Source organism: Coregonus lavaretus (genome assembly GCF_964263955.1).
Source record: "Coregonus lavaretus genome assembly, contig: HAP1_SCAFFOLD_291, whole genome shotgun sequence".
NCBI classification, from domain to species: domain Eukaryota; kingdom Metazoa; phylum Chordata; class Actinopteri; order Salmoniformes; family Salmonidae; genus Coregonus; species Coregonus lavaretus.
Window position 1 is genome coordinate 8,529 of NW_028156649.1, and position 72,089 is coordinate 80,617.

The 72,089-nt window shown below is 45.6% G+C and overlaps 1 protein-coding gene across 1 annotated transcript; it reads left to right on the forward strand.

The window, feature by feature from the left end:
• Positions 1 to 2,751: 2,751 nt before the first annotated feature.
• tmem114 (transmembrane protein 114) lies at positions 2,752 to 58,037 on the forward strand (the record flags this gene model as incomplete). The annotated part of the gene is made up of 4 exons (XM_084200142.1): positions 2,752 to 2,932; positions 5,610 to 5,687; positions 52,101 to 52,238; positions 57,805 to 58,037. The coding sequence occupies 4 exons, from the start codon at positions 2,752 to 2,754 to the stop codon at positions 58,035 to 58,037; spliced, it is 630 nt and encodes a 209-aa protein (XP_084056268.1).
• Between the last annotated feature and the right edge of the window lie 14,052 nt (positions 58,038 to 72,089).

A 72,089-nucleotide genomic window follows, 5' to 3' on the forward strand; every position in this document is an offset into this window, starting at 1 on the left:
CTCTGATACTCTCTCTCTCTCTCTGTTCCTCTCTCTCTGATACTCTCTCTCTCTCTGATACTCTCTTTCTCTGTTCAACTCTCTCTCTCTCTCTCTCTCTCTGTTCCTCTCTCTCTCTCTGATACTCTCTCTCTCGGTCCTCTCTCTCTCTCTCTGATACTCTCACTCTCTCTGTTCCTCTCTCTCTCTCTCTGATACTCTCTCTCTCTCTGTTACTCTCTCTCTCTTTCTGATACTCTCTCTCTCTGTTCCTCTCTCTCTTTTTCTCTGATACTCTCTCTCTGATTATCTCTCTCTCTCTCTGATACTCTCTCTCTCTGTTCCTCTCTCTCTCTGTTCCTCTCTCTCTCTGATACTCTCTCTCTGTTCCTCTCTCTCTCTCTCTGATACTCTCTCTCTCTGTTCCTCCCTCTCACTCTCACCTTCTCTCTCTCTCTGGTCCTCTCTCTCACTCCTACCTTCTCTCTCTCTCTGCTCCTCTCTCTCTCTGATACTCTCTCTCTCTGTTCCTCTCTCTCTCTGATACTCTCTCTATCTGTGTTCCTCTCTCTCTCTCTGATACTCTCTCTCTCTGTTCCTCTCTCTCGTTCTGTTCCTCTCTCTCTCACTCCCACCTTCTCTCTTTCTCTGTTCCTCTCTCTCTCTGATACTCTCTCTCTCTCTGTTCCTTTCTCTCTCTCTCTCTGATACTCTCTCGCTCTCTGTTCCTCTCTCTCTCTATCTGATACTCCCTCTCTCTCTGTTCCTCTCTCTCTCTGATACTCTCTATCTCTGTTCCTCTCTCTCTCTGATACTCTCTCTGTTCCTCTCTCTCTCTCTGATACTCTCTCTCTCTGTTCCCCTCTCTCTGTTTCTCTCTTGCTCTTTGATACCTGATACTCCCTCTCTCTCTGTTCCTCTCTCTCTGATACTCTCTCTCTCTCTCTGATACTCTCTCTCTCTGATACTCTCTCTCTCTGTTCCTCTCTCTCTCTCTGATAATCTCTCTGTTCCTCTCTCTCTCTCTGATACTCTCTCTCTCTCTGATACTCTCTCTCTCTCTCTCTCTCTCTCTGATACTCTCTCTCTCTCTGTTCTTCTCTCTCTGATACTCTCTCTCTGTTCCTTTCTCTGTCTCTCTGATACTCTCTCTCTCTCTGATACTCTCTCTCTCTCTCTCTCTCTCTCTCTCTGATACTCTCTCTCTCTGTTCCTCTCTCTCTCTGATACTCTCTCTCTCTGTTCCTCTCTCTCTCTGTTCCTCTCTCTCTCCCACCTCCTCTCTTTCTGTTCCTCTCTCTCTCTCTCTCTCTGATACTCTCTCTCTGTTCCTCTCTCTCACTCTCACCTTCTCTCTCTCTCTCTCTGATACTCTCTCTCTCTGTTCCTCTCTCTCTCTCTGATACTCTCTCTCTCTGTTCCTCTCTCTCACTCCCACATTCTCTCTCTCTCTGCTCCTCTCTCTCTGATACTCTCTCTCTCTGTTCCTCTCTCTCTCTGATACTCTCTCTGTTCCTCTCTCTCTCTCTGATACTCTCTCTCTCTGTTCCCCTCTCTCTGTTTCTCTCTTGCTCTTTGATACCTGATACTCCCTCTCTCTCTGTTCCTCTCTCTCTGATACTCTCTCTCTCTCTCTGATACTCTCTCTCTCTGATACTCTCTCTCTCTGTTCCTCTCTCTCTCTCTGATAATCTCTCTGTTCCTCTCTCTCTCTCTGATACTCTCTCTCTCTCTGATACTCTCTCTCTCTCTCTCTCTCTGATACTCTCTCTCTCTCTGTTCTTCTCTCTCTGATACTCTCTCTCTGTTCCTTTCTCTCTCTCTCTGATACTCTCTCTCTCTGATACTCTCTCTCTCTCTCTCTCTCTCTCTCTGATACTCTCTCTCTCTGTTCCTCTCTCTCTCTGATACTCTCTCTCTCTGTTCCTCTCTCTCTCTGTTCCTCTCTCTCTCCCACCTCCTCTCTTTCTGTTCCTCTCTCTCTCTCTCTGATACTCTCTCTCTGTTCCTCTCTCTCACTCTCACCTTCTCTCTCTCTCTCTCTGATACTCTCTCTCTCTGTTCCTCTCTCTCTCTCTGATACTCTCTCTCTCTGTTCCTCTCTCTCACTCCCACATTCTCTCTCTCTCTGCTCCTCTCTCTCTGATACTCTCTCTCTCTGTTCCTCTCTCTCTCTGATACTCTCTCTCTCTGTGTTCCTCTCTCTCTCTCTGTTCCTCTCTCTCGTTATGTTCCTCTCTCTCTCACTCCCACCTTCTCTCTCTCTCTGTTCCTCTCTCTCTCTCTGATACTCTCTCTCTCTGTTCCTCTCTCTCTCTGATACTCTCTCTCTCTGTTCCTCTCTCTCTCTCCGATACTCTCTCTCTCTCCGTTCCTCTCTCTCTGATACTCTCTCTCTCTGTTCCTCTCTCTCTATCTCTCTCTGATACTCTCTCCTCTGTTCCCCTCTCTCTCTCTCTATCTCTCTGATACTCTCTCTCTCTATTGCTTCAACACACTTTTTCAATGTTCATCTTCCTCTCTCTCTCTCTCTTCTGACTTTCACCCTCTCTCTTCTCTTCCTTTTCCTCTCTCTTCCTCCTCCCCCTTTTACCCCCCCCCCCCTCTCTTTTTGTCCTCTCTCCCTCTCTCGGTGTTTCTCTTCATTTCCCTTTTTCTCCCTCTCATGCTCTGTACCTCTCTTTCTTTCTCTCTCTTATTTGCCTCACCACGTCTATCACTCTCTCTGTTTCTCTCTCCTTCTCACTCTTGCTCTCCTCTCCTCTTCTCGGAATGGTGAGGCTGACTCTGGGTGCTCTGGCAGTGTTTGTAGCTATGTGTGGAGTGTCCAGCTTTGTGTTGATGGGGGTGGCTATAGGGACAGACTACTGGTACCTCATAGATGTCTCTCAGAGGGAAAACAACTCCAACCTCTCTCTCAGCTCACACTCAGGACTATGGAAAACCTGTAACTGTAAGTCACCATGTTTGATTTACCTTTATTTCAGCAGGGAGTAACCTTGTTTCAACACCATTCATTATGCTGTACTTCAACCCTGGTCATGTGCAGGTATTTTGTTCTGGCATGTTTTATTTATTTATTTAACCTTTATTTTAGCAGGGAGTCAGATATTGGTCCTCTGTGGCTTAGTGTGACCCTGTGTATCTCAGTTGGTAGATCATGGTACTACCTGGGTCCTGGGTTAAAACATGTATAGTGTGACCCTCTGTATCTCAGTTGGTAGATCATGGTACTACCTGGGTCCTGGGTTAAAACATGTATAGTGTGACCCTCTCTATCTCAGTTGGTAGATCATGGTACTACCTGGGTCCTGGGTTAAAACATGTATAGTGTGACCCTCTGTAGCTCAGTTGGTAGATCATGGTACTACCTGGGTCCTGGGTTAAAACATGTATAGTGTGACCCTCTGTAGCTCAGTTGGTAGATCATGGTACTACCAGGGTCCTGGGTTAAAACATGTATAGTGTGACCCTCTGTAGCTCAGTTGGTAGATCATGGTACTACCTGGGTCCTGGGTGTAAGCTGCTTTGGATAAGATCCAGCTAAAGTGTCAGCTAAATGGCAGATATTCTATTATCAGATATTCTATTATCAGATATTCTATTGAGACCCAGGTCTCTTTTACAAATAAAACCCTTTACTCTGCTGTTCTGTTCTTCAGTCCTGGTCCTGTGCAGGTGTTTTGTTCCAGCCCAGCACTAAACACAGCTGATTAAACGTATTAACTTATCATAACGACCTTGATTACTTGGAACAGGTGTATTAGTACTGGGCTGGAACAACAACGGGCACACCCTGACAGTCCCCAGGACCACGGTTGAGGAACGCTGCTTTACCGCAGCGTGGGTTTAGGAGCCAGTGTGTTTGACGGCAGGTCTGTTTTCTGCTGTAGCCAATCTCTTTGTTGTAACAATGTCATAACAGACATGACACTGACAAATTAGGCTAAAGTAGAAAGTGACTACAGTGGAAAACCCAGGCTGGGATTGCTGTGGTGTTTAGAAACAGACTGACATCCAGGATAGGACTGCTGTGGTGTTTAGAAACAGACTGACATCCAGGCTAGGACTGCTGTGGTGTTTAGAAACAGACTGATATCCAGGCTATACTACTGTGGTGTTTAGAAACAGACTGACATCCAGTCTAGGACTGCTGTGGTGTTTAGAAACAGACTGACATCAGGCTATATTACTGTGGTGTTTAGAAACAGACTGACATCCAGGCTAGGACTGCTGTGGTGTTTAGAAACAGACTGACATCAGGCTATATTACTGTGGTGTTTAGAAACAGACTGACATCCAGGCTAGGACTGCTGTGGTGTTTAGAAACAGACTGACATCCAGGCTAGGACTGCTGTGGTGTTTAGAAACAGACTGACATCAGGCTATATTACTGTGGTGTTTAGAAACAGACTGACATCCAGGCTAGGACTGCTGTGGTGTTTAGAAACACACTGACATCCAGGCTAGGACTGCTGTGGTGTTTAGAAACAGACTGACATCAGGCTACATTACTGTGGTGTTTAGAAACAGACTGACATCCAGGCTAGGACTGCTGTGGTGTTTAGAAACATACTGACATCCAGGCTAGGACTGCTGTGGTGTTTAGAAACAGACTGACATCCAGGCTAGGACTGCTGTGGTGTTTAGAAACAGACTGACATCCAGGCTAGGACTGCTGTGGTGTTTAGAAACAGACTGACATCCAGGCTAGGACTGGGGAGGAAATATGAGAAGATAGGGGTGAAAATATATGTGAGAGATGAGGGGGTAGGAGATGAGGGGGTAGGGGGTGAGGGAGGAGGAGATGAGGGGGAGTAGATGAGGGGGTAGGAGATGAGGGAGGAGGAGATGAGGGAGGAGGTGATTAGGGGGTAGGAGCTGAGGGAGGAGGAGATGAGGGGGAGGAGATGAGGGAGGACGAGATGAGGGGGAGGAAAGGTGTGATAAGAGGATTGAGAGGGGAGGAAATATGTGATTGGAGAGTTGAGGAAGAAGAGATGAGGGGGAGGAGATGGGAGAGTTGAGGGGGAGGAGATGAGGGGGGAGGAGATGGGAGAGTTGACGGGGAGGATATGAGGGGGGAGGAGATGGGAGAGTTGAGGGGGAGGCTTTGAGGGGGGAGGAGATGGGAGAGCTGAGGGGGAGGTGTTGAGGGGGGAGGAGATGGGAGAGTTGAGGGGGAGGAGATGAGGGGGGAGGAGATGGGAGAGTTGACGGGGAGGATATGAGGGGGGAGGAGATGGGAGAGTTGAGGGGGAGGCTTTGAGTGGGGAGGAGATGGGAGAGCTGAGGGGGAGGTGTTGAGGGGGGAAGAGATGGGAGAGTTGAGGGGGAGGAGATGAGGGGGGAGGCGATGGGAGAGCTGAGGGGGAGGAGATGAGGGGGGAGGGGATGGGAGAGTTGAGGGGATGAGGGGGAGGAGATGGGAGAGTTGAGGGGGAGGTGATGAGGGGGGAGGAGATGGGAGAGTTGAGGGGGAGGAGATGAGGGGGGAGGAGATGGGAGAGTTGAGGGAGAAGAGATGAGGGGGGAGGAGATGGGAGAGTTGAGGGGGAGGAGATGAGGGGGGAGGTGATGGGGAGAGAAGATGTGATTGGTTGATCCATGTGTTCTGTCTTCTCTCCCAGCCCAGAAGCTCTGTCAGCCATTCGTCAACCCATTTGAAGGCGGACAAAACCTCACAGATTCTTACAGACAACTTTTAAGTAAGAACAATTACAGTAACTAAAAGACTTATCATCATCTTCTTCATCATCTTCTTCATCATTACCATTGTCATCAAAAATGATTAGCACATTTTAATGTTTATATGGTACAGTGCATTTGGAAAGCCTTATTCTAAAATGGATTAAATAAAAAATGTTCCTCATCAATCTACACACAATACCCCATAATGACAAAGTGAAAACAGGTTTTTAGAATTTTTTGCAAATGTATTAAAAATAAAAACAGAAATACCTTATTTACATAAGTATTCAGACCGTTTGCTACGAGACTCGAATTTGAGCTTCGGTGCATCGTGTTTCCATTGATCATCCTTGAGATGTTTCTACGACTTGATTGGAGTCCACCTGTGGTAAATTCAATTGATTGGACAGGATTTGGAAAGGCACACACCTGTCTATATAAGGTCCCACAGTTGACAGTGCATGTCAGAGCAAAAACCAAGCCATGAGGTTGAAGGAATTGTCCGTAGAGCTCCGAGACAGGATTGTGTCGAGGCACAGATCTGGGGAAGGGTACCAAAAAATGTCTGCATCATTGAAGGTCCCCAAGAACACAGTGGCCTCCATCATTCTTAAATGGAAGAAGTTTGGAACCACCAAGACTCTTCCTAGAGCTGGCTGCCCGGCCAAACTGAGCAATTGGGGGAGAAGGGCCTTGGTCAGGGAGGTGACCAAGAACCCGATGGTCACTCTGACAGAGCTCCAGAGTTCCGCTGTGGAGATGGGAGAACCTTCCAGAAGGACAACCAGACGGAAGCCACTCCTCAGTAAAAGGCACATGACAGCCTGCATGGAGTTTGCCAAAAGGCACCTAAAGGACTCTCAGTCCATGAGAAACAAGATTCTCTGGTCTGATGAAACCAAGATTGAGCTCTTTGGCCTGAATGCCAAGCGTCACGTCTAGAGGAAACCAGGCTCTGCTCATCACCTGACCAATACCATCCCTACGGTGAAGCATGGTGGTGGCAACATCATGCTGTGGGGATGTTTTTCAGCGGCAGGGACTGGGAGACTAGTCAGGATTGAGGGAAAGATGAACGGAGCAAAGTACAGCGAGATCCTTGATGAAAACCTGCTCCAGAGCGCTCAGGACCTCAGACTGGTGAGAAGGTTCACCTTCCAACAGGACAACGACCCTAAGCACACAGCCAAGACAACACAGGAGTGGCTTCGGGACAAGTCTCTGAATGTCCTTGAGTGGACCAGCCAGAGTCCGGACTTGAACCCGATCTAATATCTCTGGAGAGACCTGAAAGTAGCTGTGCAGCGACGCTCCCCATCCAACCTGACAGAGCTTGAGAGGATCTGCAGAGAAGAATGGGAGAAACTCCCCAAATACAGGTGTGCCAAGCTTGTAGCGTCATACCCAAGAAGACTTGAGGCTGGAATCACTGCCAAAGGTGCTTCAACAAAGTACTGAGTAAAGGTTCTGAATACTTATGTAAATATGATATTTCAGTATTTTTTATTTATAAAAAATTGCTAACATTTCTAAAAACCAGTTTTTTTTTGTATATAGCAGCTTAAATGTATATTATATTGCTCATTATTTTTCAGTGCTTCTGCATAGCAGGAGGGGTTGTTGGAGGTATTGACTGTTCTTTAGCATCATGAATCAGGCTCCTGCAGAGGTGTGCTTGGTATAGGCTGCTATTGATTAAAAAACAAACATTTTAGTCCTTTAGCAGACGCTCTTATCCAGAGCAACTTACTGTTAGTGCATTCATCGTAAGATAGCTAGGTGAGACAACCACATACAGTGCCTTCAGAAAGTATTCTCACCCCTTGACTTTTCCCACATTTTGTTGTGTTACAGCCTGAATTTAAAATTGATTAAATTGAGATGTTTTGTCACTGGCCTACACACAATACCCCATAATGTCAAGGTGGAATGTAATAAGTTCCATGGACTCACTCTGTGTGCAATAATAGTGTTTAACATGATTTTTTAATGACCACCTCATCTCTGTACCCCACACAAAAAGCAGACATTGAATATCCCTTGTGACCATGGTGAAGTTTTAATTACACTTTGGAAGGTGTATCAATACACCCAGTCACTACAACTCAGTTCCCGGAAAGGAAGGAAACCGCTCAGGGATTTCAACATGAGGCCAATGGTGACTTTAAAACAGTTACAGAGTTTAATGGCTGTGATAGGAGAAAACTGAGGATGGATCAACAACATTGTAGTTACTCCACAATACTAACGTAACTGAAAGAGTGAAATGAAGGAAGCCTGTACAGAATACAAATATTCCAAACCATACAGTTGAAGTCGGAAGTTTACATACACTTAGGTTGGAGTCGTTTTTCAACCACTCCACACATTTCTTGTTAACAAACTATAGTTTTGGCAAGTCAGTTAGGACATGTGACACTCTGGCTCCATGGACTTTGATTATTGAGCCAGGGTTGTTCATTTTCATTGTTTGGGTGTATTTCTATGTTGGGGATTCTAGTTGTTCATTTCTATGTTGGGTGATTGTTCTTGATTAGTCATATGACTCCCAATCGGAGGTAACGAGTGTCAGCTGTCGGCTCGTTATTTCTGATTGGGAGCCATATTTAAACTGTGTGGTTTCTCCTTGGTTTGTGGGTTTTTGTTCCATGTTTCTGTCAGTGTTACAGAGGACTTCACTATCGTCATTTGTTGTTTTTCGTGGTTGCTTTATTAAATAAAAGTCATCATGTTCACTCCACGCGCTGCGTATTGGTCCGCTTCTTCAGACGATCGTGACAGAAAAACCCACCATCAAAGGACCAAGCAGCGTGTCAAGCGGCAACAGGACCCAGCTCCAAAGGCTTCCTGGACATGGGAGGAGATTTTGGACGGAAAGGGGTCCTGGACTTGGGAGGAGATCCTGGATGGGATGGATCGCCGTCCATGGAGCGAAACGGTGGAGAGACGACGGCGAGAGGAGCAACGGCGTCAGCAGGGCCATCATCGTTGGAAGGACGAGAGGCAACCCCAAAAAGTTTTTGGGGGGGGGCACATGGCTTGGACGACGGGGCTAACGGAGGCAGAGAAGGGGCGAATTCAAGAGGCAACCAGGTTACGGGGGTCACTGGCCAAAGTAGGGAAAGGAGATGTAGAGGCACGGCATGAGAGACTGAGGTGTGTATCCAGTCCGGTCCGGCCCGTTCCAGTTCCCGGGGTAGAGCCAGTGGTGTGTGCCTCCAGTACGGTCCGGCCTGTTACGACCCCTCGCACCAAGGATACGGTGCGCTTCGCCAGCCCGGCCCGGCCTGTTCCGGCCACTCGCACCAGGGATACGGTGCGCTTCGCCAGCCCAGCCCGGCCTGTTCCGGCCACTCGCACCAGGGATACGGTGCGCTTCGCCAGCCCAGCCCGGCCTGTTCCGGCCACTCGCACCAGGGATACGGTGCGCTTCGCCAGCCCAGCCCGGCCTGTTCCGGCCACTCGCACCAGGGATACGGTGCGCGTCGCCAGCCCTTTCCCACCAGTGCCTACACCACGCCCCAAGCCTCCTGTGTGTCTCCCGAGTCCTGTGCGTCCTGTTGCTGCTCTCCGCACTAGGCTTAATGTGAGTCCCCAGGGTCCAGCATGCCCTGTTCCGGCTCTCCGCACTAGCCCTTATGTGCGTTCCCAGGGTCCAGCATGCCCTGTTGCTTCTCCCCGCACTAGCCCTGAGATGCGTGTCCTCAGCCCGGTACCTCCAGTTCCGGCACCACGCATCAGGCCTACGGTGCGTCCCCAGGGCCAAGCATGCCCTGTTGCTGCTTCCCGCACTAGCCCTGAGATGCGTGTCCTCAGCCCGGTACCTCCAGTTCCGGCACCACGCATCAGGCCTACGGTGCGTCCCCAGGGTCCAGCATGCCCTGTTGCTTCTCCCCGCACTAGCCCTGAGATGCGTGTCCTCAGCCCGGTACCTCCTGTTCCGGCACCACGCACCAGGCCTACGATGCGCCTCAGACGGCCAGAGTCTGCCGTCTGCCCAACGGGGCCTGAACTGTCCGTCTGCCCAACGGGGCCTGAACTGTCCGTCTGCCAAGCGCCGCAGGAACTGCCCGTCTGTACTGAGCCTGCAAAGCCGCCCGTCTGCCATGAGCCTTCAGAGCTCTCCGCCAGACAGGAGCAGCCAGAGCCTTCCGCCAGACAGGATCAGCCAGAGCCTTCCGCCAGACAGGAGCAGCCAGAGCCTTCCGCCAGACAGGATCAGCCAGAGCCTTCCGCCAGACAGGATCAGCCAGAGCCTTCCGCCAGACAGGATCAGCCAGAGCCTTCCGCCAGACAGGATCAGCCAGAGCCTTCCGCCAGACAGGATCAGCCAGAGCCTTCCGCCAGCCAGGATCCGCCAGAGCCGTCCAGCCAGGATCCGCCAGAGCCGTCCAGCCAGGATCCGCCAGAGCCAGCCAGCCAGGATCCGCCATTCAGTCCGGTGCTGCCCCTTAGTCAGGTACTGTCCCTTAGTCCGGTGCTGCCCCTTAGTCCGGTGCTGCCCCTTAGTCCGGTGCCGCCCCTTAATCCAGTGGGGTTTAATTGGGGGGTGGTCAGGTGGAGGGGGCTACGTAAGCGGATAGTGACTAAGGTGGGGTGGGGACCACGACCTGGGCCAGAGCCGCCACCATGGACAGACGCCCACCCAGACCCTCCCCTAGACTGTATGCTGGTGCGCCCGGAGTGCGCACCTTTAGGGGGGGGTACTGTGACACTCTGGCTCCATGGACTTTGATTATTGAGCCAGGGTTGTTCATTTTCATTGTTTGGGTGCATTTCTATGTTGGGTGTTTGTTCTTGATTAGTCATATGACTCCCAATCGGAGGTAACGAGTGTCAGCTGTCGGCTCGTTATCTCTGATTGGGAGCCATATTTAAACTGTGTGGTTTCTCCTTGGTTTGTGGGTTTTTGTTCCATGTTTCTGTCAGTGTTACAGAGGACTTCACTATCGTCATTTGTTGTTTTTCGTGGTTGCTTTATTAAATAAAGTCATCATGTTCACTCCACGCGCTGCGTATTGGTCCGCTTCTTCAGACGATCGTGACAGGACATCTACTTTGTGCATGACACAAGTAATTTTTCCAACAATTGTTTACAGACAGATTATTTCACTTATAATTCACTGTATCACAATTCCAGTGGGTCAGAAGTTTACATACACTAAGTTGACTGTGCCTTTAAACAGCTTGGAGAATTCCAGAAAACAATGTCATGGCTTCTGATAGGCTAATTGACATCATTTGAGTCAATTGGAGGTGTACCTGTGGATGTATTTCAAGGCCTACCTTCAAACTCAGTGCCTCTTTGCTTGACATCAGCCAAGACCTCAGAAAAAAGTCTGGTTCATCCTTGGGAGCAATTTCCAAATGCCTGAAGGTACCACGTTCATCTGTACAAACAATAGTACGCAAGTATAAACACCATGGGACCATGCAGCCGTCATACCGCTCAGGAAGGAGACGCGTTCTGTCTCCTAGAGATGAACGTACTTTGGTGCGAAAAGTGCAAATCAATCCCAGAACAACAGCAAAGGACCTTGTGAAGATGCTGGAGGAAACAGGTACAAAAGTATCTATATCCACAGTAAAAGGTGTCCTATATCGACATAACCTGAAAGGCCGCTCAGCAAGGAAGAAGCCACTGCTCCAAAACCGCCATAAAAAAGCCAGACTACGGTTTGCAACTGCACATGGGGACAAAGATTGTACTTTTTGGAGAAATATCCTCTGGTCTGATTAAACAAAAATAGAACTGTTTGGCCATAATGACCATCGTTATGTTTGGAGGAAAAAGAGGGTGGCTTGCAAGCCGAAGAACACCATCCCAACCGTAAAGCACTGGGTTGGCAGCATCATGCTGTGGGGGTGCTTTGCTGGAGGAGGTACTGGTGCACTTCACAAAATAGATGGCATCATGAGGAAGGAAAATTATGTGGATATAATGAAGCAACATTTCAAGACATCAGTCAGGAAGTTAAAGTTTGTTCGCAAATTGGTCTTCCAAATGGACAATGACCCCAAGCATACTTCCAAAGTTGTGGCAAAATGGCTTAAGGACAACAAAGTCAAGGTATTGGAGTGGCCATCACAAAGCCCTGACCTCAATCCTATAGAAAATTTGTGGGCAGAACTGAAAAAGCGTGTGCGAGCAAGGAGGCCTACAAACATGACTCAGACCCAATTTATTGTGGGAAGCTTGTGGAAGGCTACCCGAAACGTTTGACCCAAGTTAAACAATTTAAAGGCAATGCTACCAAATACTAATTGAGTGTATGTAAACTTCTGACCCACTGGGAATGTGATGAAAGAAATAAAAGCTGAAATAAATCATTCTCTACTATTATTCTGACATTTCACATTCTTAAAATAAAGTGGTGATCCTAACTGACCTAAGACAGGGAATATTTACTAGGATTAAATGTCAGGAATTGTGAAAAACTGAGTTTAAATGTATTTGGCTAAGGTGTATGTAAACTTCCGACTTCAACTGTACATCCTGTTTGCTACAAGGCGCTAAAGTAATACTGCAAAAAATGTGTCAAAGCAATTCACTTTTGGTCCTAAATACAAAGTGTTATTTGGGACAAATACAATAAAACACATTACTGACCACTCTCCATATTTTCAAGCATAGTGGTGGCTGCATCATGTTATGGGTATGCTTGTAATCATTAAGCACAGGGGAGTTTTTCAGGGTAAAAAAAGAAACGGAATGGAGCTAAGCACAGGCAAAACACTAGAGGAAAACCTGGTTCAGTCTGCTTTCCACCAGACACTGTGAGAGGAACTGACCTTTCAGCACGAAAATACCCTAAAACACAAGGCCAAATCTACACTGGAGTTGCTTACAAAGAAGAAAGCGAATGTTCCTGAGTGGCCGAGTTACAGTTTTGACTTAAATCTACTTGAAAAGCTATGGCAAGGCCTGAAAATGGTTGTCTAGCAATGATCAACAATCAATTTGACAGAGCTTGAAGAATTTTGAAAAGAATAATGGGAAAATGTTGCACAATCCAGGTGTGGAAAGCTCTTAGAGACATACCCAGAAAGACTCACATCTGTAATCGCTGCCAAAGGTGCTTCTACAAAGTATTGACTCAAGGGTGTGAATACTTATGTAAATGAGATATTTCTGTATTTCATTTTCAATGCATTTGCAAATACTTTTAAAAACATGTTCTGACTTTTTCATTATGGAGTATTATGTGTAGATGGGTGAGAAAATATATATATTTAATCCAAAATCAGCGCTAGTAAGGGGGAAAAAATCAAGTGCGAGTGTTAGATAATCTCAAACTGAACACTTGGCCCCTAAACCCTTTATTGAGTGGCCACTTGTTGTTGTGTTCGATAGTGATCACTTGAGTCTGCACTTGTGACCTGTATGCTCTCGTTGGCTGGCCCTCACTACATATTCGTCGCCAAACCCACTGGCTCCAGGTCATCTATAAATCACTTCTAGGCAAATCCCAGCCTTATCTTAGCTCATTTGTCACCGTAGCAACACCCACCTGTAGTATACGTTCCAGCAGGTACATCTCACTGGTCATCCCCAAAGCCAACACCTCCTTTGGCTGCCATTCCTTCCAGTTCTCTGCTGCAAATGACTGGAACGAACTGCAAAAATCTCTGAAGCTGGAGACACTTATCTCCCTCACTATCTTTAAGCATCAGTTGTCAGAGCAGCTTACCGATCACTGCACCTGTACAAATCCATTCTTGTAGCATGACTAACTTGCTATGAAACATGGATACCTGGAACATGCAGCAGACACAGACGCATACTCCAATAGAGAGTGAGAAAGTTGTAAAAACTAAACGACATATCTCTACTCCTGCACAAAATATGTGCAAGTATATTGGTCGCCAGTGATTTCATCAGCTGGTTTAGCTTGTTGTAGCCTGCCTGCTGTTAGCTAGCTTCACTGATAAACACAGGGATGTAATGTTAGCTAGCTAGCTAAGGATGTTGGGCACTGCACTGATAAACAGCATGTCGCTTGTTACTTATTTAGGATAGTTTGACAGCTTGCTGTTGTAGACATGTTCCCAGCGGTCAGTCCGTACTTCAGCTTGTTTCCAAAGCACTAATCGCTACGTTGTAACGTTGGATCAGCTAAACTCTCAGCTGATCAGCAGACTGGATACTGTACTGACTCGGGGCAGAGCAGGCTGTTTGCTGCTTCATTGTGATAAAATAATGTTACTACAGTAGCTAGCTAACTAGCTAGCTTGCTTATGGAAGGAGCATTTCATTTAGTGTTGCAGTAGCTGGTTGGTTAGCTTCTCTTTCATTTCATATGAAGTGACTGGCTGAGGCTTAGCTAGCAAGTTAATAATGGACAGTTTTTGTGTACATGATCAAACTTCAGAAATACACGAAACTCCTTACCAAGATGTAAAATCAAGCGACTAAGACATCCTCGAAATTAAACTTCAAAAGTATGTGGACACCCCTTCAAATTAGTGGATTCGGCTATTTCAGCCACACCTGTTGTTGACAGGTGTATAAAATCGAGCACACCGCCATGCAATCTCCACAGACAAACATTGGCAGTAGAATGGCCTTAATGAAGAGCTCAGTAACTTTCAACATGGTACCGTCATAGGATGCCACCTTTCCAACAAGTCAGTTGGTCAAATGTCTGCCCTGCTAGAGCTGCCTCGGTCAACTGTAAGTGCTGTTATTGTGAAGTGGAAACGTCTAGAAGCAACAACAGCTCAGCCGCGAAGTGGTAGGCCACACAAACTCATAGAACGGGCCGCAAAGGTCGTCTGTCTTCAGTTGCAACACTCACTACCGAGTTCCAAAGCAACGTCAGCACTAGAACTGTTCGTCGGGAGCTTCATGAAATGGGTTTCCATGGCCGAGCAGCCGCACACATGCCTAAGATCACCATGCGCAATGCCAAGCGTTGGCTGCAGTGGTGTAAAGCTTGCCGCCGTTGGACTCTGGAGCAGTGGAAACGCGTTCTCTGGTGTGATGAATCACGCTTCACCATATTGCAGTCTGACGGACGAATCTGGGTTTGGCGGATGCCAGGTGAACGCTACCTGCCAGAATGCATAGTGCCAACTGTAAAGTTTGGTGGAGTAGGAATAATTGTCTGGGGCTGTTTTTCATGGTTCGGGCTAGGCCCCTTAGTTCCAGTGAAGGGAAATCGTAACGCTACAGCATACAATGACATTCTAGACAGTTCTGTGCTTCCAACTTTGTGGCAACAGTTTGGGGAAGGCCCTTTTCTGTTTCAGTATGACAATGCCCCCGTGCACAAAGAGAGGTCCATACAGAAATGGTTTGTCGAGATCGGTGTGGAAGAATTTGACTGACTTGCACAGTGCCCTGACCTCAACCCCATCATACACCTTGGGGATGAATTGGAATGGCGACTGCGAGCTATGCCTAATCGCCCAACAACAGTTTCTGACCTCACTAATGCGCTTGTGGCTGAATGGAAGCAAGTCCCTGCAGCAATGTTCCAACATCTAGTGGAAAGCCTTCCCAGAAGAGTGGAGGTTGTTATAGCAGCAAAGGGGGGACCAACTCCATATTAATGCCCATGATTTTGGAATGAGACGTTCGACAAGCAGCTGTCCACATACTCTTGGTCATGTAGTCCATCTTGATTTATTATGACTATCTTTGAGGGTGGCGTAGTAGTGACTGTCGTTGCTACGTAACATGATAAGATTCATGGGAAGAAGTTCTGCCAATTGGATGCCCACTCAATAAAGAGACTTCCGAACGGCGCAGTGGAGCACTCAATGACTCGACAACTAGCATTTGAGATTGACTCGATTGACTCGTGAGTTCAATATACTGGCTTAACAAAACACCACTCTGTAGAGTCCAATATACTGGCTTAACAAAACTGTCTTAAAAAATATTGATGAAGGAAACTCTCTCTCGCACATGTTTACACCAATCCAACGCTTTTTAACTTGAGTAGTACGTAAGAAGAATCAAATTAGCTACCTAGACAATTCTTTCCCCATTTTAGCTAGTCTTGGAAACCCAGACCCTAGGCAACAGCAGTTACTAGGGTCTGGGAGTAATGACGCACTCTCTTAGTAACTTCGAAAAGGGGAAAAAAATGGTTCCTCTTCAGTCTGACAACTCTCCCAACCAATCACGAGGCAGACATGCCAGAATGTCCCAATTCGAAACCAAACTTTGCAGTCCGGGGGATGTGGGCAAGTGGATAAGGCAGTGATGCAGGCAGTGACGTAGTTCCTCTAAGCCAAACTGACGTTGTAACCGTACAGACATGTAAGCCAGAACACTGGCATAATGTGGGAATCAACCTGTCTGTCTAGAGACTAACTGATAGCTAGTTCTGGCACATTGTGGGAGGCAACCCGTCTGTCTAAAGACTAACTGATAGCTAGTTCTGGCACATTGTGGGAAGCAACCCGTCTGTCTAGAGACTAACTGATAGCTAGTGATAGTGATGCATAAGCTAGGCTGCATTTATCCAGCAGCTTCAGTAGCTTGTCTTAGTAAGGCCTGTAGTAATAATGGTAACAATGGATTGGGTTTATAGAGTAAAGAGATGCCCACTGGGAAAAAAATAGTTTAATCAACCTTGTTTTCATGTCATTTCAACCCCACAAAAATCGATGTGATGACGTTGAATTAACGTGGAAAACTATTTGGATTTGCAAAAAGTAATCAACGCATTTCATATTTTTTAACTTAAATCCAATGACCTCGTGACATTTGTTGTTGATTTCACGTTGAATTCACGTTAGTTGACAACTCCACCAAAACTTGACGTTGAACTGACGTCTGTGCCCGGTGGGTGTCCACGTCACCTGAGTCATAGTTCCCCAAGGTTTCTTCCTTCTAGGGGTCTATGCCTGTCTGCTTAGTGTAAATGACTGTGACAAATGGTGTTGAGAAATAATATGTCCATCATTGATACAATAGACTAGAACAGGGGGTTTCAAACCTCTCCCCGGGGACCCCCAGTTATTCCATGTAGTATATCCCAGAGCATATCTGATTCAACTAATTCAACTAGAGAGATAGTCCATCACACCTGAATCAACTAGTTCAAATAAAGATAGTTCATCACACCTGATTCAACTAGTTCAACTAGAGAGATAGTCCATCACACCTGATTCACCTAGTTCAACTAGAGATAGTCCATCACACCTGATTCACCTAGTTCAACTAGAGAGATAGTCCATCACACCTGATTCAACTAGTTCAACTAGAGAGATAGTCCATCACACCTGATTCACCTAGTTCAACTAGAGAGATAGTCCATCACACCTGATTCACCTAGTTCAACTAGAGAGATAGTCCATCACACCTGATTCAACTAGTTCAACTAGAGAGATAGTCCATCACACCTGATTCACCTAGTTCAACTAGAAAGATAGTCCATCACACCTGATTCAACTAGTTCAACTAGAGAGACAGTCCATCACACCTGATTCAACTAGTTCAACTAGAGAGATAGTCCAGGGCTGCAACAAAATAGTGAAATGTCTGGTGGTCAACGAGAAGAGGTTTTTAACCACTGGACTAGAGTGCATGTTGTACATATTTAGCATTGTGAATTGTAATGAACATTACAGAGCTGAGTGCTGTGACCATGACTGATAAAGGATAATAACGTTGAGTTGAACTGAGATGACTTGTATCTCATTTACATTTGACATTTTAGTCATTTAGCAAACACTCTTATCAAGAGTGAATTACAGTTAGTGCATTCATTCAGCTACACTGTATAAAAAAAGATTATTCAACCTACAACTGTATTCAACCTACAACTGCAATACGATTTTGAGTTTGCTCAATATTTCGGCATATTTGCTGGCCCAACATAAATTATCAAGTTGAATTGTATGTTCACTTACTTTGAATTTAGGCTGAGCGAACATACAATTCGACCTGATAATTCATTCAACCATATTCGCATATTTCCCGGTGTGCCTTTCGAGTGAATTGTAGTTACCACCCATGACTGTATTTATTAGTGACAGAGAGAAAAAAAAGACGAAAAGTTAGTGACAGAGACATTATTCTTGTATTCAATGGCTTTCAGTCCTGTTGCCTTCACCAAGTGAGTGTCCAAGTGAATATCTTTAAAACTAGACTATGACAATACATTACATGTATAATAAGGCCTCTTTGAGTGCCTAGTTACACCCTAGCACAGTGGTCTGAAACACTTGGTTTTTAGGCCAAATCAAGCCTGCGAGTTACATTATGCTCGCTTGCAAAGTGATGTGTAATTCCTATTGGAATCCAGCCAGAGTGAGGATATTAGTGATGGGTCGTTTGCGAATGGCTCTTTTTGGTGAACATCGAGAACTGAATAGCATCTGTGAAAGAGACGTTTATTTGGCTCCCTGATTTGCATACTGTTACTACTGCTTGTTGAGATCCGGAAAACAATTATGTGCAGATACGTTTCTCTGAACATTCTCTCTAGACTGTGAATCCTCACTACAGGAACAATAGAATGTGCAGATAAGTTTGTCTGAACATTCTCTGAAGACGGTGAATCCTCACTACAGGAACAATAGAATGTTCAGATAAGTTTCTCTGAACATTCTCTGAAGAAAGTGAATCCTCACTACAGGAACAATAGAATGTGCAGATACGTTTCTCTGAACATTCTCTGTAGACGGTGAATCCTCACTACAGGAACAATAGAATATGAGGAGACACACATTTTTACATTCATTCATTGTTTTCTTTATTTCTTTTCCATCTATTATAATAATCTGGTAAAAATGTATTTGAACTCATATTGTCACGAGCTGATAATGGCAGGCGACTTTTTAGGCTTTACGGTGAGAGATTTAATTGTTTCATGGTTTTAGGTACATTTTTAAGTGCTACTCAATGAAGAGCCGTTAGGGAGCCACATGAACGTCTCTTTGAGCTGAACGGAGCCAAATGAACGTCTCTTTGAGCTGAACGGAGCCAAATGAACGGCTCTTTGAGCTGAACAGAGCCAAATGAACGGCTCTTTGAGCTGAACGGAGCCAAATGAACGGCTCTTTGAGCTGAACGGAGCCAAATGAACGGCTCTTTGAGCTGAATGGAGCCAAATGAACGGCTCTTTGAGATGAACGGAGCCAAATGAGCCCGCTCACTGAAAAGACTCAGAATGACTGCCGGGGTAGAGCAGATTTGATTATTGACTACCTAAATCATATAAACTGGAATCTCATTAACGGGTGCAATAAGTCGGGTTGGGTTAAATGCGGAAGACACGTTTCAGTTGAATGCATTTAGTTGTACAACTGACTAGGTATCCCCCTTTCCCTTTCCGTTCCCTAAGTCCAACTACTAACAGGTTGATTAATCAATTAGTTAAGTTGGCTTTTTTACAGTGTAGTTAAGACAACCACATATCACAGTCATAGTAAAAACTTTCCTCAATAAAGCAACTGTCACCAAGTCAGTGCTAGTAAAATAAGACAAGATACTGTCACCAAGTCAGTGCTAGTCAAATAAGACAAGTGACTGTCACCAAGTCAGTGCTAGTAAGATGAGACAAGTGACTGTCACCAAGTCAGTGCTAGTAAGATAAGACAAGTGACTGTCACCAAGTCAGTGCTAGTAAGATAAGACAAGTGACTGTCACCAAGTCAGTGCTAGTAAGATAAGACAAGATATTGTCACCAAGTCAGTGCTAGTCAAATAAGACAAGTGACTGTCACCAAGTCAGTGCTAGTAAGATAAGACAAGATACTGTCACCAAGTCAGTGCTAGTAAGATAAGACAAGATACTGTCACCAAGTCAGTGCTAGTAAGATAAGACAAGTGACTGTCACCAAGTCAGTGCTGGTAAGATGAGACAAGCAACTGTCACCAAGTCAGTGCTAGTAAGATAAGACAAGTGACTGTCACCAAGTCAGTACTAGTAAGATAAGACAAGCGACTGTCACCAAGTCAGTGCTAGTAAGATAAGACAAGTGACTGTCACCAAGTCAGTGCTAGTAAGATAAGAAAAGCAACTGTTACCAAGTCAGTGCTAGTAAGATAAGACAAGTGCTACTGTTAGTCAGGGTGAAAGTAGAATTTCTTGCACGTGAATGAAACATTTTGATGTGCCTAATTAGTAAAGATTTGTCTTTTCACTTTTAAAATGTATTACCTTTTAATATGTGGCATACCAGTGCACATAACCAGTCATAGGGTTTTCATCTGATTGTCAAACAAATCACTTTAAAGGTTCCACAGTCTACCTGCATACATTCATCCACTCTAAAAGAATCCCAGAATCCAACAGCACACCAGCCATTTGATGAATGAAAAAATACATCCGCTAGAAAAACACCAGAAAGTGGAATGACATTTGGCGATTGAGACACTTGTAACTTGCACTGTTTAGGTTGATGCACCCACTGCTGTCCATGCGCGTCTCATCGTAGAGACGAACCCACACCGCATTTTGGAACATATACCTTTTTCAAGTCTATTTGCTAATTTCTCATGGGGCTGACATGGGTAAAAGATAAATGACAGTGTAGAAGCCTACGGCTTCGTTGAAATCTTTGATCTAATTATTGTGATAGGCTAATCTTTTACCGGTACGGCGTACTGCCACTATACCGGCTTACTTTCACCAGTGGTGTTAGTGCAAGAAAGGCAAGGACAACTTCAGGATGTTAGTTTTCTCCACATTCTGTCCAGTGTTATAGTTGAATGAACATAACAGGGTGTGTAATGGAGCTCCAACCATGACTGATGAAAGCAAATTAAATGGAGTTGAACTAAGATGACTGTTCTCTGTTCCTTTCTTTTGAAGCAACACCAGCATGTGTGTCTCTGATATGAGGTGCTCTGAGCGTTCAGCTCCATTGACTAAAACCCCAGGTTAATCTACTTTAGGGGTTATCTGAAGGGGAGAGGAGGGTGAGCAGTTTTACTTTGAATCGTAAAGTAGTTTTATTCACTCCACTGTCCTCCAAGAGTTGCTGAATCTCCTCTTCACCACAGTTTGCTATCAATTCATTCACCTTGGTTGGAGAGTGAGGGACCGATGGGTGGTTGGAGAGTGAGGTAGTGATGGGTGGTTGGAGAGAGGTAGTGATGGGTGGTTGGAGAGTGAGGTAGTGATGGGTGTTTGGAGAGTGAGGTAGTGATGGGTGGTTTGAGAGTGAGGCGGTGTTAGTAGTGATGGGTGGTTGGAGAGTGAGGTAGTGATGGGTGGTTGGAGAGTGAGGTAGTGATGGGTGGTTGGAGAGTGAGGTAGTGATGGGTGGTTTGAGAGTGAGGCGGTGTTAGTAGTGTTGGGTGGTTGGAGAGTGAGGTAGCGTCAGTAGTGATGGGTGGTTGGAGAGTGAGGTAGCGTCAGTAGTGATGGGTGGTTGGAGAGTGAGATAGCGTCAGTAGTGATGGGTGGTTGGAGAGTGAGGTAGCGTCAGTAGTAATGGGTGGTTGGAGAGTGAGGTAGTGTCAGTAGTGATGGGTGGTTGGAGAGTGAGGTAGCGTCAGTAGTGATGGGTTGTTGGAGATCTGTGCAATAGTAAGTACATAAGGATTGTGGAGTCGGCGCACAATGGTTGTGTAAAAAATGTTGTGCAGACAAACTCTGTTGTATCACAACAATATCAGTTGTATGAAATCAAAAATCTTTTTTTTTTTGTCACGTTCGCCGAATACAACAGGTGTAGACCTTACAGTGTAATGCTTACTTACAAGCCCATTAACCAACAATGCAGTTTTAAAAATCACACATAAAAATACAATATAAAATAATACTAAATAATAGTAACAAATAATTAAAGAACAGCAGTAAAAATAACAATAGCAGTGGCTTGCTAAAGTATTCACCCCCCTTGGCATTTTTCATATTTTGTTGCCTTACAACCTGGAATTAAAATTGATTTTTTGGGGGTTTGTATCATTTGATTTACACAAAATACCTACCACTTTGAAGATGCAAAATATATTTTTTTGTGAAACAAACAAGAAATAAAACAAAAAAAACATAAAACTTGAGCGTGCATAACTATTCACTCCCCCAAAGTCAATACTTTGTAGAGCCACCTTTTGCAGCAATTACAGCTGCAAGTCTCTTGGGGTATGTCTCTATAAGCTTGGCACATCTAGCCACTCTGATTTTTGCCCATTCTTCAAGGCAAAACTGCTCCAGCTCCTTCAAGTTGGATGGGTTCCGCTGGTGTACAGAAATCTTTAAGTCATACCACAGATTCTCAATTGGATTGGTCTCTTTGTTGCCTCTCTGATTAATGCCCTCCTTGCCTGGTCCGTGAGTTTTGGTGGGCAGCCCTCTCTTGGCAGGTTTGTTGTGGTGCCATATTCCTTCAATTTTTTCATAATGGATTTAATGGTGCTCCGTGGGATGTTAAAAGTTTTTGATATTTTTTTATAACCCAACCCTGATCTGTACTACTCCACAACTTTGTCCCTGACCTGTTTGGAGAGCTCCTTGGTCTTCATGGTGCCGCTTGCTAGGTGGTGCACCTTGCATAGTGGTGTTGCAGAATCTGGGGCCTTTCAGAACAGGTGTCTATATACTGAGATCATGTGACAGATCATGTGACACTTAGATTGCACACAGGTGGACTTTATTTAACTAATTATGTGACTTCTGAAGGTAATTGGTTGCACCAGATCTTATTTAGGAGCTTCATAGCAAAGGGGGTGAATACATATGCAAGCACCACTTTTCAGTTATGTATTTTTTAGAATGTTTTGAAACAAGTTATTTTTTTCATTTCACTTCACTAATTTGGACTATTTTGTGTATGTCCATTACATGATATCCAAATAAAAATCCATTTAAATTACAGGTTGTAATGCAACAAAATAGGAAAAACGCCAAGGGGGATGAATACTTTTGCAAGGCACTGTACAGGGGGTACTGGTACCGAGTCAATGTGCGGGGACACCAGTTAGTCGAGGTAATTTAGGTAATATGTACATTTAGGTAGAGTTATTAAAGTGACTATGCATTGATAGTAAACAGAGAGTAGCAGCAGCGTAAAAGAGGGGTGATGTACTGGGCCGTATGCACTACCCTCTGTAGTGCCTTGCGGTCTGAGGCCAAGCATTTGCCATACCAGGCAGTGATGCAACCAGTAAGGATGCCCTCGATGGTGCAGCTGTAGAACCTTTTGAGGATCTGAGGATAACCGTTGTGCCACAACCGTTGTGCCAAATGTGTTGTACATCAGTTGTGCAACCTGAGTGTGTACGGGGCCCTCAGGTGCCAATTGCCTCAACTGTAGATATCACAGCTAACATCACAAACTGCAAAGATCTCTCAGGAGAGGGCAGGGCCTTAGACACACTCCCCATACAAGAAGATGATGAGGACCCTTTAAAAGGGAATAGGCTGACATTTTGTGATGCAGACAGTGGAGGTGGGCAAACCCATTACTCATAATGTACCAGAGAAAATGAACAGCTTGCCTCTCTAGGCAGTTTGTGAACTTAGCTGATATTTACAGCTGAGGCTGCCGGCGCCTTATACACACTCCTTATCTGCGTTCCAAATGGCACCCTAATCCCTATTTTAGTGCACTATTCTAACCAGGGACCATAGGGCTCTGCTAAAAAGTAGTGCGCTGTGTCAGTGAACAGTGTGCCATTTGGCATGCGAACTTCATACTGGAGGCTCCTTTGAAAGCAGTAGATACCGACTGAACCCCCAGTGACACTCCTTAATAATACGACTCCTCTTTCCTGAGCTCACATTATATGTTTCTATTGATTTAGTGATCCAAGGCTCCCTGTCTCTAACAGCCCAAAATCCTAACATCACTGAGCCTCTCTCATTAAACGTCCATCTTTCCTGTAGTTTTTTGTCTTGCCAATGTAGTGGTGCGCACACTAAAAGATGTGGCACAGATGGGGGGGGGTCACACACTACAGGATTCTTCACTTGGTCATGATGATTCTCCATAAAACAAGGATGTGATGATGTGATTACATTTAACGTAGCTACAATGAGCTGTGGTTTAAAGCAGCCACATCAATGTTTTCAGTCAGACATTCACGCTTGCCATACAGAGTTGAAATGTCTTGCCAACATTTTGGATTGAATAACATTGCAGAGCTGTAACACTTCAGAGCTATAGGGATTTCACACTTTGGCTTTGGTTAAAGGAAAGTACAAACGCATACAAGTAGTAGTCATCGCTCCTGCTCGCGAGTCTACACATTCTGGGTGATGCGAAACAACATCATCATCTCACTGGCTTCTTCTCTGGCCAGCTCTCGTAGGCTATTGCTGATCACTTTTCTCAAAACTTGTAGTTGCACATCTGACAGTACAAGCGCATAGCAGATTTTGTGTCGATAAAATCAAACATGTTTGAAAATATGGGGACTTCTGGGACTGCTCAAAGACGAGATACGTAGCCCTCAGATTGAGTCTCACATTACACGAGCGTCGGTGATGGCCGTGCGCCCCGAGTAAGAAACGACATGTGGATTTTGTCTCCGATCTCAAAAACTCAGATCTTAAAAACGTGTCTATCACAGCTAAATTGGGACCAAAATCGCATAGTGTACACCCGGTTTAACTTTTAAAGCATCTATGTAATAATAAACGCATAGCATATAGGTTTCATAATTCATAAAGGTCATGTTAACTGACTGATATCATCTCATAGAACAAAACATATAAGATTTCCTAAGCTTGTGTTAACCTCAGACCTTATTTTTTATTTTTGAGAAAAAAACTGTCTGGGACAGAGAAAGCGGGGCCAAAATCGTGTAGTGTACACACGGCTTAAGATAATAATAATAATAATAATAATATTAAGGTATGCTATACCAATCCCCCTGACTGAAACAAAAGCAGAGCCTAAACAGGTGGGAAAGCAGCAAACGGACGTGCATGGTGATGAGGGTGACATCTCACTGTAGGACATGCCCTCTCTAGCGCGTCATTGGTTGAAACCTTATTAAAATCAGGCCTAACAGGCCAATCAGAGCCCGTGGGTCTATATAGCATGCCGCACTGCTCTGGTTTCCTCATTTTAATAACTACCGCTTATGAGTCATGCAAAAGGGGCAATCTGGCGAGAAGACTCCCTTATCTCCTTCAGAGAACCCAAAGTTCTCTTTTAGTCGACTCGGTTTGACATCTCACTACGGGACACTTGCAAAATGCCCCGTTTCCTGAGAAGCCTGTTGTGGTTCATGGTAATGTACCTGATCCATCCTACTCAGCTCCAGCACCGAGGACTGTGTGCGCCAGAGAAGGCGCAGTGACATCCAGACGATATAATCTCACAAAGGTGTGAGGGGAAGCCCAACTAGCTGCCGCACAAATCTAGGAGACAGAGATCCCCCTGAACAGTGCCCATGATGTAGGAATTCCTCTAGTGGAATGTGCCCGGTCACCCAGGGGACAGTGCAATCCCCTACAACTGTACACCTTGGCAATACCCTCCACTACCCAGTGGGAGAGGCGTTGTTTGGACAAAACCCTACCCCGAGCAGGGTTGGCAAAGCAAACAAACAGTTGAAGTCGTCACTCCCCAGGTGGGGGGTTCCACCGCTACAGTAAATCTGCACCTGAGTTCAGTCTGCCTGGCACATGTGTTGCTAAGAGACAACAGATATTTGCTGCTCTATAGCAAGATGTCTTACGCCAGAGAATGAAGTTGACGGGAGCGTGTTCCTCCTTGGCGGTTGATATACGCCACTGTAGGCGTATTGTCCGACCTGAACAGGACATTTTGGCCCCGTAGGAACGGATGGAAGTGCCTGAGGGCTAGTAACACAGTGTAGAGCTCAAGAATGTTGATATGGGCTGTACTTAGAGAGTCTGTGTGCTGCCTGAGCCAGAGTGATGTGCTCTGCTGCCTGAGCCAGAGTGATGTGCTCTGCTGCCTGAGCCAGAGTGATGTGCTCTGCTGCCTGAACCAGAGTGATGTGCTCTGCTGCCTGAACCAGAGTGATGTGCTCTGCTGCCTGAGCCAGAGTGATGTGCTCTGCTGCCTGAGCCAGAGTGGTGTGCTATGCTGCCTGAGCCAGAGTGGTGTGCTATGCTGCCAGAGTGTCCACGCAGATCAACCAGTTGTCGATGTACGTCAAAACTCTTAAGCCTCTCTCCCGTAGGGGGGGCTAGGGTGGCTTTGGCACACTTCATGAATGTCCGTGGGGCCAGGGTCAGACCGGATGGTAAGGTGAGATATTCGTAGATAAACCTCGATGGGGAAATACGCATCCTTGAAGTCTACTGTGGTGAACCACTACTTCTGCCGAATCGAATCTAACTGAAGCCATGCGTTAGAATTCCAAATCTGTAACCTTCAGATGCTCGGGGACCAATAAGTAATGTCTGAAGAAGCCCTGGTGAGCTTCCTCCCTCAGCACAAAGCGTATGGCTCCCTTAGCCAACAGAGACGGTATCTCGTCTTCCTCTTGTGCAGTGGACTGCACTATTCCCATTGTGGTGGGAACCCTAGCAGGACCCAGGGGAGACTGCACATGCACGCCACTGCTCCCTGTGAGGGGCAAGTGAACCCACCTGCTCCCTGTGAGGGGCAAGTGAACCCACCTGCTCCCTGTGAGGGGCAAGTGAACCCACCTACTCCCTGTGAGGGGCAAGTGAACCCACCTGCTCCCTGTGAGGGGCAAGTGAATCCACCTGTTGCCTATGAGGGGCAAGTGAACCCACCTGTTGCCTGTGAGGGGCAAGTGAACCCACCAGTTTCCTGTGAGGGGCAAGTGAACTCACCTGTTGCCTGTGAGGGGCAAGTGAACCCACCAGTTGCCTGTGAGGGGCAAGTGAACCCACCTGTTCCCTGTGAGGGGCAAGTGAACCCACCTGCTCCCTGTGAGGGGCAAGTGAACCCACCTGCTCCCTGTGAGGGGCAAGTGAACCCACCTGTTCCCTGTGAGGGGCAAGTGAACCCACCTGCTCCCTGTGAGGGGCAAGTGAACCCACCTGCTCCCTGTGAGGGGCAAGTGAACCCACCTGCTTCCTGTGAGGGGCAAGTGAACCCACCTGTTCCCTGTGAGGGGCAAGTGAGCCCACCTGTTTCCTGTGAGGGGCAAGTGAACCCACCTGTTGCCTGTGAGGGGCAAGTGAACCCATCTGCTCCCTGTGAGGGGAAAGTGAACCCACCTGTTCCCTGTGAGGGGCAAGCGAACCAACCTGCTCTCTGTGAGTGGCAAGTGAACCCACCTGCTCCCTGTGAGGGGCAAGTGAACCCACCTGTTCCCTGTGAGGGGCAAGTGAACCCACCTGTTCCCTGTGAGGGGCAAGTGAACCGACCTGTTCCCTCTGAGGGGCAAGTGAACCCCACCTGTTGCCTGTGAGGCGCAAGTGAACCCACCTGCTCCCTGTGAGTGGCAAGTGAACCCACCTGTTGCCTGAGGGAAACAGGGGAGCTCTGTGGCTGATGCACCACTGGGGCAAACTGGGAGCCCAGCGCCTACATCTCCTTTTTCTTAGACTCCAACCTGGCCTGTATCTCTGATATGGTTGAACAGTCTGGTGGGATCGATCGGTCCGTTCAGGATCTTTTCCTCTCAGACACCCTTGCGTTATTCAGCCAGAGGGCTCTCAGTCGCCAAAACCCTCCCAGAAGCTTCAGCGGTACACTTGAGGGTCCAGGTGGTATGGTCGGCAAGGTGACTTACAGTTGACATACACCTTAGCCAAATACATTTAAACTCAGTTTTTCACAATTCCTGACATTTAATCCTAGTAGAAATTCCCTGTCTTAGGTCAGTTAGGATCACCACTTTATTTTAAGAATGTGAAATGTCAGAATAATAATAGAGAGAATGATTTATTTAAGCTTTTATTTATTTCATCACATTCCCAGTAGGTCAGAAGTTTACATACACTCAATTAGTATTTGGTAGCATTACCTTTAAATTGTTTAACTTAGCCTTCCACAAGCTTCCCACAATAAGTTGGATGAATTTTGGCCCATTCCTCCTGACAGAGCTGGTGTAACTGAGACAGGTTTGTAGGCCTCCTTGCTCGCACACACTTTTTCGGTTCTGCCCACAAATGTTCTATAGGATTGAGGTCAGGGCTTTGTGATGGCCACTCCAATACCTTGACTTTGTTGTCCTTAAGCCATTTTGCCACAACTTTGGAAGTATGCTTGGGGTCATTGTCCATTTGGAAGACCCATTTGCGACCAAGCTTTAACTTCCTGACTGATGTCTTGAGATGTTGCTTCAATATATCCACATAATTTTCCTTCCTCATGATGCCATTTATTTTGTGAAGTGCACAAGTCCCTCCTGCAGCTAAGCACCCCCACAGCATGATGCTGCCACCACAGTCCTTCACGGTTGGGATGGTGTTCTTCGGCTTGCAAGCGACCGCCTTTTTCCTCCAAACATAACGATGGTCATTATGGCCAAACAGTTCTATTTTTGTTTAATCAGACCAGAGGACATTTCTCCAAAAAGTACGATCTTTGTCCCCATGTGCAGTTGAAAACCGCAGTCTGGCTTTTTTATGGCGGTTTTGGAGCAGTGGCTTCTTCCTTGCTGAGCGGCCTTTCAGGTTATGTCGATATAGGACTCGTTTTAATGTGGATATAGATACTTTTGTACCTGTTTCCTCCAGCATCTTCACAAGGTCCTTTGCTGTTGTTCTGGGATTGATTTGCACTTTTCGCACCAAAGTACGTTCATCTCTAGGAGACAGAATGCGTCTCCTTCCTGAGCGGTATGACGGCTGCGTGGTCTCATGGTGTTTATACTTGCGTACTATTGTTTGTACAGATGAAAGTGGTACCTTCAGGCGTTTGGAAATTGCTCCCAAGGATGAACCAGACTTGTGGAGGTCTACAATTCTTTTTCTGAGGTCTTGGCTGATTTCTTTTGATTTTCCCATGATGTCAAGCAAAGAGGCACTGAGTTTGAAGGTAGGCCTTGAAATACATCCACAGGTACACCTCCAATTGACTCAAATGATGTCAATTAGCCTATCAGAAGCTTCAAAAGCCATGACATCATTTTCTGGAATTTTCCAAGCTGTTTAACGTCACAGTCAACTTAGTGTATGTAAACTTCTGACCCACTGGAATTGTGATACAGTGAATTATAAGTGAAATAATCTGTCTGTAAACAATTGTTGGAAAAATGACTTGTGTCATGCACAAAGTAGATGTCCTAACTGACTTGCCAAAACTATAGTTTGTTAACAAGAAATGTGTGGAGTGGTTGAAAAACGAGTTTTAATGACTCCAACCTAAGTGTATGTAAACTTCCGACTTCAACTGTAGCTCCATTAGCTTCTCCTGGTCGGTGGTGTCACCGTTAGACAGGGAGTCGCACAGCTCCTTGGCCTGCACTGGACTCGTTTTAATGTGGATATAGATACTTTTGTACCTGTTTCCTCCAGCATCTTCACAAGGTCCTTTGCTGTTGTTCTGGGATTGATTTGCACTTTTCGTACCAAAGTACGTTCATCTCTAGGAGACAGAATGCGTCTCCTTCCTGAGCGGTATGACAGCTGCGTGGTTCCATGGTGTTTATACTTGCGTACTATTGTTTGTACAGATGAAAGTGGTACCTTCAGGTGTTTGGAAATTGCTCCCAAGGATGAACCAGACTTGTGGAGGTCTACAATTCTTTTTCTGAGGTCTTGGCTGATTTCTTTTGATTTTCCCATGATGTCAAGCAAAGAGGCACTGAGTTTGAAGGTAGGCCTTGAAATACATCCATAGGTACACCTCCAATTGACTCAAACGATGTCAATTAGCCTATCAGAAGCTTCTAAAGCCATGACATCATTTTCTGGAATTTTCCAAGCTGTTTAACGGCGCAGTCAACTTAGTGTATGTAAACTTCTGACCCACTGGAATTGTGATACAGTGAATTATAAGTGAAATAATCTGTCTGTAAACAATTGTTGGAAAAATGACTTGTGTCATGCACAAAGTAGATGTCCTAACTGACTTGCCAAAACTATAGTTTGTTAACAAGAAATGTGTGGAGTGGTTGAAAAACGAGTTTTAATGACTCCATCCTAAGTGTATGTAAACTTCCGACTTCAACTGTAGCTCCATTAGCTTCTCCTGGTCGGTGGTGTCACCGTTAGACAGGGAGTCGCACAGCTCCTTGGCCTGCACTGCCTTGTAGATGAAGAGGAGGGCGGCTGCCTTCACAGAGCACCCCGCCTGAGCTGCAGATCGATAGCTCTTCTCATAGAGATCTTCTCCATTTCAGCCATTTTATATTTATGATGTACTAAAAGTGCCTTGCCAAAAATTGATGTAAAAACATCCACAGCGGCTGATTCTCTTGATCTCTTCTTACTGCAGCTCTCTGCCCAACTTATTGTAGAATCATTAACCTGTATTTTTTACTTGACAATTGTTTATGGTGTTATCCTTAAGATCTGGAAAGCAGCACATGTCCTCCTCTACACAAAGCAGGATATCCTTTTGAGTTTAGATAACTACCGTCCAATTTCCAAGTTATCTTGCCTTTCCAAAGTTTTGCGTAGATCATAAAAAACTATTGTACTGCCTTATTTCTAGACCTTTCCAAGGCCTTCGACATGGTTGACCATTACGTTCTCATTCAAAGGCTGACTGAAATAGACCTGGATCAGGCTTCTTGCAAGTGGTTTGAGAATTATCTGTCAGATAGGACACAATGCGTGATTTCTAAGTGTATCAAGTCTAGTTTCCTGGATATTACGAAAGGTGTACCGCAGGGGTCGATATTGGGACCTGTTCTCTTTACTATTCATATAAATAATATTGGTCTATCTGTTAAAAAAAAACATATTAATCTGTATGTATGCCATTGCCCCAACTGTTGACCAGGCTATATTGGAGCTGCAATCTGACCTTGTTGCCTTACAGAATGTCACGGATTCTGCCGAGGCTGCTCCTCCTCCTTGCTCGGGCAGGCTTCGGCGTTCGTCGTCCACGGAGTACTAGCTACTGCCGTTCGATGTTATCGGTGTTTGTTTAGTTTTGTCTGTATTGTTTACACCTGTTCGTCATTATGTTAATTGTTTCCCTTATAATTACCCTGTCTCTCATCTGTACTTTGTGTGTGATTGTTTTCCCCTTCACGGTTGTCTATTTTGTGAGCGGGTTATTGCCTCCCTGCGTGGAGTTATTTTCTGTGTCCTTTTGGATCCTTTTCGTATTAAAAGTACGTATCCGAGAGTTCTGTGTCCTGCGCCTGACTTCGTTTACCGCATCTCACAGACAGTCGTGACAGAATCACACACCTTACCATGGAGTCAGCAGGAGCGACGGCACCGACTGGATCACTCGAGGAGCGCGTCCTACAACAGGCAGCTATGCTCCAAAATCTTGGTGCCGCTATGGATAACGTTATGAACACTTTGGGACGATGGGAGAGAGGAGGTTTGCCCACACCTCCTCCAACGATACCACCACCATCGGCTACTCCTATCGTCTCACATCCGGAGTCCAGTGGGATTCGGCTCTCGCTCCCGAGGGCTTATGATGGCACCGCAGCCGGGTGTCAGGGTTTCCTGCTCCAGGTGGAACTTTACCTGGCAACCATTCACCCGGCACCCTCGGGATACAAGAGCGTGTCCGCCCTCATCTCCTGTCTGTCCGGCAAAGCACTGGAGTGGGCCAATGCCGAGTGGGGAGGGATAGACGCCGCTACTGTGAACTATGCAGAGTTCACCTGCCGCTTCAGGGCAGTGTTCGATCATCCCCCGGAGGGGAAGGCGGCGGGTGAGCGTCTATTCCACCTCAGACAGAGGAGGAGGAGCACGCAGGAATTCGCACTGGACTTCCGGACTCTGGCTGCCAATTCGGGATGGAATGAGAGGGCCCTCATCGACCACTACAGATGCAGCCTGAGGGGACACCAACCTAAGCTTCGATCAGCTGGTGGACATGTCGATTCGCTTGGATACCCTGTTGGCTACCCGCGGACGTCCAGCGCTGGGGCCGTCCATTCCATCCCCCAGCACCTCCGAGCTGAGCCCTATGGATCTCGGGGGTGCTGGTAGTAGGGAGGCCAGGAAGCAGGCTGTCCCCTGCACCAACTGTGGCCGCCGAGGACACACGGCGGTTCGGTGCTGGGGAGGGTCTCCTCGGATTCGAGGCAGCAGGCAGCGCACTGATGAGTCATTCCTGGTGAGTAAGGTCCCAACTCACCCAGAGCTCTCTGCTGTTCATATGTGTATCCAAGTGATGTTTCCAGAAGTTTCTTCTTACTCCCAGCATAAGGCGCTAGTCGATTCAGGCGCAGCTGGGAATTTTATCGATCGCCATTTCTCATATAGGTTAGGGATCCCTATATTACCAGTCGATGTGCCCTTCCCTATCCATGCCCTAGATAGCCGGCCTTTGGAGTCGGGATTGATTAGGGAGGTCACAGCGCCACTGAAGATGAAAACGCAGAAGGGTCATGAGGAGACTATACAGTTGTATTTAATTGACTCTCCAGCGTTTCCAGTGGTGTTGGGACTTCCCTGGTTAATATCTCATGACCCCAACATTTCATGGCAACAGAGGGCTCTCAAGGGATGGTCTGATCAGTGTGTGGGGCGGTGTGTAGGTGTTTCCATAGGGGCAACGACGGTGGAGAGTCCGAACCAAATGCCCACAATGCACATTCCTCCTGAGTATGCCGATTTGGCAAGCGCCTTCTGTAAGAAGAAGGCGATTCAATTACCACCTCATCGACAGGGGGATTGTGCGATAGACCTCCAGGTTGGCGCGGCGCTCCCTCGCAGCCATGTGTATCCTCTGTCTCAGGAGGAGACGGCTGCTATGGAGACATACGTCGCCGAATCCTTGAGACAGGGATACATACGGCCTTCCACTTCTCCTGCGTCCTCAAGTTTCTTTTTTGTAAAGAAGAAGGATGGGGGTTTACGCCCGTGTATTGATTACCGTGGTCTCAATCAGATCACTATTAAATACAGCTATCCTCTCCCTCTGATTGCTAGTATGATGGAGTCATTACACGGGGCGCGCTTCTTCACAAAATTGGATCTCAGGAGCGCTTACAACCTGGTGCGCATTCGGGAGGGAGATGAGTGGAAAACAGCCTTCAGTACCACCTCGGGTCACTATGAGTACCTCGTCATGCCACACGGTCTAATGAATGCTCCTTCAGTCTTCCAATCATTTGTAGACGGGATTTTCCAGGATTTGCATGGACAGGGGGTAGTGGTGTATATTGATGACATTCTGATATACTCCGCTACACGTACCGAGCATGTGTCCCTGGTACGTCGGGTGCTGGGTAGACTGTTGGAGCATGATCTGTATGTGAAGGCAGAGAAATGTCTGTTTTTCCAGGAGTCCATCTCCTTCCTGGGACATCGGTTGTCTGCGTCAGGGGTGGAGATGGAGATTGACCGCGTTTCAGCCGTGCGTATTTGGCAGACTCCAACTACAGTAAAGGAGGTGCAGCGGTTTTGGGGTTTTGCCAATTACTACCGGAGGTTTATCCGGGGTTTTGGACAGGTAGCGGCTCCCATTACCTCCCTGCTAAAGGGGGGCCCGGTGCGTTTGCAGTGGTCGGCTGAGGCGGACAGGGCTTTTAGTCATTTGAAGGACCTGTTCACCTCAGCTCCGGTGCTGGCACATCCGGATCCCTCTTTGGCGTTCCAAGTCGAGGTGGATGCGTCCGAGGCGGGGATCGGTGCTATACTGTCTCAGCGCTCGGGCACGCCTCCAAAACTCTGCCCCTGTGCTTTCTATTCTAAGAAGCTCAGTCCGGCAGAGCGCAATTATGACGTGGGGGACAGGAAGCTGCTAGCTGTGGTCCAGGCCCTGAAGGTGTGGAGACATTGGCTTGAGGGGGCTAACCACCCTTTTCTCATTCTGACTGACCATCGTAACCTGGAGTACATCCGGGCAGCGAAGAGACTGAACCCTCGTCAGGCTAGGTGGGCCATGTTTCTGGCCCGGTTTGTCTTTAAGATCACGTATATCCCCGGGTCACAGAACATTAAGGCAGACGCCCTGTCCCAACGATATGACACAGAGGAGAGGTCCATTGAGCCCACTCCCATACTACCGGAGTCTTGTCTCGTGGCACCGGTGGTGTGGGAGGTCGACACGGAAATCGAGCGGGCGTTACGTACCGACCCTTCTCCCCCAGAGTGTCCAGAGGGACGGATGTACGTGCCGCTCGAGGTCCGTGACCGACTGATTTATTGGGCTCACACGTCACCCTCCTCTGGTCATCCTGGTATTGGTCGGACGGTGCACTGTCTTAGCGGGAAGTACTGGTGGCCCACCTTAGCTAAGGACGTGAGAGTTTACGTTTCTTCCTGCTCGGTGTGTGCCCAGTGTAAGGCGCCTAGACACCTGCCCAGGGGGAAGTAACAACCTCTCCCCGTTCCACAACGGCCGTGGTCTCACCTGTTGGTGGATTTTGTCACGGACCTTCCCCCCTCCCAGGGGAATACCACGATCTTGGTCGTTGTGGATCGGTTTTCTAAGGCCTGCCGTCTCATCCCTATGCCAGGTCTTCCTACAGCCCAAACGGCCGAAGCCCTGTTTACTCACGTTTTCCGGCACTACGGGGTGCCTGAGGATATAGTGTCTGATCGGTGTCCCCAGTTCACCTCTAGAGTGTGGAGGGCGTTTATGGAACGTTTGGGGGTCTCGATCAGCCTTACCTCGGGTTTTCACCCTGAGAGTAATGGGCAGGTGGAGAGAGTAAACCAAGATGTGGGTAGGTTTCTGAGGTCCTACTGCCAGGACCGGCAGGAGGAGTGGTCGGGGTATATTCCCTGGGCAGAGATAGCCCAAAACTCACTCCGTCACTCCTACACTAATCTCACTCCTTTCCAGTGTGTGTTGGGCTATCAGCCGGTTCTGGCACCCTGGCATCAGAGCCAGATTGAGGCTCCTGCTGTGGATGAATGGTTTCGGTGCTCGGAGGAGACATGGAACGCTGCGCACGTCCATCTGCAGCGGGCCATCAGACGGCAAAAGGATCGCCACCGCAGTGAGGGTCCGGTTTATGCACCGGGAGATCGGGTCTGGCTATCGACCAGATTCCTGCCCCTTCACCTGCCCTGCCGGAAGCTGGGCCGGCGGTTTGTGGGGCCATTTAAAGTCCTGAGGAGATTGAACGAGGTATGTTATAGGTTACAGCTGCCTGTTAATTATCGCATTAACCCCTCGTTCCATGTGTCTCTCCTCAGGCCGGTAGTAGCTGGTCCACTCCAGGAGAATGAGGTACGAGAGGCCCCTCTAGACATCGAAGGGGCTCCGGCATACTCAGTCCGTTCCATCGTGGAGTCGAGACGTCGGATGGGGGGTCTGCAGTATCTCGTGGAGTGGGAGGGGTACGGTCCGGAGGAACGGTGCTGGGTCCCTAGGAGGGACATCCTAGATCCCTCCCTGTTGACAGAGTTCCACCAGAGTCACCCAACTCGCCCTGCTCCGCGTCCTCCTGGCCGTCCCTGAGGCCGGGGTCGGCGCACGGCTGGTGCCGCGCGTCAAGGGGGGGTACTGTCACGGATTCTGCCGAAGCTGCTCCTCCTCCTTGCTCGGGCAGGCTTCGGCATTCGTCGTCCCCGGAGTACTAGCTACTGCCGTTCGATGTTATCGGTGTTTGTTTAGTTTTGTCTGTATTGTTTACACCTGTTCGTCATTATGTTAATTGTTTCCCTTATAATTACCCCTGTCTCTCATCTGTACTTTGTGTGTGATTGTTTTCCCCTTCACGGTTGTCTATTTTGTGAGCGGGTTATTTCCTCCCTGCGTGGAGTTATTTTCTGTGTCCTTTTGGATCCTTTTCGTATTAAAAGTACGTATCCGAGAGTTCTGTGTCCTGCGCCTGACTTCGTTTACCGCATCTCACAGACAGTCGTGACACAGAAAGCACAGGTGACAGTTTTAATACTCACCACTGCATCCTGTATCAAAAGGTTGTCTGGTCTTCATTAAAGTAGATCACTTCATTATTCCCTTTCTGTTGACAACGCTCTACTACACAAGCTTCTGACTAACTTCACTGTTAAAATATAAAAACATGAGATACCAAACCCGTTCAGTACATTAGTCGACAAGCTTTGTTAGGCTTGCGCTGCTTCTTCTCCCGCTTGGTCAGTACATTAGTCAACATCGTTTGGACTGGGTGGACGGAAGCGGGTGGAATTACCGGGTTGGGAAGGCTAGCTACTCCACGCGCTACTAATAACTCGACGGAGACGTCGGGTGAGACATGGGGTAACGATAGCTGGAAGCCAGGTAAGCAGCAACAGAAAGCTTTATTTACCAGGGGAGTGAGAGATAAAGAAAGTCTATACTTTCAGGGGAATGAAAGTCGTGCTAGCAGGGATGATAGCTAATTAGGTAATTAGCTGGCTATCACCACCTGAGTCATGATAGCTAGCTGAGCACGTGTTAATGCCAAGTGCTGACTCGGTATGCAAACCAAGTAACCAAGTGGAAATCTGCTCTAGCGGGATACTGAAGCAGTGGAGCTAGCGAGCTAACAACACTAATTGCGTGCAGGCTAGGCTAAATGTACTGTAGTTAGCTTGTTAGCAGCGCTATTTGTTGTCAGCTAACTGAGGTAACTTCATTCGGTAAAGTGAAGCCGAATTCCTGAAAATAGAAAAGAATCCACTCAATGCCTCATGGTAGAGTGGTAACCCACACCGAATGGAGCAGTTAAGTTGAGAGCTATGTTTTCTGAAGAAAGCTGCTAAACTGGCTAGTAAACAAAATAGACACGTGTAAGAGGTAGTTCTTAGAATGAGGAAACCAGAGCATTGCGGGTTGCTATATAGACGCGCGGGGCATACACCCACAAAGCCTGTTAGGCGTGATTGTATAAGGCTTCAACCAATGACACGCTAGAGAGGGCATGTCCCATAGTGAGATGTCAAACCGAGTCGACTGAAAGAGAACGCATGTTACATCATTAGCATGTCACGAAGAACACCAGGGCATAGTTTGCGCACGGCAACCTTCAGAGAATGTGTGTGCAAAACCTGGTTTACTAAATAGACAGCCATATTAAGGTAGAGTGATGAATCTAATTGGTGCAATATCATCTGATGCTATTAACTGATGCAACAACTGGTGATTTCCTGTATGAACCTGCTGTGCTTGATTAAACCTTGCTAGTGACTGTGGCAACTGGAGGAAGCTTGTGGTTGACTGAAATCAAATCAAATCAAATCAAATGTTATTTGTCACATACACGTGTTTAGCAGATGTTATAGCAGGTGTAGCGAAATGCTTGTGCTTCTAGCCCCGAAGGTGCAGTAATATCTAACAAGTAATATCAAACAATTTCACAACATATACCCAAAACACACAAAACTAGTAAGGAATGGGATTTAAGAATATATACATATATGGACAAGCAATGACAGAGCGGCATGGACTAAGATACAGTAGAATGTTATAGAATAGAATGCAGTATGTACAGTGACGGAAAAAAGTATTTGATCCCCTGCTGATTTTGTACGTTTGCCCACTGACAAAGACATGATCAGTCTATAATTTTAATGGTAGGTTTATTTGAACAGTGAGAGAGAATAACAACAAAGAAAATCCAGAAAAACGCATGTCAAAAATGTTATAATTTGATTTGCATTTTAATGAGGGAAATAAGTATTTGACCCCTCTGCAAAACATGACTTAGTACTTGGTGGCAAAACCCTTGTTGGCAATCACAGAGGTCAGACGTTTCTTGTAGTTGGCCACCAGGTTTGCACACATCTCAGGAGGGATTTTGTCCCACTCCTCTTTGCAGATCTTCTCCAAGTCATTAAGGTTGAGGCTGACGTTTGGCAACTCGAACCTTCAGCTCCCTCCACAGATTTTCTATGGGATTAAGGTCTGGAGACTGGCTAGGCCACTCCAGGACCTTAATGTGCTTCTTCTTGAGCCACTCCTTTGTTGCCTTGGCCATGTGTTTTGGGTCATTGTCATGCTGGAATACCCATCCACGACCCATTAGCAGAAAAACGGCCCCAAAGCATAATGTTTCCACCTCCATGTTTGACGGTGGGGATGGTGTTCTTGGGGTCATAGGCAGCATTCCTCCTCCTCCAAACACGGCGAGTTGAGTTGATGCCAAAGAGCTCGATTTTGGTCTCATCTGACCACAACACTTTCACCCAGTTCTCCTCTGAATCATTCAAATGTTCATTGGCAAACTTCAGACGGGCCTGTATATGTGCTTTCTTGAGCAGGGGGACCTTGCGGGCACTGCAGGATTTCAGTCCTTCACGGCGTAGTGTGTTACCAATTGTTTTCTTGGTGACTATGGTCCCAGCTGCCTTGAGATCATTGACAAGATCCTCCCGTGTAGTTCTGGGCTGATTCCTCACCGTTCTCATGATCATTGCAACTCCACGAGGTGAGATCTTACATGGAGCCCCAGGCCGAGGGAGATTGACAGTTCTTTTGTGTTTCTTCCATTTGCGAATAATCGCACCAACTGTTGTCGCCTTCTCACCAAGCTGCTTGGCGATGGTCTTGTAGCCCATTCAAGCCTTGTGTAGGTCTACAATCTTGTCCCTGACATCCTTGGAGAGCTCTTTGGTCTTGGCCATGGTGGAGAGTTTGGAATCTGATTGATTGATTGCTTCTGTGGACAGGTGTCTTTTATACAGGTAACAAGCTGAGATTAGGAGCACTCCCTTTAAGAGTGTGCTCCTAATCTCAGCTCGTTACCTGTATAAAAGACACCTGGGAGCCAGAAATCTTTCTGATTGAGAGGGGGTCAAATACTTATTTCCCTCATTAAAATGCAAATCAATTTATAACATTTTTGACATGCGTTTTTCAAGATTTTTTTGTTGTTATTCTGTCTCTCACTGTTCAAATAAACCTACCATTAAAATTATAGACTGATCATTTCTTTGTCAGTGGGCAAACGTACAAAATCAGCAGGGGATCAAATTCTTTTTTCCCTCACTGTACATATGAGATGAGCAGTCCAAGATATGTAAACATTATTAAAGTGTCCTTAAAGTGGCCAGTGATTTCAATAGGCAGCAGCCTCTAATGTGCTAGTGATGGCTAGTTAATAGTCTGATGGCCTTGAGATAGAAGCTGTTTTTCATTCTCTCGGTCCCAGCTTTGATGCACCTGTACTGACCTCGCCTTCTGGATGATAGCGGGGTGAACAGGCAGTGGCTCGGGTGGTTGATGTCCTTGATGATCTTTTTGGCCTTCCTTTGACATCGGGTGCTGTATGTGTCTTGGAGGGCGGGTAGTTTGCCCCCAGTAATGCGTTCGGCAGACCGCACCACCCTCTGGAGAGCCCTGCGGTTGTGGGCGGTGCAGTTGCCGTACCAGGCGGTGATACAGCCCGACAGGATGCTCTCAATTGTGCATCTGTAAAAGTTTGTGAGGGTTTTAGGTGCTAAGCCAAATTTCTTCAGCCTCCTGAGGTTGAAAAGGCTCTGTTGTGCCTTCTTCACCACACTGTCTGTGTGGGTGGACCATTTCAGTTTGTCGGTGATGTGTACGCCAAGGAACCTGAAGCTTTTCACCTTCTCCACTGCGGTCCCGTCAATGTGGATAGGGGGGTGCACCCTCTGCTGTTTCCTGAAGTCCACAATCATCTCCTTTGTTTTGTTGATGTTGAGTGAGAGGTTATTTTCCTGGCACCACACTCCCAGAGCCCTCACCTCCTCCCTGTAGGCGGTCTCGTCATTGTTGGTAATCAAGCCTACTACTGTTGTGTCGTCTGCAAACTTGATGATTGAGTTGGTGGCATGCTTGGCCACGCAGTCATGGGTGAACAGGGAGTACAGGAGGGGGCTGAGCACGCACCCTTGTGGGGCCCCAGTGTTGAGGATCAGCGAAGTGGAGATGTTGTTTCCTACCTTCACCACCTGGGGGCGGCCCGAATGATGAGGAGGAGGAGGAGTCTACTAGGAGTATGCTGATGTACTTCAGCTACACTACTCGTGGTCCTGTGTGGCTCAGTTGGTATAGAGTAGATCATGGAGCAATGGGTTGTGGGTCAGAAGTAGTGTTCTCTGTAGTGAACAGGGTGAAGCCATTTTGGATGTAGTCTAAGGCCATCTGGACAGGATGGGGGGGAAAGCACGTGTCTCATTGATCTGAGTTAGAGTCGGTCTCTTCCTTCCCACATGATTACTATCCTGCAATAACTTGGTTATCAGACCATGCTGGTTCATTTAACCAGCATTGAACACACACACACACACACACACACACACACACACACACACACACACACACACACAGTCTTGTACAGCTAACCTTGTGGAGACACACAATTCAGTCCCATTCAAAATCCTAATTTCCCTAACCCCTAACACTAACCCTAAACCTAACCCTTACCCGTACTCTTACCCTAACCCTAACCCAAAAACCTAACCCTAACCCGTATCGAAAATTCTAACCCTAACACTCATTCTAACCTTAAACCTATACCCCCTAGAAATAGCATTTGACCTTGTGGGGACCAACAAAATGTCCCCAGTTGGTCAAACTTTTGTTTGTTTACTATTCTTGTGTGGACACACAAACACACAAACACACACACACACACACACAGTGCTCAAACCCTCCCTCAACTCTCTTCCTCCCCATGGGTAGTAGGGTCAGATGCTGTCACCCGTGGAGTGATGGTAGTCATACAGTAAGTCTCTCAGCAAACACAGCTTTATTGACCAAGGGATCCAGATCCTCCCCTGCCTCCCTTCCCTCTCCTGCCTCCCCCACTATTGGAAACGAGAAGGATGGATGGAGAAAAATAAGGAGTGAATCTGTGTAAATGAGTCAGAGGGTTGTTGTATAACTCCAGCCTCTGATTCCCTCCTGAGCCCATATCTTCAATTTATTGTTGTGTGTGTGTGTATACGTGTGTGTATGTGTGCGTGCATTTATGTGTGTGCGTGTGTATTGTGTAGGTAGAGGAGGACATTATCAGTGTGATATGCAGCAGCTGTTTGGGATCAGAGTTCTCCCACTGAGAGACAAAGGACGCTGATTGGTGCAGATTCTGTCTGGGGCTGATTGGTGCCAGTCTGGGGCAGATTTTCAGCCTACATTTACCAGGACCACAGGTGCTTAATTGAACAGATACTGACCACTCAGGCTCTGTGGCTGCACACTTAACCACTAGTTTTGGTCTTTGTAAGGAACCTGACACTTCTCTTCTTGGCACTCAGCATTAAATGTCCTTCACCGTCATTCTGATTCCCATGTAAAATAGACTTTTGAGTGACAGAAACATCACCCATAGTATTGTATAATATATATTTTTAATGTCTAACTACCAGGAAGTCTGAAAAGGTGCTAATAGGCTGAGTGGGCAGGGAGCTCACCTTGACTGGTGGTTCTTTGAAAACACCTACAGTGGGTAGAACAAGTATTTGATACACTGCCAATTTTGCAGGTTGTCCTACTTACAAAGAATGTAGAGGTCTGTAATTTTTATCATAGGTACACTTCAACTGTGAGAGACGGAATCTAAAACAAAAATCTAGAAAATCACATTGTATGATTTTTAAGTAATTAATTTGCATTTTATTGCATGACATAAGTCTTTGATACATCAGAAAAGCAGAACTTAATATTTGGTACAGAAACCTTTGTTTGCAATTACAGAGATCATACGTTTCCTGTAGGTTTTGAACAGGTTTGCACACACTGCAGCAGGGATTTTGGCCCACTCCTCCATACAGACCTTCTCCAGATCCTTCAGGTTTCGGGGCTGTCGCTGGGCAATCCGGACTTTCAGCTCCCTCCAAAGATTTTCTATTGGATTCAGGTCTGGAGACTGGCTAGGCCACTCCAGGACCTTGAGATGCTTCTTACGGAGCCACTCCTTAGTTGCCCTGGCTGTGTGTTTCGGGTCGTTGTCATGCTGGAAGACCCAGCCACGACCCATCTTCAATGCTCTTACTGAGGGAAGGAGGTTGTTGGCCAAGATCTCGCGATACATGGCCCCATCCATCCTCCCCTCAATACGGTGCAGTTGTTCTGTCCCCTTTGCAGAAAAGCATCCCCAAAGAATGATGTTTCCACCTCCATGCTTCACGGTTGGGATGGTGTTCTTGGGGTTGTACTCATCCTTCTTCTTCCTCCAAACACGGCGAGTGGAGTTTAGACCAAAAAGCTCTATTTTTGTCTCATTAGACCACATGACCTTCTCCCATTCTTCCTCTGGATCATCCAGATGGTCATTGGCAAACTTCAGACGGGCCTCGACATGCGCTGGCTTGAGCAGGGGGACCTTGCGTGTGCTGCAGGATTTTAATCCATGACGGCGTAGTGTGTTACTAATAGTTTTATTTGAGACTGTGGTCCCAGCTCTCTTCGTGGTCCTCTGTAGCTCAATTGGTAGAGCATGGCGCTTGTAACGCCAGGGTAGTGGGTTCGATCCCCGGGACCACCCATACGTAAAAATGTATGCGCACATGACTGTAAGTCGCTTTGGATAAAAGCGTCTGCTAAATGGCATATTATTATTCAGGTCATTGACCAGGTCCTGCCGTGTAGTTCTGGTCTGATCCCTCACCTTCCTCATGATCATTGATGCCCCACGAGGTGAGATCTTGCATGGAGCCCCAGACTGAGGGTGATTGACCGTCATCTTGAACTTCTTCCATTTTCTAATAATTGCGCCAACAGTTGTTGCCTTCTCACCAAGCTGCTTGCCTATTGTCCTGTAGCCCATCCCAGCCTTGTGCAGGTCTACAATTTTATCCCTGATGTCCTTACACAGCTCTCTGGTCTTGGCCATTGTGGAGAGGTTGGAGTCTGTTTGATTGAGTGTGTGGACAGGTATCTTTTATACAGGTAACGAGTTCAAACAGGTGCAGTTAATACAGGTAATGAGTGGAGAACAGGAGGGCTTCTTAAAGAAAAACTAACAGGTCTGTGAGAGCCGGAATTCTTACTGGTTGGCAGGTGATCAAATACCCAAATGGAATTGTCAGCACTGTTTATCAAGCTAGCTAGTTATTCTTGGACAATTTCAGTTGAAATTAGACATGGTTAGGTCTGGGTACAGTATATATACACACACTGAACAAAAATAGAAATGCAACATGCAACAATTTCAAAGATTTTACTGAGTTACAGTTCATACCAGAGCTACCTACTTCTGCTGATAACTGGTGTACTTTTACTACCGGGAGGTAAGCTAGGAAACCCTATACCCTACACAATACACCCTTACCACCAGAGCATACCTACTACTGCTAATGACTGGTATACTGTTACTACTTGGAGGTAAGCACCCTATACCCTACACCCTATTCACTACACCCTATACCCTACACAGAAAATGTGTGGGCAGAACTGAAAAAGTGTGCGAGCAAGGAGGTGTAGTGTATTAAGAATTATGACTTTGCTAATGTTTTCAAGTGGAACCTGAGAGGATGTTTATTTAGTTTCAGAGGGAGTTGTTTTAGGGTGACACCCCATAGAACAGACAGGGGAGTGTGTGTTGTAGACAGGGGATTGGACAGTAGAGGGAGCCACCCATATTTTGGGGAATATTATAAGTACTGGGTTTGAACAAAGAACATTAGAGCAGACATATTCTTTTGGGACTCTGCTCTCCGGATGCTCTAGACATCTGTAAACTTATGCTGAAATCTTGTGATATGAATAAAACTTATGATCAAAGTTCAGTATAAGTGGACTCCTTTGTTTAACAGCATAATTAGCAACATTGACTCGACACTACAGAGGCCTACAAACCAGACTCAGTTACACCAGCTCTGTCAGGAGGAATGGGCCAAAATTCACCCAACTTATTGTGGGAAGCTTGTGGACGGCTACCCGAAACGTTTGACCCAAGTTAAACAATTTAAAGGCAATGCTACCAAATACTAATTGAGTGTATGTAAACTTCTGACCCACTGGGAATGTGATGAAAGAAAGAAAAGCTGAAATAAATAATTATCTCTACTATTATTCTGACATTTCACATTCTTAAAATAAAGTGGTGATCCTAACTGACCTAAGACAGGGAATTTTTACTAGGATTAAATGTCAGGAATTGTGAAAAACTGAGTTTAAATGTATTTGGCTAAGGTGTATGTAAACTTCTGACTTCAACTGTATAACAAACATCCAGAAAACCCTGATGAAGGCTTAGAGCTGAAAATGCAATGGTTTTATAATAAAGAAACATTTTTATTACCTTCCACAAAGCTCTGACGAAGGCCAAGAGGCCGAACAGGAAGCTTGAATAGGAAAAGTGATATGAGTAAGAAGGAATAACATTATTCACCTGCAATAAGACCATTCAGATGGGCCAGGGCTTTTCCTTGAAGGAATAACATTATTCACCTGCAATAAGATCATTCAGATGGGCCAGGGCTTTTCCTTGAAGGAATAACATTATTCACCTGCAATAAGATCATTCAGATGGGCCAGGGCTTTTCCTTGAAGGAATAACATTATTCACCTGCAATAAGATCATTCAGATGGGCCAGGGCTTTTCCTTGAAGGAATAACATTATTCACCTGCAATAAGATCATTCAGATGGGCCAGGGCTTTTCCTTGAAGGAATAACATTATTCACCTACAACAAGATCATTCAGATGGGCCAGGGCTTTTCCTTGAAGGAATACCATTATTCACCTACAATAAGATCATTCAGATGGGCCAGGGCTTTTCCTTGAAGGAATAACATTATTCACCTGCAATAAGATCATTCAGATGGGCCAGGGCTTTTCCTTGAAGGAATAACATTATTCACCTGCAATAAGATCATTCAGATGGGCCAGGGCTTTTCCTTGAAGGAATAACATTATTCACCTGCAATAAGATCATTCAGATGGGCCAGGGCTTTTCCTTGAAGGAATAACATTATTCACCTACAACAAGATCATTCAGATGGGCCAGGGCTTTTCCTTGAAGGAATACCATTATTCACCTACAATAAGATCATTCAGATGGGCCAGGGCTTTTCCTTGAAGGAATAACATTATTCACCTGCAATAAGATCATTCAGATGGGCCAGGGCTTTTCCTTGAAGGAATAACATTATTCACCTGCAATAAGATCATTCAGATGGGCTAGGGCTTTTCCTTGAAGGAATAACATTATTCACCTGCAATAAGATCATTCAGATGGACCAGGGCTTTTCCTTGAAGGAATAACATTATTCACCTACAATAAGATCATTCAGGTGGGACAGGGCTTTTTTGAATATTAACTTCCATTGCCCTCCAAGAGTGCCTGAATTTACTTATCACTTCAGTGTATATACACACACCAAGAAAAGAGGGTTCCTCCAGGGCTCTATGGGATGGGTGATGGTTCTATGTGGAACCATAATGACTCAAAGAACCCTATGAGCCCTTCACTGTTTCTTTGCAGTTCACAAAAGGGATCTTTGTTCTTCACTGAGTGAGTGTGTCATTCCAGTTCATCTGATCTGTTGTGTTATGCCATTACTGTAAGGACAGACGCTGGGAGACGAGAAGCAAGTACAGGGAGTGAACACGTATTGAAAAAACAGACAGGAACAAAACACCGACAGCGTCTGGACAACGGAAAACAAAACAACATTAATGCAGACACGGGGACCAAACTGAGGAACAGACAGATATAGGGGAGGTAACCAAGCAGTGATGAGTTCAGGTGATTCCAATGAAGCGCTGATGCGCGTAATGATGGTGACAAGTGTGCGTAATGATGGGCAGCCTGGCGCCGTCGAGCGCCAGGCAGGGGGAGCGGGAGCAAGCGTGACAATTACATGTTATATGACCATGGCCAGTGATGGTGTCTTGTGAAAGCATCACGTATGGCCTTGTGTCTATTGAGAACTGACGTCAAAATCATTGGTTCTCAATGATGTCTTCAGGGTAGTTACGGGGAAATTAAGCTTCCTGAAGTATTGAGGCTTTCCATCCAAATAGGTTCATTACTCAGCGCTTCATTATCCGTTCACAATGCACATTAGTGGCATCTGCTGGTAAGCAACAAATAGCATTTAAAAAAACATTTTTAGTCATTTAGCAGACGCTCTTATCCAGAGCGACTTACAGTTAGTGAGTGCATACATTTTTCATACTTCCCCCCCGTGAGAATCGAACCCGCAACCCTGGCGTTGCAAGCGCCATGCACTACCAACTGAGCTACAGCCCTTCTGTGATTATTAGATCAGTTTTTTTGCCTCTACTGATTTGATCAAAACTCGGTGGCGCAGCAGTAAGTCTTTGTCTTTAGGAACCTAAGTATGTTGGATTGCCAGGTTCACATCTTACATCATGCTTCCCTTTGTTTCCTTCAACTTTACTATTGTTCTAAAACAGAACCTATGGCATTATTTAGGATAGTTACCTACTCTACCTGCTAAGCTACCAGTCAGGTGTAATTACCAGTGGCGGCTGGTGAAAAATATTCTCGGTGGGGCTGTGCCATACTTTTTTTTTCCTGTAACCATCGCGATATATTTTAACACAAACTGCAGGACAGCAGTGCTCAGTGAAACATTCAGTAATTATTTAATGCCAATATTAAAAAGTTGAGGCATTCTTACACAAAAACATATTACACAAACCCAAGCCTTTCATTTGCATTTAAAGTGAACTTTTCACCATTGGTAGTAAACAGGCAACGCAACAGGCATGCTGTCAGAACAGAGTGGAAAGTGGACAATAACATGAAATTATTATAAAGTTTATAGGAAATCTTACACTGTATAAAAGGATGTATAATATAGAAATGGATATCAAGTGGATGAACTCAAACCTTTGACTGGAAGAATAGCATACAGTATTTTATGATCATACTAAATGTGACTAATTGTTAATGTGCTCCAGAACTGCAACAATTAATTGATACAAACAACATATATACAGTAATATTAGCAAAGACACTATTAAGACTTTCTAGAGTACCATATATAACTGGATTTTTTATGCTAAGGTCAACTATATACAAAGAAACATGCGGCCAGAGCTGCTCTGTGTGTGTGTGTCTGTCATCTTATTTGTACAGGAATTTTGCCCGTCTGTCCTTCTGAGTGGCAAACCTCTCAATGACCCTTTGATTAAAGTCAGGAATGTCCCTGACAAGTTTCTTCTCCATGGAGAGCATGGCCAGAGCGTTCAGGCGATCCTGTGTCATGCTGTTTCTCAGGAAGGTCTTGATCCTTTTCAGTGTAGAGAAGCACCTTTCTGACTCAGCAGTTGTCATGGGTGTGGTGATGAGGATCTTGAGGAGGCTGGCAGTCTCTGTGAAAGTGCTCTGAAGGTTGTTCTCCATGAAGAACTGGTACAGGGGCACTGCACCACTACAAGCCTTGAACTCACTGTTCTCATAGATGAGGGACAGTTCGGTTTTGAGCTTGGCCTTGTTCAACATGGGGTACGCCTCCACGGTTGTTTCAAGCGCTGTATCGGGGAACTTCACACTGTGTTGTGGGAACAACTCTCCGTGCAATAGTGTTGCGCTGATGAGGTGCTGGGTGAAGGAGAACCTCTCTTTGGCATGACTCAGGATGGTATCACATACCTGTAAAAGATACATCATCAGCTTTAATTTGCAATTAAGCTATTTTGATGCAAGTGATCCTGACTGACACATGCCTATGTCCAACTCAAGTATATGATTACCAAGGTGCTGATTGTTCAGGGTTTTGGCTACATACTACCAGGCCTGAAAATAGTTCTAGGGGGAAACACTGACAATTACATCACAACTTACCTCTATAGCCAACCTCTGTTGTTCTCCTGGTCCCAGCATCCTCCGTCGCTTGATGGGCTGTTGCTGCTCGTCAGATGCGCTGTCCCCACACAAAGAGGGAATTGAGGCCCTGGGTCCAAAAAATAAAGTTTAATTTGATAACTTGCAATCAGACTTCTTAACTCACTGTAATTCCCCCTCAACACACAACCAGTGACTTTTATATATATATATATATATATATATATATATATATATATATATATATATATATATATATATATATAGACAGACAGACAGACAGACAGATAGTGTGTATATACACACAAACTATGTCTAGTAACTGCTTTTAACCTGTGATGTACATAATTAACTGATGTTATTACGTTTTAAAGCCTTTTTCTATTACATTTGTGAGAGGGATGCAACATCATTTTGTTCTGCTGTGCACTTAGCAATAAAGTTAATCTTCAATAACAACTAGGCCTCTTCTAGAAATTGACCTGGTGGACACCTGAATAATTATTACAAACTGTGTAGTACTTTCCTGCATTATTATCAACGTCTGATTGTGTCTTCTCTTTCCTTTTAAAATACTAAAACAAATATAATTGTGACGGCTCTATGATAATCACTCACTTTGATGACCAGACACATTTAGGCTTTTAAACTGTTGTAAGTGAACTATTCATCTTTCTAACAACATCTTTATCAGCCAATAGTAAATATAGTTATTTACCTGATTGTTAGCATGCTGTCTGTGAACCTCTGGACAAGTGCTTTAATGAAGACAGGGTCGATGTTCCTCTTCTGCAGCTGGCTGAAAAGCATGTCCACATTTGGCATGATCTTGTGGAACAGTGCCAGGAAAAAACAGAAAGCCTCGTCTTCGAGCATCCTCACAAAGCCCCCCGCCTCTCTGACAGTCGGGGCATCAAAGTTCCCAGAGTCTCTGATGGTCTGGAAACACGTTAGGAGGTCATCCCTGTACTCGTACACAGTGTTTACAGCGCGACTGTGGAAGTTCCACCGTGTTGTAGAGGCTCTGGGGAGTCTATGCGCAACCACTTCGTCAAGCACGGTGGTTCGCTTGGGAGACCTGGAGAAGAAAGCAGAAAATCCTGCAAGGTCGGAAAAGAAAGTGCCGATCCTGGGGATGCGTGAAGTAGCCTGCTGCATGATGAGGTTCAGCTGATGTGCATAGCAGTGGACGTAGTGCGCATTTTCGTACACATCCACTATTTTACGCTGCACTCCGCCGGTGGCTCCACTCATCACACTTGCTCCGTCGTAAGCCTGGGCAATAAGTTTGGCCTTTTGTCCATGTGAGAGTATGGTGCTGAGCCTCTCCAGCAGCGCTGTAGCGATGGTGTCGGCGGTTGCGTTCTCGATCAAAATGAACTCGAAAAAACGCTCTTGGACGTTACTTTTAGCATCGATGTAGCGTATCACAAGCACCAACTGGCAGTGGGTGGAAACGTCAGTCGTCTCGTCAGCTTGAATGGCGATAAAATCAGCACTCTTTACTTCCTCCAGGATGTAATCCTTAAGCACTGACAGCATACAGTCCAACAGCTCGTTCTGTATCGTCTTTGACGTGCCCTTAAAAACGGTAGCTGTCTTCAGGTGCTCCTCCAGCACACTGTCGAGGGAGGCAACAAAATCCACTAAGCCCCGGAAAATGCCGGGGTTGTCCGAGGAGTCAGTCTCCTCGTGCCCACGCAAGGCCAACTCAAAAGCCCCACAGAACTTCACACAATCGATAATTTTGGATAGAATGTGCCTGTTTTTATCCACCTCCTCATTGTGTTTCCTCACCGCAATCCTGTGGCCGTCATCCAGCTGCGTAGCAATGTTCACCCTTCCTAATACAGCTAGCTTTACAGAGTTGTCCATGTGTGCCCTGGTGTTCTCATGTTTCTTTACCTTCTCTGACAGGTGCTTCATATCCCTCACTCCGGTACCTGTCCATGCTGAATCTGACCCCGTCGTTTTAAAAAGCAAGCACGGAAAGCAAAATAAAGCATTAGCATCAGTGCACCCAGCTAGCCAAGCCTTCCTGGTGTACCAGCTACGGGAGAAGCCGCGCATATACTGCTTCCCTTTCTCGCTAGCCTGCTGTCTGATTGAGAGGTCAGGTTGATCTGGGCCCAGCTCTTTCACCCGAACTTTCTCTGACAAAGTTCTCCTCTCAAACGGATCTTGGAGGAGAGATTTCACCGAGTTAGGGTTGGGTCTTGGAGGAGTAACGTTTGCGCTCGCCATTGTCGTCTAGTAAAAATGGCGCCACTGGAGCCCGGTCCTTATTTTATCAGGGGCGAGCTTGGGGCGATAAAATAATCGCCCTCCTTGGATTCGAATTAAAATCGCTGATTAGCTACATTTTATGTCATACATTCATATCTTAAATTAGCAATTGGCTTAACTGCTACGTAGACCCGCCTCCTCGGGGCACTTTCTGTATCGCCCAGAGCTGACGAGGCGTTTGACAGGCAGAGGAAAGGTTGCGAATATGATTTTCTATCATATCTTACACATATTACTGTGTGCATTCCATATTTCAAACACACAAATATTGACATACTGATGTTTTTATTATTATTATTATTTTTTTAATTTATTTTTTATTTTATTTTTTTAAATAATTGTATTTAAGGGGGCGGCGCCCTAGCGCCCTCTATCGGCCAGCCGCCACTGGTAATTACATGTACAAAATCCTAACTAGTTGTATAAGTACGATAACCAGTAAAGGTCGTGTTTGAAAGCAGCTTCATAAAAGAAAGCACCGGAACCACGGCGAAATCAGTGGGATCTCGCATTTTGCAACACATGGTTTAAAAAAGCACATGCTCAAACGAAGCTTCACACATCATTGATGATGTAATTCTGATAAAATGATACATGCATCGGCACGCTGCTTCGAAGTTAGATGCTTCGCAATTTCGACGCATGCCTCGGAGCTCCAGTATCAAACGTAATATCACTGCTTCAGGGACCCTCAGCTGTTCCAGCGCTAGCACACCTGATTCTACTTGTCAGTTAAAACATTAATAACACCTATGGAATATTAACAACACAATATTGCTAACCTTGTATTATTCTTCAAAATATTATTTGTAGAACCTTTGAGATTGAGAAAAGTTATTTATAGAACCATTAAAAAGGGTTCCATACTGCACCAAAAAGTGTTGTAACCATAGCAGAACCCTTTTTGGTGCTATATATAATATTTTTTAATAGTTCTTTATATAACCTTAGGAAAGGGTTCTATATAGCACCAGAAAGGGCAGGGTGGACTGTGAGCTAAAAGGGCAGGGTGGACTGTGGGCTAAAAGGGAAGGGTGGACTGTGGGCTAAAAGGGAAGGGTGGACTGTGGGCTAAAAGGGCAGGGTGGACTGTGGGCCAAAAGGGCAGGGTGGACTGTGGGCTAAAAGGGCAGGGTGGACTGTGGGCTAAAAGGGCAGTGTGGACTGTGGGCTAAAAGGGCAGGGTGGACTGTGGGCTAAAAGGGCAGGGTGGACTGTGGGCCAAAAGGGCAGGGTGGACTGTGGGCCAAAAGGGCAGGGTGGACTGTGGGCCAAAAGGGCAGATTATTGCCCGCTGTCCTACAAGTCACAAGGCATCCAAATGATACTAACTCATACACTCTTAAAAAAAAAGGTATTATCTAGAACCTAAAAGGGTTATTCGGCTGTCCCCATAGGATAATCCTTTGAAGAACCGTTTTTGGTTCCAGGTAGAACATTTTTGAGTTACATGTAGAACCCTTTACACAGAGGGTTCTACATGGAACCCAAAATAGTTCTACCTGGAACCAAAAAGGGTTCTCCTATGGGGACACCCGAAGAACCCTGTTGGAACCCTTTTTTCTAAGAGTGTAGAGAGAGACTGTCCTCCTAGCACAACAACAGAGAGAGACTGTCCTCCTAGCACAACAACAGAGAGAGACTGTCCTCCTAGAGGCGATGTAAACATATGTTTCCCATGCCAATAAAGCCCCTTGAATTGAATTGAGAGAGAGTGTGAGAGGCAGAGAGAGACAGAGGGAGAGAGAGAGAGAGAGAGAGAGAGTCAGTCCATGGTAACAGACAGGGTTCAGTCCAGTTAATCATTAGTAATGATATCGAGATAGAAGTTCACCCTGGCAACCAGAGGGCATTACACACACACACAATGATTTGACATCAGAAACACAAACAGGTCCTGTAGAATTCATTAGTATCAAATCAAACAAACATAATCCCTGCTACGCCAACACAAGCCCAGGTTTCTAGATGAGATAAGACCCCACGGTACTGGGACAGATAAGGAAGCATCCCTGCTGTACCTTGGTGCGTGTGTGAGGGCAGTAACATTCTCTCTTTCTCTCTTTCTCTCTCTCTCTCTCTCTCTCTCTCTCTCTCTCTCTCTCTCTCTCTCTCTCTCTCTCTCTCTCTCTCTCTCTCTCTCTCTCTCTCTCTCTCTCTCTCTCTCTCTCTCTCTCTCTCTCTCTCTCTCTCTCTCTCTCTCTCCAATTTAAGGGCTTTATTGGCATGGGAAACGTATGTTAACATTGCCAAAGCAAGTGAAGTAGATAATAAACAAAAGTGAAATAAACTATAAATATTAACAGTAAACATTACACTCAGAAGTTACAAAAGAATAAAGACATTTCAAATGTCATATTATGTATATATACAGTGTTGTAACAATGTGCAAATAGTTAAAGTACAAATGGGAAAATAAATAAACAAAAATATGGGTTGTATTTACAATGGTGTTTGTTCTTCACTGGTTGCCCTTTTCTTGTGGCAACCATATATTATCTAAAGAGAGTGCATTATAGCCATAATTATAGCTCCTCTCTCTCTCTCCCTCCTCCTCTCTCAGATATGCACGGGACATTCATGGTGTTGCTTCCTGTCAGTATGATCATAATGGTCGTCGGGGGAGTGATGGGGTTCATCGGCCTGCTGGCTAGAGCATACCTACTACTGCTGATGACTGGTGTACTGTTACTACTGGGAGGTAAGCACCCTATACCCTACACCCTATACCCTACACAATACACCCTATACCCTACACAATACACCCTTACCACCAGAGCATACCTACTACTGCTGATAACTGGTGTACTGTTACTACTGTGAGGTAAGCACCCTATACCCTACACCCTATACCCTATACCCTACACCCTATACCCTATACCCTACACCCTATACCCTACACAATACACCCTTACCACCAGAGCATACCTACTACTGCTGATAACTGGTGTACTGTTACTACTTGGAGGTAAGCACCCTATACCCTACACCCTATTCACTACACACTATACAAGCCCCACCACCAAACCACAACAGTTTATCTACTGTACCTATCACTTTCCACTCTCATTTATACTCAAAGTACACTGAACAAAAAAAATTAAACAACATGCAACAATTTAAAATATTTTACTGAGTTACAGTTCATATAGGGAAATCAGTCAATTGAAATAAATTCATTAGGCCCTAATCTATGGATTTCACATGACTGGGAATACAGTTATGCATATGTTGGTCACAGACACCTTAAAAAATAAAGGTAGGGGTGTGGATCGGAAAACCAGTCAGTATCTGGTGTGACCACCATTTGCCTTATGCAGCACGACACATCTCCTTCGCATAGAGTTGATCAGGCTGTTGATTGTGGCCTGTGGAATGTTTTCCCACTCCTCTTCAATGGCTGTGCGAAGTTGCTGGATATTTGCGGGAAGTGGAACACGCTGTCGTACCAGTCGATCCAGGGCATCCCAAACATGCACAATGGGTGACATGTCTGGTGAGTATGCAGGCCATGGAAGAACTCTGACATTTTCAGCTTCCAGGAATTGTGTACAGATCCTTGCGACATTATCATGCTGAAACATGAGGGCAGCAGATGAATGGCACGACAATGGGTCTCAGGATCTCGTCACGGTATCACAGTATGGCCATTGATAAAATACAATTGTTTTTGTTGTCTGTAGCTTATGTCTGCCCTTACCATAACCCCACCGCCACCATGGGACACTCTGTTCACAACGTTGACATCAGCAAACCACTCGCCCACACAATGCCATACACAGGGTCTGCGGTTGTGAGGCCGGAACATTTCTGGGATCTTTTATTTCAGCTCATGAAACATGGAACCAACACTTTACATGTTGTGTTTATATTGTTGTTCAGTGTAGTTTAGGGGCTGTTTATACAGAAAATGGGTATAAGACCTGTATAAACTATTTATAATGATATGACAATATTTTAGGTTGACTATAATTCTATTACACAATTTCTGATACATCACGTCTTACTATTATTTTCCTGCATAGTAAAATCAGGATTATGCTTCTACTGCCATTCATTCCATTTAGACTGGTTTGGATTTCTCCCTGACCAAGATGGCTGCCATTTTCTCCCCATTCTGGAACTTTGAGGGTTTATGACATAGCCCCTCTAGTAATTTAATAGGATCTCTATGGGCACACCTCGTCATCAGGCCTGTTGACGAGAGCTGGTCTGACACTGGAGCTGCAGAGCGGACCACATTTCTTTTCTTTTCAGTAATCAAGGCCATACGCAAGCACACACAACAAGAATGGATGAAAGGACATGTGATGTCCCACACATAGGGCTGTGATGATTATGGAATCATGGTTAATGATTAATTGTCACGCAAATGGACACTGTTATTGTCATAATTGTCATTTTTCGTAACCATTTTTATTAGCTTGTAATCCATCATAATCCATATTTGAGATCGGCAACACTTTACTTGACACCCAACGCCATAACACGTTATGACACGGTCATAACCATGTCATAATATGTCATAACAGCTGACATAACTTGCATAATTTTATTTATTTATTTTATAACTTCTTAAGTCCTTTGTTGTTGTTGTTGTTATGAATGCTTTTTCCCCATCATGTTTTAAATAACTTGCAGAAAATACATTTTATGACACTGTCATGAAGCATTATGACCATCCTGTGTCACTTTATGACTCTGTCAAGAAGCATTATGACCATCATAATCATACAAGCCAGATAGGCCTATCACGTGTATGCCATGCTCCTGAAATCTGCTCCTGCATTCATCCCAGTCATCAGCAACAGAGCATTGGGGTATGTGCATGTCTGACATCAATTTGTGTGCAATGATAATTTAATATTGTCAATTTCAGAAAATTGGATATACTGTAACATTAACATACTGTTGACAAGTAGGCTATGGTGTAATGGAATGTTTTGCCTTGTGTGGTAGGTTTTGTGGGTTTTGACACTCTTATGTACAACAGGTCTAAATATGTGTCATGAAAGTGTTATGACGATATTATAACAGGTTATGACATGTTATGTCAGCTGTTATGATATATTATGACATGGTTATGACCGTGTTATAACATGTTATGACACTGGGTGTCAAGTAAAGTGTAACCAAATGATCCATGACATACTTTGGTCCACACCGGTCTCAAAAACAAATGGTTTTGGAAGTGCTGTGCACCTGGTGCCTCACTGCAGAAATGGAATGAACGCTCCAAGGGATGTTCATTATGGCATTAGTAGCATTTGGATTAAGTGCAAACTGGAAACTGCATATCCTGAGGCGGCATTTATTGTAGCTGGGGACTTTAATAAAGGAAATATGAGGAAAACGCTACAGAAATTCTATCAAGACGTCTCCTGTGCTACACGCGCAACATGGACCCTGAATCATTGCTACTCTCCCTTCCGATACAGCTACAAGGCCCTCCGCCGTTCTCCCTTTGGCAAATCAGATCACGCCTCCATTCTGCTCCTCTCCACCTATAGGCAGAAACTGTACTCAATTATTGAGTTTGCTGATGCAGGATGTACCATTGAGAGGATCCTGTCGGGCTGTATAACCACCTGGTACGGCAATTGCAACATCCGCAACCGCAGGGCTCTCCAGAGGGTGTTGAGGTCAGCTCAATGCATCAGTGGGGGCACACATCACCCGGTGTCACAGGAAGGCCAAGAAGATCATGAAGGACCTCAGCCACCCGAGCCACGGCCTGTTCACCCGGCTACCATCTAAAAGAAGGAGACAGTACACGTGCATCAAAGCTGGGACCGAGAGACTGAGAAAGAGCTTCTATCTCCAGGCCATCAGACTGCTACACAGTAGCCGGCCTCCACCCAGTACCCTGCCCTGAACCTTAGTCAATGTTCTAGCCGGCTACCACCCGGTACTCTACCCTGCACCTTAGAGACTGTTTGCCCTATGTACATAGTCATTGAACACTGGTCACTTGTTCACATACTGTTTTACCCACTTCATATGTATCTACTGTATTCTAGTCATGGTTCATCCTATATAACTACTGCTGTCCACTTCACATGTATATACTGTATTCTAGTCATGGTTCATCCTATATAACTACTGCTGTCCACTTCATATGTATCTACTGTATTCTAGTCATGGTTCATCCTATATAACTGCTGCTGTCCACTTCATATGTATATAGTGTATTCTAGTCATGGTTCATCCTATATAACTGCTGCTGTACACACGTTTTCTGTTCATATACTGTCCATACTGTCTATAAACACCATCCTATATAACTACTGCTGTACACACCTTTTCTGTTCATATACTGTCCCTACTGTCTATAAACACCATCCTATATAACTACTGCTGTACACACCTTTTCTGTTCATATACTGTCCATACTGTCTATACACACCATCCTATATAACTACTGCTGTACACACCTTTTCTGTTCATATACTGTCCCTACTGTCTATACACACCATCCCATATAACTACTGCTGTACACACCTTTTCTGTTCATATACTGTCCATACTGTCTATATACACCATCCTATATAACTACTGCTGTACACACCTTTTCTGTTCATATACTGTCCATATACACCATCCTATATAACTACTGCTGTACACACCTTTTCTGTTCATATACTGTCCATACTGTCTATAAACACCATCCTATATAACTACTGCTGTACACACCTTTTCTGTTCATATACTGTCCATACTGTCTATATACACCATCCTATATAACTACTGCTGTACACACCTTTTCTGTTCATATACTGTCCATACTGTCCATACACACCATTATACAATAGTAGAAAATAAAAACAGTCAAAATAAAGACAAGCCCTTGAATGAGTAGGTGTGTCTAAACTTTTGACTGGTACCATATATATATATATATATATATACACACACACATTCCATTATATGTGTACATACACTCTGACCCGTTTATTAGGTACACCCATCTAGTACGGGGTTGGACCGCCCTTTGCCTCCAGAACAGCCTGAATTCTTCAGGGCATAGAAACTTTGCTCAATTGGTATCAAGGGACCTAACGTGCGCCAGGAAAACATTCCCCACACCATTACACCATCGCCACCAGCCTGTACCGTTGACACCAGGGAGGTTGGGGCCATGGACTCATGTTGCTTAGGCCAAATTCATGACTGCCATCAGCATGACGCAACAGGAACCGGGATTCGTCGGACCAGGATTCGTCCACTCCTCAATTGTCCAGTGTTGGTGATCACGTGCCCACTGGAGCTGCTTCTTCTTGTTTTTAGCTGATAGGAGTGGAACCCGGTGTGGTCGTCTGCTGCAATAGCCCATCCGTGACAAGGACCGACGAGTTGTGAGTTCCGACATGTCGTTCTGCACACCACTGTTGTACTGCGTCGTTATGTTCCTGTTTGCCAGTTAGCTTGCACCATTCTTGCCATTCTCTTTTGACCTCTCATCAACGAGCTGTTTTTGCCCACAGGACTGCCGCTGACTGGATGTTTTTTGTTTGTCGCAACATTGTAGGTAAACTCTAGACACTGTCATGCGTGAAAAGCCCAGGAGGTCGTCCGTTTCTGAGATACTGGAACCGGCGCGCCTGGCACCGACGATCATAGCACGCTCAGTTGTTTAGGTCACTCGTTTTGCCCATCTAACGTTCAATAGAACAGTAACTGAATGCCTCGATGCCTGTCTGCCTGGTTTATATAGCAAGCCACAGCCACGTGACTCACTGTCTGTAGGAGCGATCAATTTTCGTGAACGGGGTGGTGTACCTAATAAACTGGCCACTGTGTATATTTATATTCCTGTCTCTGACATTGACAAACTTTTTTTTGCTTTTGGGGATTATGTGTGTATTGTTTTGTATTGCTAGATATTACTGCACTGTTGGAGCTAGAAACACAAGCATTTCGCTGCACCTTTGATAACATCTGCAAATCTGCAATAAACATTGATTTGGGATTTGATTTGAAGAACTTTGGGCCAAAACAATGTGACGATTTTTCCCTTTCCACCTGTGTCTCCTTAGTGGTCAGTATGTCCTTGTATCTCCCTAGTGGTCAGTATGTCCCTGTATCTCCGTAGTGGTCAGTATGTCCCTGTATCTCCCTAGTGGTCAGTATGTCCCTGTGTCTCCCTAGTGGTCAGTATGTCCCTGTGTCTCCCTAGTGGTCAGTATGTCCCTGTGTCTCCCTAGTGGTCAGTATGTTCCTGTCATTTGGTATTTTGTCAGTAACACACCTTTTCTCCTTCCCTCCAGCTCTGTCCTCTCTAACAGGGGTGAGTGTGTACATGGCCTACTCTGCTGCAGTCTTCCAGGAGGCTCAGTGTCTGGCTGAGCAGATGGGGGTCAATATGGAGGGGATCCAGATCCTGTTTGGCTGGTCCCTGGTCCTGGCCTGGGTCTCCAGTGGAACACAAATAATCACCTCCGCTGGCTTTCTGCTGGCCTGCAGAACCATCACTACACAGAGACAGGAACTGAAATTATGAGACAGGGAGGGAGAGGGAGGGATGGGGGGGAGAGGGAGGGAGGGAGGGGGAGGGAGGGATGGGAGGGAGAGAGGGAGGGGGAGGGAGGGATGGGGGGAGAGAGGGAGGGGGGGAGAGAGGGAGGGGAGGAAGGGATGGGGGAGAGATGGAGGGGGAGGGATGGGGAGAGAGAGGGAGGGGGAGGGATGGGGAGAGAGGGAGGGGGACAGAGGGAGAAAAAAAAGCATGTTTTCATGAATTTTTACAATATAGCCAATTTTGACTTTGCAGCTGGCCTAGCTAAGGGGAAATCACTCAGTTCTGCCTCCAAGACAAGATTCATAACAATAAACGTCAACCTGCATCCTTGGCCCTCCTGTAGCTCAGTTGGTAGAGCATGGCGCTTGCAACGCAAGGGTTGTGGGTTCGATTCCCACGGGGGGCCAGTATGAAAAATGTATGCACTCACTAATTGTAAGTTGCTCTGGATAAGAGCATCTGCTAAATGACTAAAATGTCAATTGGATCATGAAAATGTTGATGCAATTAAACTTTGTCCTCTCTCTTGTCTTGAGATATCCATTTGATTGGTTAAGACAGAAGGTCAAGTGTACCTGGAGGGGAGGCGTATTCATGTAGCTGGGAAAAGATCACACTGTTAAAGGGACAATCTGTGATTGCTACATCCATTTTTGGACTTTCAAACAGTTTTTGTGTGACTGCATTGTTGATGTTGGAGCTGCAGATTGCCCCTTTAAGTGTACCTGTAGGCAGGAGTGGTGTCTTGATGTAGCCGGGAAACGATCTCAAGGTTAAGGGGACAATCTGCGATGGCTACATCCATCTTTAAAAAAAACTTTTAGTGGTGGCGTGAACGCATTGTTGATGTTTGAACTGCAGATTGCCCCTTTAAGTGTACCTGTAGGCAGGAGAGATGTGTTGATGTAGCCGGGAAAGAAACACACTTACCAAACCCTGGGAACCCCTTCCCTACACCACCTTAACTGTCTCCCAGTCAAATTCCACATCACCTACAAGAAACTACACCTCACCTACAAGGCCTTGCCCCCTCATACCTCTCTGACTTCCTCCTTTAGTCCATTGTTGATATAGTTCCAAAAATGTTTTCCATGTCAGCAATCAAGTTTTCAAGATATATAACTTTCAAAATACAGGTACACAGCCAATATGATCTATTTTGCATCATATGGTATTAGTCCTTAGAAACAGTATGTCTCTAAGGCACTCGGGCTCCCGAGTGGCGCAGCGGTCTAAGGCACTGCATCTCAGAGCTTGAGGCGTCACTACAGACCCCCTGGTTCGATTCCAGGCTGTATCACAATCCGACCGTGATTGGGAGTCCCATAGGGCGGCGCACAATTGGCCCAGTGTCATCTGGGTTTGGCTGGTGTAGGCCGTCATTGAAAATAAGCATTTGTTCTTAACTGACTTGCCTAGTTAAATAAATGAATATCAGTCTGTCTGTAAAGCTAAAGCCTGTTACCGTCCTACCTAAAATACTTCACCCTTATTGGAGCAGTGGTTAGCAGGTCTACCCCGCAAGGGGAATTACACTGTCGCCATTTGTAAAAAATCTCTACAATACTGTACTATGTGATTGACTTGAATAGACTCAGTATGTCACACAGAAATGACTTAATTCTGTTTTAACTAATGAACGGGTTGTTTTTCAGGTCTGAGGGTCATGTTTGAAAATGTCAGATGTGTATAAAACTATTCTTCAAATAACATTGAGTTAATAAAACCTATTATTTAAATAAAGTTGAGTTAATAAAACGTATTGTTCAAAATAAAGTTGAATAAGCAAGCAATTTTGTGATTGTCAACATCCTCCTATATTCTCAAGTCTCTGTGTGATGTATTAGACCAGGGGTGTCAAACTCATTTTAGCTCAGGGGCCACATGGAGGAAAATCTATTCCCAAGTGGGCCGGACCGGAAAAATCATGGTATATATAACTTAAAAACAACAACTTCAGATTGTTTTCTTTGTTTTAATACGATCAACATACAACATAAAGCTGGAGCCTGAGGACAGTGTGTCCAAAATAGTACAAGCACAACATCACTATTAATCATAAAACACATCAAGTTTATTTGAAAATTCTAAAGAAAAAGAACACACAAACACACAATGCCTCAGTGATTAACAGAACTGTTTCACAGACACAGAACTATATCAGGGTGTCATTTCTCAGGCAGAAATGTAGATAAAAATAATGAAATCCTGTTCCCCAAACAAGTGCAAGAACCACAGAGTCAAGAATAGGTTAAATATACAAATAAAATAAAATCAATTAAAAACAATAGCACATCAACATAAAAACATATAAACATAAAGCTGGAGCCTGAGGACAGTGTCCAAAAGCACAACATCACTATTAATCATAAAACACCTCAAGTTATTTGAAAGTTCTGAGGACAAAGAACACACAAACACACAATGCCTCAGTGATTAACAGAACTGTTTCACAGATCACAGAACTATATCAGGGTGTCATTTCTCAGGCAGAAATGTAGATAAAAATAATGAAATCCTGTTCCCCAAACAAGTGCAAGAACCACAGAGTCAAGAATAGGTTAAATATACAAATACAATAAAATCAATTAAAAACAATAGCACATCAACATGAAAACATATAAACATAAAGCTGGAGCCTGAGGACAGTGTCCAAAAGCACAACATCACTATTAATCATAAAACACCTCAAGTTATTTGAAAGTTCTGAGGACAAAGGACACACAAACACACAATGCCTCAGTGATTAACAGAACTGTTTCACAGATCACAGAACTATATCAGGGTGTCATTTCTCAGGCAGAAATGTAGATAAAAATAATGAAATCCTGTTCCCCAAACAAGTGCAAGAACCACAGAGTCAAGAATAGGTTAAATATACAAATAAAATAAAATCAATTAAAAACAATAGCACATCAACATAAAAACATATAAACATAAAGCTGGAGCCTGAGGACAGTGTCCAAAAGCACAACATCACTATTAATCATAAAACACCTCAAGTTATTTGAAAGTTCTGAGGACAAAGAACACACAAACACACAATGCCTCAGTGATTCACAGAAGTATATCACAGATCACAGAACTATATCAGGGTGTCATTTCTCAGGCAGAAATGTAGATAAAAATAATGAAATCCTGTTCCCCAAACAAGTGCAAGAACCACAGAGTCAAGAATAGGTTACAAATACAATAAAATCAATTAAAAACAATAGCACATCAACATAAAAACATATAAACATAAATCTGAAAGCGTTGCTCAAACTCCCGTAACAGTCCCGTTATTTTATCTTTGAACCGCTTCATGTCTGCCACATGTTGGGTCGCGCACACATTTTTCAGACAGGGGAAGTGAGCTGCATCACCACCGGCAAGTTGCGTCTCCCACAATGACAGCTTCAACTTGAAAGAACGTATGCTGTCATAATACTGCGTGACAACTTTGTTGCGCCCTTGCAGCTGTTTGTTCAAGTTATTCAGGTGCTCTGTAACATCCACCATAAATGCAAGGTCCTGTATCCATTCTGCGGAATGAAATTCTAACACTGGTTTGCCCTTTTCTTCCATGAACTGTTCAATTTCTTCTCGTAAATCAAAGAAACGCCTCAGCACAGCACCTCGGCTTAACCATCTTACCTCAGTGTGGTATGGCAGGCCATAGATGTGGTCTTTCTCTCTGAGAAGGCTGTCAAACTGACGGTGATTCAGGCTTCTGGATCGGATGAAATTAACAGTTTGGATGACCACCTTCATGACGTTATCCATCTTTAATGACTTGCAACACAAAGCCTCCTGGTGCAAAATACAGTGAAAAGTCAAAAAATCACGTCCTCCATTTGCAGATTGCACTTTCTCTCTGAACTTTGTCACAACGCCTGCTTTTTTCCCGATCATTGAGGGCGCACCATCTGTAGCCAGGCTGACAGCGCGGGACCAGTCCACTCCGACCCTGTCCAGCGCGCCGACGAGTGCGGTAAAAATATCAGCTGCTGTCGTTGTATCTGTCATCGGCACCAACTCCACGAACTCCTCGGTGACGGTCAATGTGTCATCAACTCCGCGGATGAAAATGGCCAGTTGTGCAACATCTGTAATGTCCGTGCTTTCATCAATTGCAACCGAAAACGCAATAAATGACTTTACTTTTTGCTTCAACTGGCTGTCCAAATCCACTGAAAGATCGGAAATCCTGTCTGCAACTGTGTTTCTTGTCAGGCTGATATTTGCAAAAGCCTGCCGCTTTTCAGGGCACACAATCTCCGCTGCCTTCATCATGCATGTTTTTACAAATTCACCCTCACTAAATGGTTTTGAAGCCACTGCGATTTCATTAGCAATGAGGTAGCTAGCTTTCACTGCAGCGTCACTGATGTCTCGGCTGTGAGTAAACACAGACTGCTGTTTCTTCAGACCCGCCAACAGTTCATTCACCTTCTCTCATCTCCGCTGTCCTTGAAAGTTGTCATATTTGTCGGCATGAAGACTCACATAGTGGCGACGAAGGTTATATTCTTTCAGCACTGCAACATGCTCTGAACACACCAAACATACAGCTTTCCCATTCAATTCCGTGAATAAATAGGATGACCATTTTTCTTGGAACACTCTGCACTCTGTGTCCACTTTTCTCTTTTTTGACAGAGACATATTGGGGCAATGAGGGTGCCAAAGCACATAATGTTAAAAGTAGAAGCCGTAATAAATATCGCGGGCAAAACAAAGTAGCTCATTGGCTGCACGTGCTTGACCTACTTGCTCTGCCCCGGTATAAACAGTTTGCTTGCTTAACACAATTGCTATTGCGCCATCCAGTGGACGCAATTGGAACAGCAGTTTATTTTATAGAAAAATTGCAGCGAATTTTTATACTTTACAATTTTTTAAATTATTTTTTTATTTTATTTTTTTAAATCATCTCGCGGGCCGGATTAAACCCGTTTGCGGGCCTGATCCGGTCCGCGGGCCGGACGTTTGACACCCCTGTATTAGACAGTGAGGCGAGACACTCTCTCCATTATAAAATAACTGTGGCTGCATCAGGCTCTGTCTTGTGAAGGTTTCTGACCAAAACTTCACAGTTTGGTTTCAACTATGGCATCTACAATAAACTAGATATTTTATAATGGAGAGAGTGTTGCATCTCACCTTCTATAATGCATTGTTCAATTGTTATTTCAAATGTTTTTAAGAAGTGGGGCAGTCTTTCCGTATTTCTCCATGTTTTATTGGATGGGGAGAGATAGAGAAAGGTGAAAGGTAGAGATAGAGGTGAAAGTTAGAGAGATAGAGGTGAAAGGTAGGAGAGAGATAGAGGTGAAAGGTAGGAGAGAGATAGAGGTGAAAGGTAGGAGAGAGATAGCGGTGAAAGGTAGGAGAGAGATAGCGGTGAAAGGTAGGAGAGAGATAGAGGTGAAAGGTAGAGATAGAGGTGAAAGGTAGGAGAGAGATAGAGCTGAAAGGTAGAGAGAGGTAAGAGAGAGTGGACAGAGTGTTCTGAAACAGAACCCATGCTGGCAGCGGTACATCCTACATGTGCTTCAGAGGCAGTGGTTTAGACCGATAGACCACATCGCTCGATTATTTAAACAGCACCTCTACCCTGCTTTATCCTTCAAGACCCAGTGTAATATATAATAGGGTAAATCAATCAGACCCTGTGTAAGATATAACATGGTAAATCAACCAGACCCTGTGTAAGATATAACATGGTAAATCAACCAGACCCTGTGTAATATATAACATGACAAATCAATCAGACGCTGTGTAAGATATAACAGGACAAATCAATCAGACCCTGTGTAAGATATAACAAGACAAATCAATCAGGGCCGGGCAGATCCAAGGGGCAATAGTTTACACAGCTGCCTGTATATTTGATTCAACCAAAGGCGCAGCGTGATATGCATACATGCTTATCTTAACTTAATAAACACTCGACAAAACAATAAACGAAACAAACTGTGAAGTCCAAGGTAGACACAAACAACATACCTTATACGGAACAAGATCCCACAACTACACAGTGCCAATAGGCTGCCTAAGTATGGTCCCCAATCAGAGACAACGAGCGACAGCTGCCTCTGATTGGGAACCACACCGGCCAATATAGATCTAGACATACTAGATAGAAAACATAGAAAATACAACATAGAAAATCACACCCTGACTCAACAAATAAGAGTCCCCAGAGTCAGGGTGTGACAGTACCCCCCCCCCCCCCCCCCAAAGGTGCGGACTCCGACCGCACAACATAAACATAACAGGGTAGGGGCCTGGTGGGCATTCCGCCTCGGAGGTGGATCCGGCTCAGGGCGTGACGACCTCTCACTCTTCCCCTCACTGTTGCGCCCTTGGTCTGGTCTAGACCTCGGCGCGTTGCTTCCCCTCTACTTCCTCCCACTATACTCCAAGCCCTGTCTGGACCCTGGTGTGGGAGACCCCGAACCTGGAGAGGGGCTGACGTCTGGGTCTGGACTGGAGCCGCTGACCGGAGCTGGACCGGGCACCGGTGGAGCGGACTGCTCAGGCTCCGGACTGGAGCCGCTGACCGGAGCTGGACTGGGCACCGGTGGAGCGGAGTGCTCTGGCTCCGGAGTGGAGCCGCTGACCGGAGCTGGACTGGACCCCGGTGAAGCGGATTTCTCTGACTCCGGAGTGGAGCAGCTGACCGGAGCTGAACTGGGCACCGGTGGAGCGGACTGCTCTGGCTCCGGAGTGGAGCAGCTGACCGGTGCCGGACCAGGCACCGGTGGAACAGGCATGGGCCGTGCCGGAATGGACACACGCACCACTGGCTTGGTGCGAGGAGCAGGAACAGGCCGGACCGGGCTGGCGACGCGCACCACTGGCTTGGTGCGGGGAGCAGGAACGGACCGTACCGGACTGGCGACGCACACCACTGGCTTGGTGCGAGGGGCAGGAACAGGCCGGGCCGGCGACACACACCACTGGCTTGGTGCGAGGGGCAGGAACAGGCCGGGCCGGGCTGACGACGCGCACCACTGGCTTGGTGCGAGGGGCAGGAACAGGCCGGACCGGGCTGGCGACGCGCACCACTGGCTTGGTGCGAGGGGCCGGAACAGGCCGGGCCGGGCTGGCGACGCGCACCACTGGCTTGGTGCGAGGAGCAGGAACAGGCCGGGCCGGGCTGGCGACGCGCACCACTGGCTTGGTGCGAGGAGCAGGAACAGGCCGGGCCGGGCTGGCGACGCGCACCACTGGCTTGGTGCGAGGAGCAGGAACAGGCCGGGCCGGACTGGCGACGCGCACCACTGGCTTGGTGCGAGGAGCAGGAACAGGCCGGGCCGGGCTTGCGACGCGCACCACTGGCTTGGTGCGAGGAGCAGGAACAGGCCGGACCGGGCTGGCGACACGCACCACTGGCTTGGTGCGAGGAGCAGGAACAGGCCGGGCTGGCGACGCGCACCACTGGCTTGGTGCGAGGAGCAGGAACAGGCCGGGCTGGTGACGCGCACCACTGGCTTGGTGCGAGGAGCAGGAACAGGCCGGACCGGGCTGGCGACGCGCACCACTGACTTGGTGCGAGGAGCAGGAACGGGTCGGGCCGTACTGGGAACACGCACCACTGGCTTAGTGCAGGGAGCAGGAACGGGCCGGACTGGCGACACGCACCACTTGCTTGGTGCGAGGAGCGGGACTGGGTTCCTTTATTAACCCCCGCTCCTTCTGCTGCCTAACCAGCTCACTCGCCGTGCCTCTACACTTTCCTTCTCCCTTTTAGCCTCCTGTAGCGCCTCCCTCTGACCGAATAACTCCTGCTCCCTCTGAACCAATAGCCCCCGTAACATGGTGCCCTCCTCTCCTAACCTGCAGATTCACCCTTCCACGGCCTCCTGCTGCCTCGTCATCCACCCCGTGTGCCCCCCCAAAAAATGTATTGGGGTTGCCTCTCGGGTCTCCGTCGTCGGCACGGTTGGCGCCGTTTCTCCTCTCCTACCTGGGCATCAACCTTCATCGCCTCCCGATAACGGACGGCCTCCTCCTCAGTAATTCTCCCCCAACCGAGGAGGACATCTACTAAAGTTACCTCCCGTTGAATCCCCGGCGTTTGCTCCTTCTGGGCACGCTGCTTGGTCCTTGTTTGGTGGGATCTTCTGTCACGATCGTTGAAGGACGGGTCAGACCAAGGCGCAGCGTGATATGCATACATGTTTTTTTTAACTTAATAAACACTCGACAAAACAATAAACGAAACGAAATGTGAAGTCCAAGGTAGACACAAACAACATACCTTATACGGAACAAGATCCCACAACTACACAGTGCCAATAGGCTGCCTAAGTATGGTCCCCAATCAGAGACAACGAGCGACAGCTGCCTCTGATTGGGAACCACACCGGCCAACATAGATCTAGACATACTAGATAGAAAACATAGAAAATACAACATAGAAAATCACACCCTGACTCAACAAATAAGAGTCCCCAGAGTCAGGGCGTGACAATAGTGAAACTCATCACTTGTCAGGGGGAGCTTGGTTGAAGAAATCATTCATCTGAACACCTTAGCATTGTCCTTCCTTTTCCTGCACTTGTCTTCTCTTGCTAGCAATGATTTAGCTGAGAAAAGTTTTACCAGAGAGGAAGAGGCGAAGAGAGAGGATTTACTCTGCCCCAAAATCTGTCCACATGAAAGAAGCCCTTTTTGTATGGACGTCTATGAGACAGTGTCGCATTATGTGAGTCTTATTTGATCTAAAAGTTTCGTAATGTTTAGGCTGTTACAAATGTACTGATATACAGTGGGGAAAAAAAGTATTTAGTCAGCCACCAATTGTGCAAGTTCTCCCACTTAAAAAGATGAGAGAGGCCTGTAATTTTCATCATAGGTACACGTCAACTATGACAGAAAAATGAGGAAAAAAAATCCAGAAAATCACATTGTAGGATTTTTAATGAATTTATTTGCAAATTATGGTGGAAAATAAGTATTTGGTCAATAACAAAAGTTTCTCAATACTTTGTTATATACCCTTTGTTGGCAATGACACAGGTCAAACGTTTTCTGTAAGTCTTCACAAGGTTTTCACACACTGTTGCTGGTATTTTGGCCCATTCCTCCATGCAGATCTCCTCTAGAGCAGTGATGTTTTGGGGCTGTCGCTGGGTAACACAGACTTTCAACTCCCTCCAAAGATTTTCTATGGGGTTGAGATCTGGAGACTGGCTAGGCCCCTCCAGGACCTTGAAATGCTTCTTACGAAGCCACTCCTTCGTTGCCCGGGCGGTGTGTTTGGGATCATTGTCATGCTGAAAGACCCAGCCACATTTCATCTTCAATGCCCTTGCTGATGGAAGGAGGTTTTCACTCAAAATCTCATGATACATGGCCCCATTCATTCTTTCCTTTACACGGATCAGTCGTCATGGTCCCTTTGCAGAAAAACAGCCCCAAAGCATGATGTTTCCACCCCCATGCAACTCAGCATTCTTTGTCCTCCAAACACGACGAGTTGAGTTTTTACCAAAAGGTTCTATTTTGGTTTCATCTGACCATATGACATTCTCCCAATCCTCTTCTGGATCATCCAAATGCACTCTAGCAAACTTCAGACGGGCCTGGACATGTACTGGCTTAAGCAGGGGGACACGTCTGGCACTGCAGGATTTGAGTCCCTGGCGGCGTAGTGTGTTACTGATGGTAGGCTTTGTTACTTTGGTCCCAGCATTCACTAGGTCCCCCCGTGTGGTTCTGGGATTTTTGCTCACCGTTCTTGTGATCATTTTGACCCCACTGGGTGAGATATTGCGTGGAGCCCCAGATCGAGGGAGATTATCAGTTGTCTTGTATGTCTTCCATTTCCTAATAATTGCTCCCACAGTTGATTTCTTCAAACCAAGCTGCTATTGCAGATTCAGTCTTCCCAGCCTGGTGCAGGTCTACAATTTTGTTTCTGGTGTTCTTTGACAGCTCTTTGGTCTTGGCCATAGTGGTGTTTGGAGTGTGAATGTTTGAGGTTGTGGACAGGTGTCTTTTATACTGATAACAAGTTCAAACAGGTGCCATTAATACAGGTAACGAGTGGAGGACAGAGGAGCCTCTTAAAGAAGAAGTTACAGGTCTGTGAGAGCCAGAAATCTTACTTGTTTGTAGGTGACCAAATACTTATTTTCCACCATAATTTGCAAATAAATTCATTAAAAATCCTACAATGTGATTTTCTGGAGAAAAAAAATCTCAATTTGTCTGTCATAGTTGACGTGTACCTATGATGAAAATTACAGGCCTCTCTCATCTTTTTAAGTGGGAGAACTTGTACAATTGGTGGCTGACTAAATACTTTTTTCCCCCACTGTAAGTGTATGCACATGGCATTCCGGCAACTTTTAAAAAAATGACTTAGTTGTGCCTGTTGTTCACACGCAAATCTGCCCTCTCATTGGCTAGAATGGTCCCACCTGATCTCGCCTGCCTTCAATCATTGAGGACATGTATTTCCATTGTTAGAGCGGTCACTCGACTATCAATACAATAGATGATCTTTGGTTTTACTTACTACCATTATGTGGTTGTCTTGTATAGCTACCTTAAGTTGAATGCCCTGACTGGAAGTCGCTCTGGATAAGAACGTCTGCTAAATGACCAAAATGTCAAATGAAGACATGTAGAAATTAAGTAAGACCCTCACCTACGGTTGCTGCACCACATCCCTTTAATAAAGCTACTTATATTACAGTGTGTTGGTTCGAAACCCTATTAACGTAATGTGGTGGATCGAAACCCTATTAAATGTTCCCTGACAGCACTGTGACAACAAATTACACTAATCAATATAGGTGTGTGTCAGGCTGGAGTTCCCTGACAGCACTATCACACCACATTACACCAATCAATATAGGTACTGTATGTCCCAAATGGCATCCGATTGCCTTTATAGTGCACTACTTTTGACCAGATACCAGGCGAATAATAGTGCACTATAAAGGCATAGGGTTCCATTTGGGACACAACCGATTTCTTCCATTTAGAAGCACTATTAGTTGAACCCATAGTGTTATAGAGCTGGGACAAAACCATGTTCTTGGTGAAGGGAGGCTCTTGTTGTTAACCCTGTTATAGTGTTATAGAGCTGGGACAAAACCATGTTCTTGGTGAAGGGAGGCTCTTGTTGTTAACCCTGTTATAGTGTTATAGAGTTGGGACAAAGCCATGTCCTTGGTGAAGGGAGGCTCTCTTGTTGTTAACCCTGTTATAGTGTTATAGAGCTGGGACAAAACCATGTTATTGGTGAAGGGAGGCTCTCTTGTTGTTAACCCTGTTATAGTTTTATAGAGTTGGGACAAAACCATGTTCTTGGTGAAGGGAGGCTCTCTTGTTGTTAACCCTGTTATAGTGTTATAGAGTTGGGACAAAACCATGTTCTTGGTGAAGGGAGGCTCTCTTGTTGTTAACCCTGTTATAGTGTTATAGAGTTGGGACAAAACCATGTTCTTGGTGAAGGGAGGCTCTTGTTGTTGAAAACCTATTATTATCTTCTATTAATACCTTCTGTTCTCGGGTCTCCTTCCACTATCCACCTCTCCACCTCTGAGATGATTGGACAATTATTAGCTAACGTGCTGGTCAAAGTGCATCAATGAAAGCCAATCATCTATGAGGAAAACGAATAACTCCATTCCATGTTCTGCTCCTCAACAACTTTTAACCTCTGACCTATGATCACTGGCGTACCGCACTTTCTCTGGACCCCCGCAAGGTCGGAGTCCCCCCCTAAAATCGAATGTGTCAGCCAGACAGCCACTCACAAAGTAAGCCTATAGACTACCGATCGCTGTCCATACTGCTGAAATTGCGACATGTCTATGCGGCTGCATGCATATCGAATTGATTATAGGCTTTCTGTGGTGCCAGGGTTTGTATAGCTTTGCTTTAGATAATGGATAAATGTTTATTGGTAGAACTATTTGGTCTTCAGTTTCTCATTTTAAGCCTAACATTTCACGAAGCTATACACAGTGTCGCAATGCTGCCATATTTAGACTGCTGGCTGGTTGCAATAATGTAATTACTTGTTCGGTAATTAAAGTTGGAAATTCAAACATTGCAGATTGTATCTGAACATGCATGACAGAGCCATCCTCACAATCTCTCCCAGCTTGAATAGAAAGTTGTTATTCTTACAACCAGTCTATTAATGCCAAATAATACAGTCAGTCCACCCTCAAAACGCTAGCTTACTAGGGATTGTTTCATAATGCAGTGTACTATCAATAGCTATATACCATATTTAGCTGCTATTTATAAAAATGACATAAAAATGACATAAAATAGCCTAACAATGACTACGTTTAGATGCACACAAAAAAATCGATATTAAACTGATTTTTGCAGTAGGCAGATTATGCAATAGTCATATAGACATTTTACTCTGCATATCTTAAATCAGCATAAGGTCAACATTGAAGTAAGCATACGCCAATTAAGACACCTGGTTTTCTGAGCAAATCTTTAAATTATTAGGACATGTAAACACCTTTATCGGCGTTCCAGCGGTGTGTTTGATCTGTGCATGTGCCAGCACCAGCTGAGCGAGCCTTCCTCTTTAGAGCGAGTGAAGTATGTTCGGAACAACTGAATGTATGCATCTTAGAAGTAGTTTTCACATACACACTTCATATGTCCGAACTCAGAATCAAATGTGCTTATCAAAATAACATGTTCGCTGTGGTAGAACGTTTATTTTGATTCCCAATTTTCTGCATTTATCAGAGTGCAATCAGGTGGCCTGATTTCAGATGTGTCCATGTAAACATGATCATTAGGGAAATCGTTATTTTGGCAAAGCATGTAAACGTTTTTAACGAACTATTATATTAATCGCCTTGTTGTGTGCATGTAACCGCACTCAGCATAAAAACTGTTCCACCTTTGACACATCTGTGTAATTACTCTATTCACAACTAGGTCGAGGGCCGATGACTGCCGCTATAGAGACAGCCACACAACCACAAGGGTTATTGACAAGCTGTTATAGAGACAGTCACACAACCAAAGGTTATTGACAAGCTGCTATAGAGACAGCCACACAACCACAAGGGTTATTGACAAGCTGCTATAGAGACACCCACACAACCATAAGGGTTATTGACAAGCTGCTATAGAGACACCCACAAGGGTTATTGACAAGCTGCTATAGAGACACCCTCACAACCACAAGGGCTAATGACAAGCTGCTGTAGAGACAGCCACACAACCACAAGGGTTATTGCCAAGCTGCTATAGAGACACCCACACAACCAGAAGGGTTATTGACAAGCTGCTATAGAGACACCCACAAGGGTTATTGACAAGCTGCTATAGAGACACCCTCACAACCACAAGGGCTAATGACAAGCTGCTGTAGAGACAGCCACACAACCACAATGGTTATTGACAAGCTGCTATAGAGACACCCACACAACCACAAGGGTTATTGACAAGCTGCTATAGAGACACCCTCACAACCACAAGGGTTATTGACAATATGCTATAGAGACAGCCACACAACCACAAGGGTTATTGACAAGTTGCTATAGAGACACCCACACAACCACAAGGTTTATTGGACAAGCTGCTATAGAAACACCCACACAACCACAAGGGTTATTGACAAGCTGCTATAGAGACAGCCACACAACAACAAGGGTTATTGACAAGCTGCTATAGAAACACCCACACAAGGGTTATTGACATGCTGCTATAGAGACACCCACACAACCACAAGGGTTATTGACAAGCTGCTATAGAGACAGCCACAAGGGTTATTGACAAGCTGCTATAGGGACACCCACACAACCACAAGGGTTGTTGACAAGCTGATGATGAGTTATAGAAAAAAGAAACAGTTTATTAAAGACTAGTTGGTATAGTACTAACATATTATGTAATGGAACAAAGACTGTCCTGATGTGACGGACTATATTCAGAAAGTGTCTCAGTTTTGCCTTTTAGATCATAATAAATAAGATTACCTGATTTTAAAAGGCCAAACTGATCCTAGATCAGCACTCCTACTCTGAGACCCTTTATGAATAC